The 56,494-nt window shown below is 43.2% G+C and overlaps 2 protein-coding genes across 2 annotated transcripts; both read right to left on the bottom strand.

The window, feature by feature from the left end:
- Nucleotides 1–10,794: 10,794 nt before the first annotated feature.
- On the bottom strand, nucleotides 10,795–21,474 carry LOC128350485 (OX-2 membrane glycoprotein-like). The gene is made up of 5 exons (XM_053308909.1): nucleotides 21,426–21,474; nucleotides 19,974–20,309; nucleotides 13,398–13,709; nucleotides 11,746–11,888; nucleotides 10,795–10,899 (listed from the first exon to the last, which is right to left on the bottom strand). The coding sequence occupies exons 1-5, from the start codon at nucleotides 21,472–21,474 to the stop codon at nucleotides 10,795–10,797; spliced, it is 945 nt and encodes a 314-aa protein (XP_053164884.1).
- Nucleotides 21,475–34,216: 12,742 nt separating this feature from the next.
- Nucleotides 34,217–48,005, bottom strand: C3H3orf52 (chromosome 3 C3orf52 homolog). The gene is made up of 5 exons (XM_053311070.1): nucleotides 47,924–48,005; nucleotides 44,428–44,591; nucleotides 41,264–41,334; nucleotides 38,230–38,429; nucleotides 34,217–36,608 (listed from the first exon to the last, which is right to left on the bottom strand). Exons 1-5 carry the CDS (start codon nucleotides 47,988–47,990, stop codon nucleotides 36,601–36,603), a joined length of 510 nt encoding a protein of 169 aa, XP_053167045.1. The 5' UTR covers nucleotides 47,991–48,005; the 3' UTR covers nucleotides 34,217–36,600.
- Between the last annotated feature and the right edge of the window lie 8,489 nt (nucleotides 48,006–56,494).

Here is a 56,494-nt window from a genome sequence, read left to right as displayed (position 1 = left end):
TGTAACTATTTGTGGTACTGGAAAGAGTGGTTGACATTCTCACCAAGAAAGCAAAAAATCAGCCTCAGGGACAATGTTTTGGGTGGTGCAGGGAGCTGCAGAAGGAGGGGGAGATCATTGTTTCTTAGTCTTTAGTGCAACCCTGTTGCACTGTCACCAGTAGTCAGGATATCTGCCAGAGATTTCATGATCCTCTCATTAGCATCCTTTTGAGCACACTTCTTTGTTTGTTTGTTTCATTTCTATACCACCTTTCTGCTTTGACAAAGGCACCGAAAGCAGTTTACATTATTAAAGAACAAAGAAATTACATAAGATTAAAAGCATTGTTGTCTCAAGCTGTTGGTCTTTTCAGGAGTGGAGGACAAGAGCTTGCTGGTCTGGGCACCTCCTTTCTTGCCTTCCTCACTTTCATACTTGCATTGTATGTCTGACTGCACATTCGGAAATCTGCCCCAGGCTCTCTTTGTCTCTGCTAGGAAAAGACAGAACCATTCCGGAAAGGTAAAATATCATAAAATCAGATCATAGAAAAACAGGGGCAGCACCAGAACTAAAAATGAGGGGGTGACACAGAAGCGGCAAAGAGCACTTATGGGTAGGTCAGCTGTGTCCCACATATTAGATTTCTGAAACAGAAATGGGGGACAGGTGGGGGGCAACGTCTGCAATACTCCTGTAAGAAGATTGGGATGCATAATCTATCGGAGCTATCTACTTACCTCTGGCCTGAAATACTTAAATGATTTTACTTGTTTGATCTTATTCCCTTCAACAGACCAAATTCTCAGCATTGGGTTTTTTGAGAAAGTCATCGCCTTTGCTTTTTGGTAGATTATTTTCAAGCAATTTTCTTCACAGGAGTTGGCAAGGGCCCCCAGGGCTCTCCTAAGTCCAACTGGGGGTCTGTATGACAAGAGAACTAATATAGATGTTAAAAGGAAGAGGAGCCAAGATGCAGCCCTGCTTAACCCCTTTCTGAGTTGGTATTTAACTAGTCAGAAGGCCATCTGGGTTACACCTAATCCTAAGGCTAGTATTGTAATACAATTTATAAATAAGAAGCAAAAGGTGATGATCAAGTGAAGGAGCTGCAAGTTTGACCCAGGTTTCTCTCTAGATACAAGCCGCATTCGCATATAATGCAAAACTGGAGTTGAAGGGGCCAGAGTTGTCCAAGCATTATGTGCAAATGCGTGCAACTCCGATTCCGCATGGTGACAGACCTGAGGTTCTATTTTTCAACCTCTAATCTGAACCCTCGAGTTGTAGTGAGTCTTGTCACCACAACTAGGGATGTGCACAAACCACAGTTCGAAGAGCAATTCGAGCACCTTTGGGGAAGGAGAGCTTTAAGAAACAGGACAGCAGGACTACTCTCTTACCTGCTCTCTGATGCCCCATGCAGCTTCCTGCTGGGGCAGCGCTCAGCCCATATACCTCCACACAGCAGCAGCATGCACATGGTGTCTTTGCATGCTTGGGGGCCCTTTGCAAGTTCAGCAAAACCATGCTGACCATGCAAATGGTGCCTGTGCATGTGCAGCTACTACGTGCATGCTAGTGCAATGCGGGGTACATGGGCCGAGCACCACTCCAGCAGAAAGCTGCATAGAGGAGGGGGACACAGAGCAGGTAAAGTACTACTTTCCTCTTTCTTAAAGCTCTCCTGTGCCACTCTCAAAATGGCTCAAACGGCTCTTCAAACTGCGGTTCAGTTCTTCAAACTGCGGCTCTTCAAACTGTCTGCATTGTGTGCGAATTTGGAACTGTAGGCTGTGTCCCCTTCAACTGGAGTTGCTCCTCCCTCGACACCAATTGAAGGGGACGCAGCCTGCAGTTCTGAATTTTGAAGCTCCTCCCTCAACACTGGCAATGATTGGCTGTGCAGGCTGTCCTTCACGCAAGAAGGAAGCCCTCACAGCCAGTTCCCCCTCCTCTCTGCCGAATCGCTGACTGCAGAGAGAGCGTTCTCCATTACATCTGAATTTGGACAGGAGATCAGGTGTGGGTTGGGGAATGGAACCATGGGTCCATTGTACCCACAGTTCCATGTTACATGTGAATGTGGTCACAGAGTTAAATGCAACTTTAAAATCTGCAAATGCAGCATATAAAGATATATGACTTGCTGGTGTTTTCCCACTAGATGTAGCAAAATCAGTGCCTGAACCATGATGGATCTTCCTACTCTAAAGCCAGCCTGCTTTTCAGCCAGTAAATTTTCTTGATCTACCCAATGCAAACACCTCCTGTACAGGTACAGGGGCATAACTATAATAGGGCAAGGGGAGACAGTTTTCTGGGGGCCCACTGCCTCAGCCCCCCTGAAGCAAGTCACATGACTGACTCCCCCAGCCACGCACCCACCTGGGCTTCCTTCAGTTGTTTTTATCCTCCAAAACTGATGTGAGTGTTAAGACCTGGAGCTACCAGAACATCATGTCTTTCTCTAGTACCATTAAATGACTTGCATGCATTGTCTACAATTTACAAAACCTTTAAAAAAATAATTTAGGATGGTATTCTATTGTGCACCTAGGTTCTATCTATCTATCTATCTATCTATCTATCTATCTATCTATCTATCTATCTATCTATCTATCTATCTATCTATCTAATTTTTACAATGCTTTTTGTTACCACTATTTAGCCTCATTTAAGATTTCTTTACTTCATGAGCTGCGCTTCAGTGAGGGGGGACTATTTTAAAATCTTGTCTCTGGGCCCACTCCAACCTTGCTACACCCCTGTACAGGTACCTAGCACAAAGTTTACCAATCAGGCTTAGAAGGCTAATGGGTCAGTAGTTGGCCAGGTCATCTTTATTCCCTTTTTAAAGCATCAGAATTATGATTGCTAAGCCCCATTCACTAGGTAGAATAGCAGATTTATCTATGCAGGTGAAAAGGCTAGCAAGAATAAGAGACCCTCAATTGCTGTTTCTCTTAATTAATTCCTGAGAAATAAAGTAATAGCCTGGTGGTTTACCAGGTTTTGGTTGGTCAATCAAGTTTCTGACTTCTCTAATAGAGATGGGAGAACAACCAGGCGATGTTTCTAGGGTCTGATCAAACTGTGTAAAAGATAGCTGATCTGATGCATACAAGGCCTGAAAATGGTCTTCCTACTTAAGGGCAGAAATATGAGAGTCCAGTCAAACAGTTCCAAGGACTGGACAGTCAGCAGTGAGTCTCCAAAATGTTCCAGAATCTTTGGCTCTTACTGCATGAATAAGTTGCTGCCATGATCCTCTCTGGGAACGCCTCTTTTTAGGCTTAACAAGAAGTTTATAGCACATTTTGAAATTCATCAAATCACCAGGGGGCATTAAAGAGGGCTTTTTCAGATATAATCTGAAAGCAGCAATAAGATCTTTCTTTGCTTCTGTGAATTCATGGTTAAACCAACTTTTTAGATCTAGAGAGAGTTTCTTCCCCCTTTGTTGTAGGTTAATGGTAGGGATGTACATGAATCAATTTTTTTTATTTGATTTGTACCCGAATTGAATCACCCCCAATTTGTATTGGGTCTGAATCTGCCCCCTCCCCCTGAATCACCCCAGGTTCGATTTATATCCAAATTTTCCAAATCCAAATCGATTCGGGGGGAAGGGGTTCCAGGGGCAAAAAAGTGGGGTGGGTAGTAGTGGCCAAGGGATTGAAGCTACCACCCACATTTCAAAGAAATTGGTCAAAGGAGTGATTTTTAAAAGATTTTTGAATTTCGGGTGGAAAAACCAAACATGCCTGTTCCTGTTTGAGTCCGGTCTGGACTCGAACCAAAATGGGCTACCTGGTTTTGTGCATACCCCTACTTCTGAGGCATAGGAAGAACTCCAAAAGTATTTGCGCTTTTGTGCAAGAGCATCCTGTTTTATAGCTGCTTCGCTCATAGACACAAAGAAATCTTATGTAGCTCTAACTGAGTTTATTCAGAAACAACTCCATTTTCTTCTTCTCTCCCCCCCCCTTTCCTTTCTGACTGCACTCTGCACATTCTCTACAGGATCTCAACTGGGGAAAACTCTACAAGAAAGCATAAAATATTACTAGATAGCATACCACACACCCACACTTCAGAAGCATGGTGACTAGCACAGGGGCTAATACTGCATGTGTGCTGATTATAGTAGCACACACAGTGTACATTAGGATGTCCCGCCTCCCCATGCTTTTATAGAAAGACTAAGACTTTGAGCAGGCAGAGAGACAGAATTGGATAGTAGCTCAAGTGATAAGTCATCAAAGTCCAATTCCCCTGGTTCGATAGTCTCCTCTTACAAAGCTTCAAAGGAATAACTGCAATTTTCTTAGGCAACTGTCTGTCTGTCTTTTCTGCCAGCATTATGCATCCAGAACTACTTAATTTGCTGACTGACCAGTACGAAATTTTGAGAAACTTAATAGCATTGTATTACATGACATTTTCTTCAAATGTTGAGGATATAATTGTGCTAATATTAAGATAATGGGTTTTTTAATGACAGATCCAGCATATTAAATCAAACAATATTCTAAGCATTTGTGTTAAATTTATTCGTAGCAAACTATTGGCATGGATTCATGAAACTGATATGATGGCAACACAAGCAGGGTCCTGAAAAAGAGACTCTTCTGTAAGTCATTGTTTTGTGCTTAACTGCTTAATAGTGAAGAGGTAACAAATGTCTTTAAAGAAAGGGAAAAACACACACACACAAAAACACTTAAAGAAACACCCACTCAAGGGATCAGATAAGATTATGGGAGGAACTGGCAGAAACAACAGTAGACAGAACACTATTGCACAAATTAGTCCTTATTATACAGAAAGCTTTGCCCTAGTGCGTTTTGAACAGGGGGTACATTGTCTGAAGACTTCTGGCACTGAGTTTTTTTAATCTCTTTTTAAACTTTATAAGCTATTATGTGGGTGATTTAAAAAGCCAGATAGCACCAACAGTCTCTGGTCTATCTGTTCAATGAAGGGTCGTTATTTTCCATAGACCTTTCCAGAAGGCAAGCAACTGTGGAATGTTCAAAGCTTTCATGCTAATTCCATGCATGATCTTACTTCCAATATGGAATCAAGTATGTGAACTATGGCACATTTATAAATCATTGTTACATATAGTAATTACCAGCACCACTTTTGATCTTTATAGCACTGACACTGAAGGCATTCAAAGGAAACAATCTGGACCCATCCGTTAAGTCAATATTATGATAGGGTAAGGGTTATCATAATATTTCTGATATTATTAAAAGGAGAAAGAAATTCATGCCCTAATTCATTAGAAGATTCAAAGGAAAATTCCTTATGTATTCCTTAATAATAATTATTAAAGCTATAGATAATATAAAACCCGAAGGACTGTTGCTTCCACAAGAGCCTTGAGAGGGCCTTTCTGTTACCATCAAGTTTAAGGACCAGGGGAAAAGAGAGACAAAGATTTAATCCCAAACCCACTGGTGCCCATTTGGCTTCTGCAAAGGTAAATCTTGCCTCACCAACGTGAGAGTCAGTGAGCATGTGGATAAAGGTGATCCAGTTTACATAGTATAACTGGACTTTCAAAAAGCTTTCAACAGAGTTTCTCAAAGACTCTTGAGAAAACATAGCATATGGGATAATGGGACAGGTTCATGTGTGGATTGGTAACTGATTGAAGGACAGGAAACAGAGGATATATACATATATGCTGATGGGAGTGAGCTGTTGGTGACTGACCAGGAGAGAGAACTTGGGGTCATGTTGGACAGCTCGTTGAAAGTGTTGACTCAATGTGCAGCAGCTGTGAAAAAGGCCAGTTCCATGCCCGGGGCCACACAGGCCAATTGCACAGGCACACGGCCTCCAAAATGGCCACTGCGCAGAGGGGGGAAAGCCGAAAACTGGCAGAAGATGCCATAAAGAGACCCGGGGGGGGAGGGGGGACCTCCAGGGACACACACACACAGCCGCCTCCAGGAACTCCCCTACAGAGGATAAGGTAAAACAATTTTTTTTTGGTATTTTTTAAACAAAACTTCGCAACCCACCCCCCCGGACCAAACCAAGCCGGCAGGGTTCGAGGGGGTGCCAGAACGAACTGATGCGGTCAGGTTCGAGTCTGGTCTCGGACCAAACCAGGCCAGCTGGTTCCATGCACATCCCTAATGCATTGTGGACTAACTGTAGTTTCCGGACAACATACAAAGGCAGCCCCACATAGAACGCATTGCAGTAGTCAAGTCTGGAGGTGACCAGCAAATGTACTACTGTTCTGGGGTCATTTATCTCAAGAAATGGACGCAGTTGGCATATCTGCTGAAGCTGATAAAAGGCACCTCTGGCCACTGCCTCAACCTGGGACACCAGGGAGAGTTTCTGTCCAGAAGCACCGCCAGACTGCATACCTGTTCCTTCTGGGGAAGTGTGACCCCATCCAGAACTGGCAGATCAAAATCATCTCCCAAGTTCTGACCCCACACAATAAGTACCTCCATCTTATCTAGATTCAGCCTCAGCCTGTTACCTCTCATCCAACCCATCACTGCCTCCAAGCAGGCATTTAAGAAGGTTATGCCATCTCCCGATGATGTTGACATGGAGAAAAAGATTTGGGTGTCATCAGCATACTGATAACACCCTGCACCAAATCTCCTGATGATCTCTCCCAGTGATTTCATGTAGAATTTAAACAACATCTGAGACAATACAGAGCCCTGAGGGACACCATACCAAAGTTCAGATTTTGAAGAACAACAGTTTGCAAGAAATACCATCTGGAATCTGCCCGAGAGGTAAGAGTGGAACCACTGCAAAGCAGTGCCTCCCACCCCCAACCCACTCAGATGTTCCAGAAGGATACTATGGTCGATAGTATCGAAAGCCGCCGAGAGATCCAAAAGAAGCAACAGAATCACACTTCCTCTGTCAATTCCCAATTAGAGATCATCCATCAGGCTGACCAAGGCAGTCTCCACCCCATATCCTACCCAAAAGCAAGTCTGAAATGGGTCTAGAATATCAGTTTCATCCAAGACTGCCTGGAGTTGGGAGGCCATCACCCTCTCAATTAACTTGCCCAGCCATGGAAGGTTGGAGACAGGCCTATAGTTGCTCAACTCTGAGGAATCCAAGCCAGGCTTCTTAAGACCTGATCTAATAATTGCCTCCTTAAGACAAGGAGGCATCCTGCCCTCCCTCAGAGAAGCATTTATGATCTCTACTAGGCCTTCTACAACAGCCTCCCTGCCTGATAGTATAAGCCATGTCAGGCAAGAGTCAAGAGAACAAGTGGTAGACCAATCGCTCCAAGCAGTTTGTCCACATTCTCACGAGTCACAAACTGAAACTGATCCAGCCTAACCACATAAGAGGAGTTGCTGGACACCTCCAATGCAGACACTGCAGTAAGTGTGGGGTCTAAGTCCAAGTCCAAGTCAGCCCTAATACAAAAGATTTTATCCACACAAAAAATCATTAAATATGTCTATTACCTGTCACAGCAGGTAATAGATAATTCCAAATTCTGATTCAAGGGAGGAGGGGCACTCACTAGCCCTCTCACAACCCTGAACAACTCCACCAGTTATGAACTTGTGGACGCAATACGGGCTGAAAAGAATAGCTTCTTTGCCGCCCATATTGCCAGAGCATAGATCTTCAAATGTGCTCTATGTTGTAATCTGTCTGATTTGAGTCGAGTCTTCCTCCACTTGTGCTCCAACCTTCTCAGGCCAACCATTCTAATGGGCCCCTTGCCCCTGCGAAGGTGGGGTGTGACTGTGAATCCAACCTTAAACAGATGGTGGTCAATCCATGACAATGGGGAAATCACAGGAGTCCCCACCCACGGAACACCAGCATCAGAGTGAAAGACCAGATCAAGCGTGTGACCTGTAATGTGCGTTGGTCCCCAAAACCTTTGGGATAGGCCCATAGTTGTCATGGCCGCTATGAACTCCTGAACCACCCTGGACAAAGTGGCCCCAAAGTGGACATTGAAGTCCCCCAGCACCACAAGCCTGGAGACTCCAACGCCAAAATCGAGACCAAGTCCGTCAGCTCAGTTAGGGACTCCGTCGGCCAGCAAGGCGATTGGTACACCAACAGAAGTCTAAATGTATCTCTGGTCCCCAAACTAAGGACCAGACAGGGCCACTAGCCTCTCCAACCAAGTCTCTGTAATACATACCAGGTCTGCCCCTTCATCCAGAATCAGATCATGGATGGTTTCTGACTTATTCTGGACAGATCTGGCATTACAGAGGAGCAAGGTGAGAGTCTGTGGGAGGTTGGCACTGCTCCCCAGGTCAAAGAGCAGCAACAGACAGCAACCACACAGGCTCTCACCACTGGGCAGCCACTGTCTCTGGGAAGCAGATGTTAAAGTCTCCTCCTCCCTACAAGGCTTCTGGCAACTGAGGCACAGCACACAGGGCAGCAGCCCTTTTATAAGCCCAGAAAGATGGCTAATCTAGGCAGCTGACCCTCAGGAACTGCTGACTCACTCCCTCTGGCCCTGATCCTGCTACAGCAGACAGCAACCACACAGGCTCTCACCACTGGGCAGCCACTGTCTCTAGGAAGCAGATGTTAAAGCCTCCTCCACCCTGCAAGGCTTCTGGCAACTGAGGCCAGAAGCTATGTCTCCTAACTTAATCATTTCAGTCCTCCTGTTTGCTGCATTTTTTCCCTAAGCATTGGGCCCGTCCAAACTCTTTACAGGATAAAAGCTCAACCACTGAGCTTCCCTATTATCAAGTTTCTTCACCAAATCCCAGTACTCTGAGGGCTTTTCTTTTCTTTTTAAACTTTATAACCACTTCATTCCATAGGGGTAATTATTTTGGTCTGCTGCATCAAAAAAATAACCATGAGTCTTGTGGAGCATGAAAAACTAATTTATTATGACATACATTCATGAGGTGGAGTGCATTTCATTAGATATATGAAATGTCATTCTCAATTGACTATATAAATATATATATATATGAATACAGACAAAAATTGTAAACAGTAGATGCCAAGGGCCATGCAAGGCAAGAGGTATATTCTGTAACATTCCTATGCAAATGTACGCAGAACAAGCAAAAGTTACTTCAACTTGTGTGACAACAGAGCAAATGGATGCATGTTTCCTCAGAAGTTACACTGAGGATTACTCCCTTGTGTGTTTATGATGGCAGCCACAATCAATCACAAAAACCAACACCAGATGGCAGCAAGGATCTTACCATCAACAAGAAGTTCCTTAGTTTAGAAACAGATCACCGAAACAGACATTTCACTGTAGTTCATGGCATCTAATAATTAATATGGCTAATATGTGACTGACGTCTGCATTGGGTCTGGCAAAAAAATAGAAATGACAGGTCTCTGGGGATTATCTTTTTGTGTTCCCCCACCCCCCTCTTCAGGGGCATCATTAGGAAGTGGTGTTCAGAGCCCTGAATCTCATCAGCCACTTCTCTCCTCCATGACCTTTCCAAGAAAGGAAGTACAGCAATGGAGGCTCCTGCACAGAGCATGGCAGAGGGCTCCTAGCCTTAGCTCTCTGCTGCTTTCATCTTCACCAAATCCTGCTCTGAGTTGTGCCCTGGATCTTTATCGTTACCTAACAATGCCCCTAGTTTAGACTAATCTTAATGAAAAGTGTATGTCATGTGATGACCCCACTTTTACCAGCCAACCTACTCAAAACCCAAAGACATTAAACTCCATTAAACAGCCTAAGAATCCAGTAAAGCTTGCTACAAATGTTTCATATTTTCTTAGATTCAAACATTCACAGTGGGCATTTTTACTATTTATTTTGCTCAGCTCTGTACTTTCTTATTAAGGCCATCCCAGGTAAACCTGAGTCCTCTTGAAACCATTAGCACTTTTTCAGTGTAAATATGCTTACCTAATATTTTCTTGATATCCATCTCCTAATATGTTCCTGTTCCACATGTCTCCAAAAAGCAGAAATAGGGACAAAAGAGAAGCTGTGATTTACTAGAAAATAGGAATGATACATCTGGTTTGCATGCAGACATCCGCTTAGCATGCAGAAGGTTCCAGGTTCAGTCCCTGGCATCTCCAGGTGGGCTGGGAAAGACTCCTGCCTGAAAACTTGGAGAGCCGTAGCCAGTCAGCATAGACAATCAGAGCTTGATGGACCAATGCTCTGACTCAGTATGAGGCAGCTTCCTATGAAATACTCCCAAGACCTTTGTCTTATCTCATGAGCAGATTCAGAACTCTGTCCTGAACCCAGTTATATTGCTGCGTGCCTTACTTTTACCACTATTCATAAAGCAGTCATACTTTCAACTGATCTAGTAAAGTCATCTTTAGGATTTATGATGTTGCTGTTCTAATGGCCACAATTCCCATAATAAAGTAAAGTGTGCCAGGAGTGTCGACTCCCGGTGACCACACAGCCCTGTGGTTGTCTTTGGTAGAATACAGGAGAGGTTTACCATTGTCTCCTCCCACGTAGTATGAGATTATGCTTTTCAGCATCTTCCTACAGTATATCGCTGTTGTCCAATATAGCAGCTGGGATTCGAAGAAAACAAATGGAAAACATACCTGCTGGGATTCGAAGTGGCAACCTCTGGCTTGCTAGTCAAAGGTTCTATTTCTATTTTTATAATACCTACAGGCATATTTCTAAATAAATAAAAATTACAGAATTATATGTATGGTTTAGCTTAATGACTGACACTGACAACATAAATTTTGAATATGGCTCCATTGGTATATAAATATTTAAGTGGCTATCACAAAACTCAGGCTCAAAATTCTCTGTGGAGTTTAATTTGTACAAAAGATCTCTCATCTGTTCAGAAGATTTCCTTCATGAAGTGGTTGCACTGCAACTTGGTTTCCAGTGTAGGAATATTTTCTGCACGTTTCAATTCCAGGACATGACGGAAGGACCTAGGAGAAAGTAATGCATTCCTTTTAAGATTACCAGTAACGAAAATCTGATTTTTGCTTGAAAATCTGTTCCCTACAGAAGCATAAGCTGAGAAATGTTTTCTTATTCTGACCATATATTGATTTCAAACTCCTACCAAAAATGATTCATTTCCTGTTTATCTCACCCTTTTGCTAAGGAGCTCAGTGATATAGTTCCTCTCAGCGATATAGTTCCTCTCCCACCCCTTTCTCCTCACAACAAACTCTGTGAGGTATGTAAGGCTAACATTATGTGACTGGCTCAAGACTGCTCCAAGTACTTGGCGCACATGTTTCGGGTCCATTTGGATGAATAGCCCCCACATGCAATCAAAGGAAACACCGGGAGTGTCAGGACTCCCAGCAAGTGTGTTCATGGCATGCCCCCTTCCTGTTCATGTGTGCTGAAAGGTCATATTGATTGAACCAGCCCACTATGTATTTGCTAAGCATATGTTGTGTGTGTTGCCTATGTATGCTATGCATCCTGTGCAGTATTGTTTAACGTTAGGAACTTCAGGTGAAGCTGGTGAGAAGATTGTTTGCGAAAAACCAGAGTTTGAGGACATTAGACATCACCAGAACACAAGAGAGAAGTATGCTTGGGAACTCTTGTGCGACAAGCTGCATTTACATATTAGGCCATAATCCTAAGCTCATGATAAGATGGTAAACTGGTAGTAAGTGCCACTAAAACTACCAGGTAAATGTGGCACTCAGAATGTGACTAGTATTAGGCTGTTAGACCCAGTGAGCAGCAACTCTCATAGATACAGCTAATTTAATAATCCCACCGAATTTAAAAAAAATTTTTATAAGACTTACCCAACGCGGGAGAACATGTTTTTTATCTACTGGAAGTGATCTCCTCCAACAGAAGATGGTAACGATCACTAGTCCCAAGACCAAGATCACAACTGATATGCAGCTCGTTATAACAACAGCAATCCCTGGATCTTCATTTTGTTCTGCAGAGAAAAATGAATAAATAATTTAATTAATAAAATAAATAAATAAACAAATAAATGTTTTGACTATGTTTTAATCATTTTAATGTTTTAAATTTTAATTGTTGAAATGTGTTAATCTTTTTATTGTCTTGTAAGCCACCAGAGAACTTGCATTTGGGGCGGTATAAAAATGTGTTAAATTAAAAAAAAAAATGAATGGTTTAGAAGAAGTGATGAAAATTACACAGGCATGCAGAAGGACACATGCCAAATACATTTGGTTTACCCTGGATCTTAGGGGATATCTGACTCTGCACAAGCACAAATTCATGCTTTCTTTGTGTGCCAGATGTGTATTGATGTGTGACTGATCCATGAGATCTGCACTGAATGGCAGAAGAATTCTGCATCAGTAGCACAATCAATCAACATGATCTGCATTACAGACGAATGTAAATGTTGATGCACTACTGGAGCTGATATATACAGCAGCTGACACACTGCACAAGGGAACGTGGGCAGTTACCTGCGTGCATGTAACTACTACCAATGGGGTCTCACTTCAAAGCACAGTGCCCTGTTATTAAGCGCTCCGTGAATACAGTTGTGCTACATGATACCATTGGAAATAATGGGCATCACTTGTGCAACTGCTTTCACTGAGTGCTTACAATGGAGAGCAGCTGCCCTGCAGCACAGCCTCATTGGTGGCACTTATATGCACACAGGGGCAGAGACTGTGTTCAAGTCACCCTTGCAAGTGTTCCCTTTCATGGAATGTCAGCCAGTGTCAGAAGTGACATCACTCCCATATTGTTCGTTGCTATGTTCTTCTTTATGAGACCTGCAATTTTTTGTGGAATGATTTATCATCAATAATAAAGCTACAAGTTCAGGCAATGTCATAACGATCATTTTATGGTCTTCTGCCTTGGAGAAGTTGCCTTTATTCCACTCACACAGGAACCACTTCCTCTTCTTCAAGCACCACAAAAGTGCATTGTGGTTTACAACATCATTTCCAAGTGTCACAACAGTGACACATCCACTCCCACTCCCCTCGCTCTCCCAACAAATTCAGACCTCACAGAGAGCTCCCTCCCTGGGAGACTACAGAGAGAGGGGGAACTGGCTGCCTGGGTAGTGACTGAAGTACAGCCCTGGCAGCCAATAGCAGCTGGACCAAAAGAAGAGCTTCCTCCCTCAACTCAGGTTGCAGAACAGGCAGACTGTGGTGCCGCATTCGGACGCAATGCTGGCACCACTAAACTGGAGGTCCAGGTGGTGAACATTACTACAAACCAAACGCACAAATCAGAGTCTGGGGAAGGTCAGACACAAAGTCATAACTACAGTTGCCTGCATTTGGACATACACTAATTGAAACTGGAGGTCACTTCAACTCTGGTTTTGTGTTACACGCAAATGTAGCCAACGTCCTGTATGACGACCCACAAAAATACACATTTCTATAAAACTGCATTCTATAAAAACAAGAAAAACTCCATCAACCAAGTTCAAATTTACCTTGTTCTGTTACAATCTCAGGTAAAGTCAACTCCTGTGTAGTATTCAAAGATGGATGCTGAACGACACAGATTATTGAGTTCTTCCAAATGTTCTTAGGCGAGAGATGAGTGAAATTACTCACAACAGTCACTGTGTGGTTTGGGTACTTGATGACATACTGGCTTGGCTCTATCTGAAGATGTTTGCTGATTTTCCAGGTGATCACTGGAGCTGGTCTCCCTGTTACTGAGCAGCTGATTTCTAGTGCTTCTCCTTCTGCGTTGTCTGGACTAGTAACACGCTTCACATCCACTTTAGGTTCTGACAGAGCTGTAAAATAAAAGTAGTCCATGAGTACTATCTACCTCATTGAATAGCTAGACTTTATATAATATTTAGCTTTATCAGCCAGAGTCTTTAGACAGGCGCAGCATACAGTATCAATAAGCACAGCCCAAATGCTGGTTGCAGAGAGGATGGATGGATGGATGTAACTTTGAAAAAGTTGTTGGAACTGAATATCTGTTGGTCTGTTCTAGTTTTGTGACTTTAAGAGCTGAATCTAAAACACTTAATCTTAGCATGAACCAAAATTGTTCATATATCAGGAAAATACAGAGAACAATACCATCACTCAGTCATTTATTAATTTCCAACTCTTCCTATAAGGAGCTTGTGGCAGTGTATATGGGGGATGGGGTTATAGCTCAGTGGTAGGGCATCTGCTTTGAATTCAGAAGATTCGAGGTTCAATCCCTGGTACTTTAGAATGAGAGACAGTGAGGTGCTTCACATGATCGGTCACCTGCAGATGAGCAGCCGCTTTTAGCAGGGTGGCTGAATCGGCCGCCTACTCGACTGCTGCCTCTATCACAGAGCTGACAGGGGCAGAAGGGATAGGGAGCCATGCGGCCCCTGCAAGTGCTCAGGCCATCTTGGGGAGACCTCCAAGCCTGGGAGGTCGCTTGTAGCCTCCTAGCGGGGTCTCCTCATGTGTCGCTGTGGGGGTCTCCTCATGTGTCGGAGCCATGACATGGCAGCACACAATCCAAAAACCCAGGTTAGTGGAGTGCTTACTCTGCTAACTTGTGCTAAGGGGAAGGCTACTTTGGCGGGCTAGCCATCAGAGAACCACCGGGCTTGCCCGTGAGCCCGCTGGTTCTCACGATGGGGAAAAGCTGGGCTGGGCTTCTTTAGCCTGGTTTTTCCCCATCATGAGAATAGCCTCAGTGGGTTTTGCCTGGGGAATATGAGGATTTGGAGATATGAATGCGGGTGTCCTTGGGTCAAGTTTCACACTCTTGTCCACTACAACATAACAACATAAAAACACAAGAAGAGCCTTGCTGTATCAGGTCCAAGGCTATTTAGTTCAGCATTGTTTCCCATAGTGGCCCATCAGATGCCTTTGGGAAACATACAAGCATGAGGTCACATCCGTTTCTCCTACCACTGCTTCCCTGCAAATGGAATTCTCCCCTGCAAATGGAATCTAAGAGAGCACCTTCTTTTACATGATCCCCACCGCACGTTAATGTCATCTGAGGAGGTCCGTCTCCAGTTGCCAACAGTTCGTCTGGTGGCGACGCAGAGGCGGGCCTTCTCTGTAGCTGCTCCTGGGCTATGGAATACACTCCTGGCAGAAATTCGTAATTTGAGGTCATTGCTGTCCTTCAAGAGAGCCCTTAAAATGTACTTATTTGGTCTAGCCTTCCAGAGTTTTAAATGATTAATTGCTTTAAACTGTTTTAAATTGTTGCCCTGATTTCCAGGGCTTTTAGCTGTTTTATTGGTTTTATTGTGTTTTAATAGTTTGGTTTTAATTGTTAATTTGTTTTAATTGTTAATTTGTTTTTAATTGTTTTTAATTGTTTTTATCTTCATGTTGTGAACCGTCCTGAGCCATTTCGGAAGGGCGGTATATAAATCTAATAAATAAATAAATAATGAATAATGAAATAAATTCAGAAGCTTATTGCTCTGAACCTGCAGGCAGCATATAACTGTCAAAGCTCATCGCTATTGATGGGCTTGTTTTGATAAACATAGAGTCTATTCACATGTGCATACAAAACCAGGCTAAGGGAGCCCAGCCTGGTTTTGCACAGGATCAGGCCGATCCCGGCGGCAAAACAGCAGCAAATCCGCCTAAATAGCTACCCTTGAAAATGAGTTTAAGGGAGCGAGCGCTCCCTTTTTTTAATTGTCTGGCAGCTGTGGCTGCCAGACTGTGGGGAGCCTGGGGCGGGGGATCCCCATGATGCACTGTGCACTCGCGCAGTCCATCATGGTATTTCCGGGGGCCAGGATGACACATCCCAGATCCCAAGCCTCCCTGCTGCCTCAGTGCATGGGGAATCATCTGGGCGCATGGGGAGCGCACCCAGCAACAGTGCCTGTAATCTGCCTTCCCCACGGCCCGCTCTGGAGCCCTTCTCACAAACCACGAGAAGAAGCTCCTTGTTTCTTGCTCTTAGAATAATGGCACCATCATCCTGCCATTTGGACCAATTTTGCTTCAGTCTTCAAAACGAGGAGGCAGCACAAGTATCCTAGTTCAGCTTTGCTGTGTCCGGAGCTGAGCATGCCCAAAATGTAACTTCCCTACTGAATTAGGTTTAGTCCTCCTTATGTTGCATCATATGAATGTCTGTCTTCAAGCATACCATACGTCCCTTGTCTTGACCATATCCTTGTTCCTTCAGTTAGCTGTCCTGCAGCCACTTCTAATTCCCATTTTGGGTTTTATACAGGAGCCAGCATCCTCTGGGTCTGAGGTCATGGGAAGAGAGCCATTGCTTCTTCCGTGGAGCAAGGAACTGCTGAAACTTCAGTTTGATTCCTAACAGTGAATCAAACTGATTGCCCTTCTGCAGGGGTTAAGCAGTCATTTGTTCATTAATGTCAGTGATTCCAGTTGTGCCATACTGATGCACTAGTTTTATTATTTTAGATATTTGCACTCTTCTTGCTTCCCTTTTCTACTCTCCCTCCCTGCGCTGGGTGTTTTTTGTACAGTTAAAGGAGACTGGCAGATACACTGCCTTGCATCACATGATATCACCGGGGCTTGTGTGGGGATTTCAGATGGACTTTCCCATAGACTCCTGACCTGTAATCATAGAAACTGCAGAGGGAGAGGAGAGGGACTTATCCCTCAAACAGCAAAGAGAAACACAGAAAAACCTTTTAAATGCTTATTGTGGAGTTTGATTTAAACAACATTTCCTAAAAAGACATCAGGAAATGGAATATCTTCCCTAAATGCCTTCTTAGAGGCAGTAATGGGATGGATAACGGATAACAGGCTAAAGTTGAATCCAAATAAGATGGAGGTACTGACTGTGGGGCGGGGGGGGGGGAGGACCTGAGAGATGGTTTAGATCTGCCTGTTCTGGATGGAGTTACACTCCCCCTGAAAGAACAGGTATGTAGCTTGGGAGTGCTCCTGGACCCAAAGCTTTCCCTGGTTTCTTAGGCTGAGGGGGTGTCCAGGAGGGCTTTTTATCAGCTTCAGCTGATATGTCAGCTACATCAATTTCTGGAGGTAAATGACCTTATAACAGTGGTATAAATGTTGGTAACCTCCAGACATGACTACTGTAATGTGCTCTACGTGGGGCTGCTTTTGTACGTAGTTCAGAAACTACAATTGATACAGAATGCGGCTGCCAGATTGGTCTCTGGGACAATACCAAGGGACTGGTTTAAAAAAAAAAAACTACACTGGCTGCCAATATGTTTATGGGTGAAATACAAAGTGTTGGTTTTCACCTATGAAGCCCTTAAGTGCTTGGACCCAGGTTTTTAAGAGAGCACCTTCTTTGTCATGAACCCTGCCACCAGTTACGATCCTCTGGAGAGGTCAGGTTACAGTTGCTGCCAGCTCATCTGCTGGCAACCTGGGACTGGGTTTTCTCTGTGGCTGCCCCAGGGCTTTGGAATATGCCCCTTGATGAAATAAGAGCATCTCCTTCTCTGTTTGTTTTCAGGAAGATGCTCGAGACTCACCTGTTATCGCAGGCTATTAATTAGAATTAATTGTAATAATTTTAATAGTTTGTTTTAATAACTGTTTTATGCTATTTTTATGGTGTCTTGTGTATTTTAATCAGTGTTGATTTTTAAATATAGTTTCAAATGTTGTATACCACCTAGAGATGTACATAGCAGGCAATATAAAAATATGATAGATAAATCTATTATATTAATCATCCTGGGTGTGCCTTGGAATGTGCGTCCCAGAGCCCAGCTGATTGGCTGGGCGGCGGACGTGCCTGATTGGCGGAGGCACACCCAGGAGGATTGGTTGCTGCGGCAGCAGCCTGGCCATGGAGGCCAGAGGTAGTGGGCCTGGCCTGGCCATGGAGGCAAGGCCCAGGAGGGGGAAAGAAAGTGGGGAGGGGGCAGAAGTGGCAGTGGGGAGGAGAGGTGGCTGGGCCCAGAAGCAGAGACTGGGGAAGAAGGGGTGGGGATAGGTAACCGCCGGCCCCAAAGAGTGCACAGATGCTCTGTGCAGGGTCGGCTAGTAAATAAATAAATACTGAGCTGTGCTGAGCTCCATATACTGTCGACAGCCATCTAAGAGTTCTGCAAATAAACACAACTTTATACATTAAATAGACATTGGCTGGGCTCCAAAAGTGATCTTCTGCACAGAAAGAGATGTTTCCAACTTAGCAGAAGAATGTTGCAGAAGAAAAGTGAGCCCATTTCTGAGGAATTCTTCCATTTGTGCAAGCTATTGAAGCACACGTTGCATAAGCTCTTTTCAAAACCTTTGCAATGTTCATCACACTAGAATTTATAGGCTACTACCTGTGCTTTCCTTATCATGTTTCTCCTTCTGTAATGCAACTCCCAATACAGGTGGCCCTCATTATCAGTGGGGGTTCAATTCTTGGCTACAACCGTGGATAACGAAACTGTGGATAACGAGACCTTTAGTCAATGGCAATTGGGGGTTAGGTTTCTGGAGGGCAAAAGAGCAGCAATAAAGCAAAAATAAGCAAAATAAAGTGCCATGTTATGCTCTGCATGTGTCCAGCTGTCCAGCACAAACTCCAAATTCTGCCAATTTTCCACAAAAAGTTGTGAGGATTTTTTTTTAAACTAATTGCTACAAAATGGCTTATTTGAGCAAAATGATAGCCGGAAATGACCTTGGGGGTCATTTCCAGCCACCTAGGAATCAGAGATAGACAAATTTTAACCCTTCAAAATACTGTGTATAATGAAGTCGGGTCTCCATTGCTTGACCATGGATATGCGAAACCACAGGTGCCAGGACCACGGATAATGAGGGCCATCTGTAGGCTATGGTACTGCACTGGTGAGAAGTCCTCAACTACTACAACAAATATTTATATACTCCTTTTCAAGAGTTCTCAGAGTTCTCACTACTGGTTATGTGAGAGTTCATGGGACACCAGTAAGTCATTTTTTCCTCTTCTACAGTGCTTTATGTTCAAAATGCTTCACATATATCAGTGAAAATATAAAGGATCAAGATGAGTAAAAATAACATGTCAAATCCTAAAAAAAAAAAAAGTAAGAATTGGTATATATGGATGAAAAATAGTTTATGAAATAGTCCAAAGTGCCAAAGCAATTCAGTGTTGGAGAACTCCCCATATACACAATGGAGAATCCACAGTATGTGTCCATGTCAGCCCCCAACTCATGGAAGACACATGCCTGCCTTAACATCACCCTGATCAGTAGCAACAGAAAAGTAATCTGAACGGAAAGACTTTGTACTATTTATATACCATTGCAAAGCTTTTAGATCTCTTTTACTGTTCTGGCATAACACCACATTTAGCACAGGTCTCTTTTTAAAGTTGCAAATATAATTTAAAAATACTTGGACTAAGAATGCCTGTGAATTGGTCAGCTCTTCATTCTACATCCCGTCATCTGACATTTAAACACTATAATGTTCATATTCCAGTAGGATTTCATCTAAGAATTTATTGTAATCCTGAAGTCAAAATAAGAGATCTGTATGTTCTCTAAATTATTTATCAAAGCACACGGGTCTGAAACAATTTTCCACAACCATATATGTTCCTTCTTTTGCGAAACATTATTTTGCCCTAAATAGCAGAATTATGTTTCACTATGAAACCAGAGTAATGCATCTAAATGTGAGAGCATGATGTCTTAATTTATGTACTCATTTCATCTAAGCTTTAAACTTGAACCATTCCACAGAGAACCAGTAGTTGCACTATAGATGGTACGATGAATAAGTGTTCTTACTCTTAAAATCCTTCAAACACTCTTGAAATTCTTGCTTTTAAAATCTGCAAAATAAAATTGAAGATTCTTTTACAAGTTTTAATATAAATGTCTTCACACAGAACTAGTAGCATGGAGGGTGTCTTTTCTTTTTCTTTTTTGCTTTAAATTTTTTATTAGCATGGAGGGTGTCAAGTTACATGGACACCCTCCACATCCACAACATAGAACCTGTTGAACAGAATATGTGTTTGTTGCCCTACCACACTCCTTAATTGTTTTGCTAATATATTGTTGTGTTGAGTTGCATAAAGGGACTTTGAACTGGTAGAGGGAAGAATACAGACTTACTGTAAACTTTGAGGCATGTCCTGCCTGGGATGGATCCTAAGGGAAATGTATTGAAGATGCAGTTGTAACAGCCTTCATCCTTTAGTGTGACAGCATAAAAGGTGATCGCAGAAGCACTCAGTCCACTTTGGGATATCTGCACATGATTCTTATAATGGCCCAGCACTTTAGAGCCGCGAGTCTTGCTGTAAGTTGCTATGTTCGTCTTGTCTTTTCCATGCTCCTTCTGCCAGGTGACCTGAACAACATCATAGTGTTCAGCCAACTGACAATGCAAGGTCACATTTTCTCCAACGGTGCTAGTCTGAATTGAGTTGTGAACTACTTGTGTTGCACCTGCAAACAAAAACAAACCAGGTTCTTATTTCTTTCAATCATTGTATCAGTGAATTTTTCATGCTTAAAACACACACACACACACAGAGTTTCACCAGGTATAGCAGCAACCTGCCCATCTTCTGTAGCTAGAACAAGAAATGCTGGAGTTCAAGTCTGCCAAGAAGTACCATTCTCTGACATTACTCAGAAGTCAGGGAAATGTATTTCACACCTGCTCAGGGATACTTGAATATATATATTTATTTCATATGTTCCAGGTTTGAGCCTTGGCATGGAAAATAGATGCCAAGGACAAGCCATAGTACAAATTAAGTCTTACTCTCTACAGTTACATTGCAGGCTAGCACGGGTACATTGGTTTATCGGCTGGTAAATCCAGTCAAGCCACCCAATGACACAGCAGGGAAATGACTTGATTAGCAAGCCAGAGGTTGCTGGTTCAAATCCCTGCTGGCAGTAACAATGTTGGAAAATGCTAAGAGGCATCTTAGCATCTGCACATCCTGTGCATCTACTGCACAGAGATGGCAATGGTAAACCCCTCCTGTATTCTACCAAAGAAAGCCACAGAGCTCTGTGGTTGCCAGGAGTTGACACCGACTCGACAGTATACTTTACTAAATCCAGTCAACAAGATCATAGCTGAATCTGATGCTATCTTTCCCTGGCTGCTTGCCCTTTGATTTGCTGCTGCTAGAACACCATGAGGTCATTCAAACAATCAAAAACTATGTTCTACCCAGGTTTGGGAGCTATGTGTGCTCCCAGTTTTCGATTGTGTGGAAGCAAGGTAGGAGGAAAACCTGGGTAGCTTATTCTCCTACCTTGCTCTCACACAATCACTTTTACCCAGGTTTTCCTCTTATCTTGCTTCCACACAAACAAAAATTGAGGGCACACACTGCTCCTAAATCTCGGTAGGACACAGTTTTTGATTGTGTGAATGACCTTCTTTCTCCCACTAAGCAACAAAAACTTAATACATTTTTTGTTGGGATGAGATTGCAGTATGGAATTCGCTGAATAGACCTAATCAGGTCTTTGCATGCATGTTCACGGTGCCTTTGTCAATAAAATCAACTTCCAAATTTAGCCAAAAAGTGCAGTATTTACCTGTTACAATGGTCCAGAGTACCCAAATGTAAAGAGATGCAGAGATCATCTTGCCTCCGTGGTATGTTACCAACTGATCAATGCACGTTTAGACTTTGAACTTATTGCTGTTCCATAACATGTTACTGTAATGTTATTCAGAGTCATTTCAAAGAACTAACTTCCCCTTTGGAAAGTTTGTTTTTGGTTCACAAGTTTTGGTTTTCTGAACCAATGAGCAAGAATGCTTTCTCTTTTTAAAAAGCAAAACATTTTTTTAATTATTGCTATCTGGGTTTAAAAAAATAATTCACTTATTACATTTTAATTCAGCCCAGCATCCAAAGAACTGAGAATGAAACACATGGTCTGCACATTTTATCATTTCAGGATTTTATCCTCCCTTGGGCTGAGAGATAAGCTCTCTTCATGCCTTATTGTACCCAGATATGAGAGCATGTTGAGGTGGGGGTGCTGTTGCGCAATGCAGTCCTTGTCCCCCTTTACTTGGGTGCAGTCATGCATGAATAGGGCCACTGTGACTAGCCAAAGCATTCCAGGGAGCCTTGACTGAGAATCTGAACTTTGGTCTCTGTGGTCCTCCTCCAATGCTCCAACCATTACACAAGACTAATAAAAACATTTAAATATCCAAAGACACACTTTTTAATTACAACCCAAAGATGTTGGGTTGTAATTAAAAATGGAGTCATATACAAAGGAGTCATATACAACATTACTTCAGGTGCATATTATTAATAAGCATAAAATACATGATGCCTTTGAGGAGTTTTGATATGTGGGACATAATTCACCCCCAAGCACAGTACTTCCAGTGACTGTTGCTGGTGTCCAGCTCATGTTTCCTTTTAGAATGTGAGCCCTTTGGGGACAGGGTTCCATCTTATTTGTTTGTTATTTGTCTATGTAAACCGCCCTGAGCCATTTTTGGAAGGGCGGTATAGAAATCAAATTAATAATAATAATAATAATAATAATAACTGCAACAACAACAACAACGATTATCCAATATTTTGCAATTAAGTAAACTGAAATAGTACACAGAATAAACTTAGGACTCTAAATTCAATAAGTATAAGAACTACTTAGTAGGATTGGCTTTTTATTGGATAGTTCAGCATGATGTATTACTTTCTCCATTGCAATAAGACCATGAGTCTTTGTGGGCAAAAAGAATCATTTCCATATGAAAACTAAATTAATCTTTGCGTTTATGGTTGATATCCCTCCTTCATTTAAATGCAAGGAAACAGCTGTTGTAAGAAGTTGAGCAGGATAATGGTGACAGATGAGACCTTCATTCTTTCATTTCTCTTCTCATCACTCCAGTTTGGTCTAGCTTTGTTTTCAGTCCAAGACTCTCCTTCCCCTTCAGTCTGAGCCACTTGCTACACTCAGTCATGTGTAGTTTGCACAACATTTTTTTGTTTGACAAAACACAGCTGTGAAGTCTGCAAACTACAGTGGAAAATTGATCCAGGATGAGGGAGGCTCAGAAAACCCTTCCCCCAGTGCTGTTTTTAGGGGTGTGCACAATGGAAAATATCTGATTCGATTCCGATCCAATCTCATCTGATAGATGTCAGAATCGAGTCACTGGGCCCTTCAGAATATCAATATCAGAATCAGATTTGTGACATTTCGGGTTAAAAAAATCCCCATAGATATGTATTGGGAAGCACAAACAAATTGGCTTGCCAGAGAGCTCTGAAATTTGGCACAGACATAGTGGAGGATGGAAGTATTTGTGTATTTAATTTTGAGTAGATCAGGTCTCAGAGGCAAGATGCCTCTAAATACCAGTTGCATGTGAGCAACAGCAAGCAAGAGAGAACGCATGCCCTCACCTGTTGCCTGTCGGCTTCTCAGAGGCATCTGGTGGGCCACTGTATGAAAAAGGAAGATAGACTAGATAGGCCTTGGGACTGATCCAGCAGGGCTGTTCTTATGTTCATCTGTTGATTTTTAATTATTTAACAAATAATAATCCAGAAATTGTACTCACTTCTGAGAATCACAGCAAACAGTGATGTCTCATCTGGGAGTCACAAGGACTCTGTGCCTTTAATTTTGACTGCATCGGGTTATGCATTGATATCTAATTATTTTTTTAAAAAAACAAACAAACCCAGGAACTGTTAATGAAAGAGATTGATCAGTGACTGCAAGAATCCTGCTTGCCCATCTTCATCCTGCTATGAAGCCAAGCAGCTCCACCTTTCTATGTCTAAGTCAGAGCATGACAATATGAATAGAAGAAATGAAGGTGTGTAATGAATCCTCATAAGGATTCATTGAGTGAAAGTTATTATACACCAAAGAATCCGAACACTTAAAAAATAGTGACCACACATTTTGCTCCATAACTCCACTTCTATAAGGGCTAGAGCTTAGCTTTTTTTAATAAATGAAAGCTGGGAATCTGGGGAAATTAATAGGACAGATCCAAGACCTGAATCGATTCGATTCGGATAAGCCGTGATTCAGATTCAGATCGAATTTGGGGTGATTCAGATGGGTCAGATTCAGATCCAAATCAAATCAGGGTTGTTTCGATTCGGTTACAAATCGAAACACAGAAAATCCAAATTGCACACCCCTACTCTGAGAGGTTAAGCAGCTGTAGGATGCATGTCAGCTTGTGAGGACCAAACATGACATGGGAGACCTGTCAATGGACCTCCCAGTTGGCACATGGCAGTTGACAATTGGCACAGTCTAAAAGACAGTAGTGGTGTGCATGGTCCGGATACCCCGCGGTTCGGCACGGGGGGCAGTTTCTCTTTAAGGGGTGGTGGTGGTAGTACTTCCCCCCCCCCACCGCTCTTCCTCCTCCGGCGCTGGCGGTTTCCAAAACGTTCTTGGGGAGACAGAGTTCCTCCCTGCCGCCCCTGCCCTCATCATTGTCCTTGCTAGCGTTAAAGTAAACAGAGCTGGTGGTGCGCATGCGCACTCCTAAAAGACAGTCAAGATGAATAGAAGAAATGAAGGTGTGTAAGGAATCCTCATAAGGATTCATTGAGTGAAAGTTATTATACACCAAAGAATCCGAACACTTGAAAAATAGTGACTACACATTTTGCTCCATAACTCCACTTCTATAAGGGCTAGAGCTTAGCTTATTATTTTAAATGAAAGCTGGGAATCTGGGAAAATCAATAGGGCAGGTCCAAAACCCAAATCAATTTGAATCGAATCAGCCGCGATTCGATTTGTACCCGAATCTAGCCAATGGACCACAGGAGTGATTCGTTTTGTCTCCGAATCACCCGAATCAGCTAGATTCGGGTACAAATCGATTTGTATCCGAATCGATTCGCACATCCCTATCTCAGAGGGCCAAACAGCGAGAAACCAATGAAGCTGAGCCTAGTCACCTAAAGGAACACGAGCACTTAGAGTTATGAACCTTGACTGAAGCCCTTCCTGGAGATTTTTGCCTAATCTTTTTTTTCACAGCATCAAGCCATTAAAATTTCCAGGATTGCTTTCTATAGTGACTTAGAGATTGTTGCCAATTCCTGGAGATTCCAGGCCAATCCTGGGGAATTGGCAACCCAACCAGGACTGGTACTACTACGGGCATTTCTCTTTATGTTTTTGAGACTGAGCTGCTGTGGAGCTCAAGTCCCATCAGTTGTACAAATCCCCTGCTAACTGAGTAAAGTGGTGATTTTCTTTATTTGGCAGGGGGAGAGCAACTGGTCCTATCCACCCCCAGCACAGCATCCCTGCAGTGGCTGTTGCTGGTGTCTGTCTGTCCTATGCTTTTATTTTTTTTCCCCAGATTGTGAGCCCTTTGGGGTCAGGGCGCCATTTTATTTATTTATCTCTATGTAAACTGCTTTGGGAACTTTTTTTGAAAAGCGGTATACTGTATAAATATTCATCATATTTATATTCTATAGTCTATAGTTATATAGCCACCTATCCCACTTTGTTGGTGTAAAGCAACATTGTGTACATGACACAGGCAGTACAAAGAATAGTGTGAACCCCAGCTTAAAAAAACAACCTTACTTTGAAACCACATGTTTTCAACCTATGATATGTGCTATAAAAAGAAAAACCACATTTTGACCAAAAAAACACACGGGTTAGCACGTGCTAGATACAAGTTTCAGTTTGCATTTAGAGGAACAGAACTAATATGCCAATGCTATATATTACACACTTAATACTTTCAAAGCTTCCTGGAAGCTTTAGTGTAATTTCTGGAAGGGACTTGTTCATGTTTCTTTTCTTCTAAGTGACTGTCATGTTGCTTCCCAAACGAAAAAGAAACAGTGTTCTATGTTGGAGCTATATTTTTAAATAAGCTTCTCTGATGCTATTTCTCTCATTAAGGCAGAATGTTTAGTCAGAGATTGCATTATTCAACTTAGCAAACAAAAGTCCAGGATTGATCTTCTGATCCCATGACACATTAAAAAGTCCAAACCACACCAGCTGGGCTTTCTCCACCTTTACTAGAAAGCCCAGTGTCTCTTAGCCCATGGTGTAATAGCCTTCTCAGGAAGTGATGTCACTTACTGTATCTCTTTTTATCTGTACCCACAGCTCTCATGTAAAAAGAGAAACTGCTCTACTACATTGCAAAATGATTGCACCTACTGAAGGGATTTGTCTTTTGGGATGTTCCTGGTAGACTGAGGAATTACTCTAACAACACACAATAAGGAAGGAAGGAAGGAGAAGTAAAAAAGCAAAAAATAAAAATAAAAAACCCCCACAACCCTAGTCTAACTGGCAGAGAATAAGAGAAGAGATGGGATGGGAAACATAGCACCAAAGGAAAGGTATGTTCAGCATCACTTCAGGGGAAAATACAAAACACTAACTATAGTACTGTCTTTTTAAAAGTTAAGGTTCCCCACCATCTTAGGTCAGTAAACAACATTCCAAAATTCCACTAAGTTAAACAGAGAGAGGGTTCTTCTGGCAAAAGACATTTTGTAAAAATTGTTGCTTGTAAAAATCATTGAAAGAGATGTTTGATTTGTGTGTGTTATGTCGATCAGATTATCTTCTTTATGATTTCTAAGTGGTATCAATTAATAATCAAGGTCAATTGCCTAAGGCTGAGCTGAGCTTGATAGATAATATTCAGTATTCAGAAAACCTTCAGTTTAAGATGAGAGGTAAGATGCTCTAACTTTTCACCCATGCTCTAAAAAGCATTTTTGCAAGTTGAGGTGCCCATCTTAGGTTCTGCATCACATGCTTTATGAAGGCTGTAAAGACGTCATAAAATCTCATATATTATGCATTGCTGGCTTTAGAAATTAGGCTCCATATACCCACATATTGTCTTGGGACTTTCAGCTCAATATTAGGCTTTGGAGGGATGCATTCAGGCAGAAATTTGCCAGATGGCGCTTCCCCAATCACTTAATGGAAATACCCCTGTGAATTTCTGCCTGATGCCAAAGACAAAAACATTAACTTACTCATGATTTAATATAAATGTGGACATAAAAGCACATTTCAAAAGTCTAAAGTACGTGTTTGCTATTCTGTAGTTAAGTGAAATAGATTCATGCCTAGTCATATAAGAATCAGTGCTCACTGTAGGATCAATCTTTTCTTTCTTCTCAAAGCCTGAGAATATTTTCTACTGGGGAAGATAATGGTCATTTGCTATTCATGTTAGAAAAATCAAGCACACAGAACCAAATCACACAGTAGGCATATCCTGCTCGGAGGAGGGGTTTGGAAGAGGAGACCTTCAAGGTCCGTTCCAATTCTAAAATTCTATGAGCAGGATTCAGAGTAATGTTGTATAGTACAGCTTTGTTAGTATACGGATGTTGTTTAGGGATTCTGTGTGACAAAGGTTACCTCTGATGAGTTCTTGTGCAAGTGGAAGATGTTGCACTAACTGCAGTGCAACACGCAGCACAGCTGATTGTTGCACAACATGTTGTACAACACATTTCACAATCTTGTATATGTCCCAGAAAAGGGTTTTCACCAGCGGTTGTGCAGCATTGTAGAGTAATCCAAGCCACTTAGAGGCATTATGCAAATACAATACTAGTCTGGATCCTGCCCGTTGATCCTATGTTTCTATGAACTAGTTTGGCCTTGAAGACTAATCTAGAGACTCATGAAGAAAAAGAAATGGATAAATGGTAGAGATTTCCCCATATCATTCTGAGAGAATGCACTTTCAACATGGTATGTCTTCAGAGAATAAAAAACTTTTAATACTCTTTCAGAACTCCAGAATTATACAGGTTCTTTGGCTTTTTGTAGCAAAATTTGTTGGTCCTGTTTTCGGAGAAAGAAATGCTTTCACCTTGGCGGTAAGTGTTTATTTATACATGTCTCTTGGCGATCTTGGCTAGGGAAAGAGCATTTCAATCGCTCTTGAGAACAGTGGAGCTAGAGAGCTGGCTAAGAAAACAGCCTGAAAATGCCTGGTATTTCTTGATCCATTAAGCTAACCTGGTCTGGGCTTTATCAGTGGTCAACAGCAGGGGTTCTCAGTGTTGGGTTCCCAGATGTTATTGGACTTCAACACCCATAATCTCCAACCAAAGGCTACTGGGACTGGGGATTATGGGATTTGAAGTGCAATAGCATCTGGGGACCCTATGCTGAGAATCCCTGGTCAACAGGACAGATAGCATTGAATTGAGATAAGGAGCCCATTGAGGCTGCTACACAACTTCAAAGGCAGCTGTGTAGTGCATAGTGTATGACAGTATAAGGATGAGGCTGCTGCAGAAAGACTTAAAAAGTGCTTTGCAATGTTGGCCAAAAGTGCTTTTTAAGTCTTTCCATGGCAGCTACACAGTCAGGGCTACCTTTAAGTTGTACAGGAGCCCCAAAAGATCCCTTAACTCAATGGAATACTGGCCGTTGGCCACTGTCTGTCTATTTTATTTATTTATTTATTTATTTATTTATTTATTTATTTATTTATTTATTTATTTATTTGCATACTTACTTACTTACATTTTTCTGCCACCCTGTGACCTCAGGGCAGTGTACAAAAAACCCCACAATGTCACTAAAACAAAGTAAAACAATACAAAATCAAGCAGCCATAAAAACCATCTAATAGGCAGTGAACAGTCAGTCCAAAGACCTGAACAGAAAGGACAATCTTCAGATATCTACATAAAGCTGACAGAGAGGGGATGGAATAGATCTTAACCAAGAACAAGTTCCACAAACTAGAGGCAATCACTGAGAAGGCCCTGTCCTGCATGCAGACAGGATGCATGCAGGACAGAGATCTTGGGGTCATGGTGGACAGCTCATTGAAAATGTCAACTGAATGTGCGGCAGCTGTGAAAAAGGCCAATTCCATGCTAGGGATCGTTAGGAAGGGGATTGAAAATAAAACTGCTAATATTATAATGCCCTTATATAAATCTATGGTGCGGCCACATTTGGAGTACCACATATACTTTTGGTCACTGTATCTTAAGAACAACATTGTAGAACTGGAAAAGATACAGAAGAGGGCCTGGAACACCTTCCTTATGAGGCAAGGCAAAAGCATCTGAGGCTTTTTAGAGGCGACTACAGTGGGACATGATCGAGCTGTATCAAAGAATGCATGGAGTAGAGTGAGTGGACAGAGAGAAATTTTTCTCCCTCTCTCACAACACTGGAAATAGGTATCATCTTAATGAAAGTGAAGGCTGGGAAATTTAGGACCAACAAAAGGAACTACTTTTTCACACAGTGCATAATTAATCTATGGAATTCTCTGCCACGGAATGTGGTGATGGCCACTAGCTTGGATGGCTTTAAAATTGGCTTAGACAAATTCATGGAGGACAGGTCTCTCAATGGCTGCTTGTCTGGTTGCTATAGGTAACCTCCAGCCTCAGAGGAATGCTGCCTCTAAATACCAGTTGCAGGGGAGCAACAGCAACAGCAAGAGAGAGGGCATGCCCTCACCTCTTGCCTGTGGGCTTCTTGGGCATATGGTGAGCCATTGTGTGAAACAGGATGCTGGACTAGATAGGACTTGGGCATGATCAAGCAGGGCTATTCTTAAGCACACCAAATGAGTTTCAACAGATGTCGGCACATGGAGCAGAATACTCTCAGCAGGTGAGCAGAATCAACTGGGTGGTCCATAAGGTACCTGGATTCCAAAACGTTTAGGGCTTTAAAAGTAATACGTAGCACCTTAAGGAACACCAGTGCTATTCCTTCAGGGTTGGTGTAATATATATACTGCAAGTGACCTCTGATAGTAGTTTGTCCACCTCACTATACCATCTGTGGTTTCTAAATACTTTGCATAGACAGCCCCACATAGAGTAGTCCATCAGAATAATCCAACTGCAGTGTGACCAGGCATGGGCATGGGTGACATAAGGCAGAGTCTTATGCTGCTGCCTTAAGGAAGAGTTGGAGCTGGCACACTAGCCAAAGCTATGCAAAAGCATTCTTTGCTCCTGCTGACCACCTGACTATCCAGCAGCAGTGCTGGATTTAGATCTCCTGAGGTACTCCTCAGAGGGAGTACCACCCCATTCAAAACAGACTGAACCCTCCCTCCCTGAATGGTTATCATATTGACTGCTAACACCTTTATCTTGTCTAGATTAAGCATCAGCTTGTTAGTATCCTCATCACTTCCTCCAGCCCCTAGTTCAGAATTTTCATTCCTCCATGGGATTGGAGACATAGTGAGACAGGGGACCAGGTCTCATGCTCAGTGAGACCCGGTTCAGCAGGGTGCACGGGGAGAGCAGGCTAAGCCCGCTCTCCCTACACACGAGCAGGGAGGGAGCCCTGGACAGCCGGATCAGTCGCCCACACGATTTCTGGCTCTGTGACGGAGCCGGCGGGGGCTGGGGATCTTGGGGGCCGCACGCCCCCCAGAAGCCCCAGTATGCCCTACACGAGTGCACAGGGCATACTGGGGAAACCCCTGGAGCCGGGAGGGAGCTTTTCGCCTCCCCTCAGGGGTCTACTCGTGAGTAGCTCACGATCAGATAGCCCAGGTTTGTGGAGCCTTGCTCCGCAAACCCTGGCTAAGGGGAGGGGTACTTGAGCAGGTTACCCACTCTAGAACCACTGGGCTTGCAGCCAAGCCTGGTGGTTCTCACGTGCTTATCGTGAGAATAGCCCCAGAGTTAGGTGTGACCTGCCAACCGATGACACCACAGCTCAGATCTCCCGATGACCTTCTGAGTGGTTTTTACACAGCTATTAAACAGCATGGGGAAAGGACTGAATGCTTTGGGACCCTAAAGGCCAAAGGCCCCTAGGTCAAGAAGCAGTCCCCCAGTGACACCTCCTGAACCTAATGGTTCTGGTAGAATGGAACCAGTAAAAAACGGACCCTCCCAGCCCCGAGTGGGAGAGATGTTCCAGAAGGATACGGTGGATGATGATATTAAAAAACCACTGAGAAGTTCAGCAGAACCGACAGGGACACATTCCATCTGCCCAGTTCTCAGCAGAGATCATCCACCAGGGTGACTCATGTAGCCTCAGGTCCCAAACCAGGATAAAAACTGAATGTGTGTTGTCCAAGACTCTAAGCAGCTGAGTCATCACCACAAATAATACCAGTATTACCAATTTATACGTTCAGGATACTTGAAGTTTTTCATATTTCATCTGTTTCAGTTTTATTATATGGACACTGAAATCTGTTTTTTCCTTCTCTTTCCAGTAAAGGCTGAAAAAATTTCCTCAGATCCTGACCAGGTCCTGAAAGATATTTCCTATAATCCTTACAATGAGAATATGATTATTTCAAGATGGAAAATGTTGGGTTCATCTTTTTATTGTAATACTGGCTCTCCAGTCCCATCACTATGGTACTCAGTTCTTCAAAAGATGGGTGTTAAGCCTCCAGGCTATAGAAATCTATGTAATAGAGATAAGAACATAAGAACAGCCCTGCTGGCTCTGGCCCAAGGCCTATCTAGTCCAGCACCCTGTTTTATGCAGTGACTCACCAGATGCCCCCTCTCCTGCTGTTGCTCCCCTGCAATTGGCATTTAGAGGTATCTTGCCTCTGAGGCTGGAGGTGGCCTATAGCCACCAGAGTAGTAGCCACTGATAGACTTGTTCTCCATGAATTTGTCTAAGCCCCTTTAAAAGCCATCCAAGTTAGTGGCCCTCACAGCATCCCATGGGAGAGGTGTAGGAGAAGAAATTACAGAAGAGAAATTGGATTAGTTATAGAATTATAGTTTAAAGAATAGAATTAGTGTCTCAATAGTCATTACATTGGCTAACATCCTGACTAAATTTACTCAAGGAAGTCCTATTGAAATTAAAAGGACAAGTTTGGCATGCCTAACTTTAGCAACATTCCTATGGGGAAATTGTTGGTAGTGCGCTGAAATAATTCTTAGATATCACGGAGCCTCTTCATGTTCAGCAAAAATAGATAAATATAAGTTGGTTCCCTGTCCCCAAAGTGCTCAGAATTTCAACAGAAACATAATGTAGACAGCAGCAGCAACCCCTGGAGGGATGCTACGCTGAGGTTGGTTAGGCCCTAACCAACCCCAGAATCACAAAATAGTCTGACAACTGAAGAATGGATTGGAAAAAGTTTGGGATGTAGCTTTATTGTCTAAATCAACTTATTACGGAAGAGAGACAGAAGGATTTGGTATCGATAGATTTGTAAAAAGATGGAGCCTACTGGAATAACAATTTCCAGGAACAGTAATATTCCCTTTATATTTGTCCCCCTCCCACCACCTATTTAATTACAGGATGAGTGGAGCTGAGGTTCTAAACTGTTTAGACCTTTCCCCTTTTTCTTTTATGTATAATGTTGTTGTTTAACAGAAACTGTAATCATGTTTGCAGTATTGATAAATACAAATTATATGAAGAGAAAACTGGACAATCACTTTGCTTCAGTCAGCCTGATGAACCAGAATGAGGAATTAGTTCGTCATAATTTTATAGCATTAACAAATGGTGGGGTTTTCTTGTTTTGTTTTGATTTGGGGGGTTTTGCATTCTGAACTCTCTTACCCCATGTTTCTCCAGTTTCACATATGGGGAAAAGTCACACGTAAGGAAAGTCACACGTAAGGAAATCTGAAAAGAAGTTTAGGGATGATTCATACATTCTTATGAACCATCAACTAAATTCCCATGAACCTTCAACATAGGTTCTGAATTTTCATGAATATACAGCTGATAAACTTCCCAATGAGAGGTAGAAACAACATTTAGAGAATTGTTTATTGTATATCCTACTTCATTGAAAGGACATGGTAGATGAAAAGGATAGGGCATGATCCCAAAATACCCAAATGAACACATTCAGCACAGCACAGCAAATGCTGAGCTCCACTGAACCCAACAGACCCTGAATTGAATGCTTAGGACTTGCAGTACTATGGCCACATCCGCATGTAACACAAAACCCTAGTTAAATGGGGCAGAGGTTGGAATTTGTGTATGTCTGAATGCATGAAACCATGGTTTAACAGCAAAGGCAACCTGCGGTTTCCTTCGCCATACTCCGCATTGAACCTTCTGTCTGTAGTGAGTTTCACCACCCCAACCTGAGGTTTTGGAGTGGCAGCATTATGTCTGAACGTGGATGGTGCCATAACCACGGTTTTGTGCTGTTTCTGGAACTGTAATAACAGAGAGAACGGCCCAGATCTACCTGGGAAAGTGACCACTCCATGCCTGCGGCGATTCTTGCTGGAGAATCTCCAAGTGCCTCTCCAAGCACTTGCCCTGCCCTCTGGCTCCAAACTAATAAAGCAGTTGCCCGACAGCAGGGACACTGCCACATCCCATCTTAAGCTTGTAAGCCTGTCAAATGGGAAATTCACATGGGGGCATGCCCTCTTCCCACTCTTTGTTTCCCCCTCCTGGCAATTAGGAGAGAAAGGGGATGGGAGGACAAGACAGGCACTATGTGCTTTGCACAGTGAAAATGAAGTGATAAAGTATGTTCGTTCACAAGCACATGCAGTCGTGGTAGCCCCACAAACTGGGCCACCCAATTAGATATTTGGGAAGGTAACATATGGCATGGCATCAATACCCATAAGAGGGTTTAAAAGGCAGCCCTATCCAGGAATTCTTGAATGAGTCAGAACTATTTTTTTATTTTATTTTTTTGTACAGCGATGCTGGGGAAGGGGGCCCTATCCCCTTCCACCTGGGTTAAAGTGTGCAGTCCCTAGCCTATTCATGAGAAGAACTGTCCAGTAGGAGCAGCATTGCTCCAGTGAAAGGAGCGATTCTACATGTGTGATAACGACAAATGCTGCTCCTGAACATACCACTCTCTCATGAGAGTGGAAGGCCATGAGCATACACATTCACAAATGATGAAAAATCAGGCGGCCCTTTCCCATGATTCCCTGTGGTGGCAGATCTGCATACTCCACAACACCGATCTGAACTAGGGAAATTTGAATGAAAATTTAGATCTGTCCCTAGTCCCAGTATTTGCCTCTGAGCCATTTCATGCCAATTTCTTGTTCTTTCTCTTTTCTTTCTTTCACTGTGGAATGAGAACAAAGAATCTCTTCATACATCAGCCCAAGAGAGGGCCCATTTCAGGCTAACTGCATGTTTGTCTTGCACATTAACTAAACACGCAAATTCTCATAGTATTTGTCAAACGTGAAGTGCCTAGGGACTTTTTTGTATGGGGTGGTATAAATGTACTAAATAAACAAACAAACAGATAGATATGTCAGAATAGGACTGGAATATACATGCCACATTTGTGAAACAAAACTATTATTGAAAGAGAAAAGCAAAGCAGTAGATAGTGGACATCCGAAGAGAAAGTGGATTCATTCAAGGCCTTTCTGCATGATCAATTTTATTGTAGAACAAATGCACATTTGTTTCTTGTTAAGTTCACACAACTTAGCAGCATGGTGAGCAACTTAGGAACAGCCTCCTAACTGATGCACCACAAGTGTCTATGCATGAAATACCTATGTATTTTAATTAATTATATACTGCCTGATATATACATCTCTAGGCGGTGTATACAATCCGTATTACAATATAAAAACAAAAATAAACAAAACACTTTCACAGAATAAGAACAATTAAATACAATTCACAGCAATTCAAATAAGTACACAGGATAAAACAAACAGTTTAAATTAATTTTAATTAAAAGCCTGAGAAAACAGGTGTATCTTAAGGGACTTTTTAAAAAGCAGTCAGAGATTGAGAAGCTCTTATTTTGACAAGGAGTGCATTCCAAAACTCTGGGGCAGCCACAGAGAAGGCCAGGCCCCAAGTTGTCCCCAGACGAACCGGTGGCAACATAAATGGACCTCCCCAGATGATCTTAATAGGAGTCAGGGTTCATGGCAAAGAAGATGGTTTCTTAAATACCCTGGACCTATGCCGTTCAGGGCTTTATAGGTAATGACTAGCACTTTGTATTTTGCTTGGAAATATATTGGCAGCTAGTGCAATTCTTTCAGAATCAGTGTTATATGGGCCTTTCATGTTGTCTCAGAAACCAACCTCATTGCTGCATTCTGTACCAGTTGTAATTTCCAAACTATATACAAAGGCAGTCCCACATAGAGTGCATTACAGTAGTCAAGCCTGGATGTCACCAGCATATGTGACCATTTTAAGGTAATTTACCTCCAGAGATGGGTGTTGCTGATGTATCAGCTGAAGCTGATAAAAAGTGCTCCTGGCCACTACCAATTTGAGTTTGGATCCAAGAGCACTCCCAAGCTATGCACCTGATCTTTCAGGAGGAATGTAAAGCCCCTACACTCCCTACCCATGTCTTATTTGAATTCAACTTCAGTTTGTTATCCCTCATCCAGCCCATTGCCACCTCCAGGCAGGCATTTAGAGAAATTACGCCATTTTCTGATGAAGTTCATAGGGAGAAATAGATTTGGGTGCCATCAGTATATTGATAACACCCTGCACCAAATTTCCTGATGATCTCTCCGAGCAGTTTCATGTAGAGATGTTAAAGAGCATTGGAGACTGTATGGAGCCTTCTAGAACTCCATAGTGTAACTCTTGCTTGGCAGAGCAACAATCTCCAAGTAACACCATCTGGAATGTTCCTCCCTCTCTTCCACAGAGATGTAGAAATGGAACCACTGTAGAACAGTGTCACCTAATCCCACCTCCCTCAGGCGATCCAGAAGGATACCATGGTCAATGGTATTGAAAGTGCTGAGAGAGCCAAAAGGATCAGCAGAGTCATACTCCCTCTGCCAATACCTAATTGAAGATAATCCATCAAGCCGACCAAGGCAGTCCCAACCCTATAGCCCATGTTAAAGCCAGTTTGAAATGGGTCTAGATAATCAGTTTCTTCCAGGACTGTCTGGAGCTGAGAGGCCACCACCCTCTCAATCACCTTGCCCAACCATGGGAGATTAGGGACAGGCCTATAGTTGCCTAACTCTGAACGGTCCAATGTAGGTTTTTTCAAGTTTGGTCTAATGATAACCTCCTTAAGATAAGGAGGCACCCTACCTTCCCTCAGATAAGCATATGCATGAAATGATGTTCTATGTCTCATAGGTACATAAGAAGGTGCCTTCTACTGAGTCAGACCATCTAACTCAGTATTGTCTATTCCACCTGGAAGCAGCTCTCCAGGATTGCATGCAGGGAGTCTTTCCCAGTCCTACCCAGAGATACCATACGTTCTGCATGCTAAGCAAATACTCTACCACTGAGCTATGACCTTATTCCTCTAGAGGCAGTGCTCCTCATATATTTCCTGCAGGGCTTGTCCACCAAATTGACTCGTTGCACTAAGAAACAGCTTGAGGCTGAGCATGTGTATGCATATGAGGACTGAATGTGTATGAACATTCAGTCCTCGTCTCATGAAGGCGTTTAACATCTTTTAACATCTTCTAAAATGTTTTGTATAGACTTGAATAATTATTTGAAATGCTCTGAATAATTCTTTGTAACCTGATAGCCATCTGCTGAGTCTCTGTGCTGTTCAAAAACCTGGATTTGGTTCTTCATATGCAGCCATCATCTTGTCCACTTGGTGCATACAGTGATATTTTCTTGGCATTACTGATCTGAATAAGAGGTCACAAAGTATATCGGAAACCATCTGCAGCATCCTTTGAAGAAAATATCACAGACTTCATTACTGAACATTCCTCCTCGGTCATTCTCAGGCTCCGGCAGCCTGCTTACATTTTTTTCTTTCTTTTGTACCAACAACCTAAATTTCTGTAGTATAAATTCATTCCAAAAAAAGGAGAAAAAAGAGGAAGGGAAATATAATTGATACAATAAAAATAAATTCATCTTTAACAAGTGACCCACCTCAAAATACACATACGTACAATAACGTATACACATATGTATAATAAACACACACACACACACACACACACACTACACATATGTATAATAAAAAGTGTGTTGCACTTTTGAGTGTTCAGAGCACTGCATGTAATTCTGCAGGATTCCCCAGCAGATGCAGCCCGTTGCACCATCTCCCATATCATCCCAAAGGGTTCCTCAACCCTCAGGAGCAACCTTTAAGTGTAATGTGGGAAAGGAGGCAGGAAAGCCCCATGCTATGAGCAGATCTCCACTTGTGGTTGTTACAATACAAGCCATAGTACTGATGTTGTGCTGTCAGAACTGTTGGTAGTGGTATAGCAAATCTAGGACTTCAGTAGACAATTCTTCTCTCAGGGGCAGTTCAGATGATGCTGTTCCTGACCTCCTGCTTAGGAAGGAGATGCACCGAAAGCATGCTGTAAGAACATCCTCCATGGACATCCTGGTGTTGTCCCAGCACGTTCCTTTATCAAGTGCAGGAGCTGTTCATTCACACAGCCTGTCTACATGCACTCCAAATACATATTTGGGCAAATATTTGGAGCACATATAGAGGGACCCTTCAGAAGAACAGCCCCCCATGAAATAAATGGACATGTTGAGTCTGGCATCGGGATATCTATGGAGGATGTCCTGATGGTTCACTCTCTGTGTGTCTGATTCCTAATCACATGGACAAATATAGTATCATGCATGCCACCCCAATATCAGTTAAAGATTAACTTACCCAAAACTTTTCCAATGTAGCATTTAGAATGCATTCATTTAAGGGCAAAAATGTGAACAAGTTATATCTGAAATGGTTTTCTATATTACTTTTCTGAAGATCATCCAGAATCTCTGAATCCCCATAGAACCTGTCTGTGGATTCATACCTGGAAGAATTCTGGATCCACTGCCCAGGTTATCTTCCTACATGTTTGCACTCATGAGATCACTTTAAAATAAACTCCAGAAGAACTGAAAGATGACATTAGAATCACCTCACAGTCATCCACATAAATATTATCTCACAGTAATCCAGACAAAGGGAAGCATTTTAAAGCATCACTGATAACAACTGGGATATTTCTGTCTGGGATTTTACTCTCCCCTTGAATTTAATAGTATTTAAGAGCTTGAATTTAGCTTGATTATTCATAATGGGCATAATTTAGCTAGAGTTAAGCATTTCTAAATCCTATTAATTTCCATGGGAGAGTTAAGCATGTGCTTAAATCTCTGCCAGTAGAAAGAATATTACCTATGTCTGGATCAGGCCCTTGGTTATTCTTTATTCTGTTCTGTTTATAGATTGCAATATTTGAGCAAGTTAAACAAGTGATTATTAATTCAATTAAATGAATGAGAATATTGTTCTAAATTCTGGGCACGAAACCATTTCTAGAAATTGTGTGTATAGTAATGAAAGTTATTGACAGAGAGAAGCTTGTTATACTTCACTAAATACACTCTAGCTTTCTGAAAAATTGTACTTCAGTTCTTTCCTTGTGACACTTACGTGTTAGTGAAAGAGAAGTTGGGTCAAGTGTCATGATGCTACATCCAGGTACATCCAGGTTATACATTCCTTCTTGGTCATAAATATTTTGCCTTAAAATGTTCAACACAAACTTTTTGTTCATTCTGTATTCCATGAACTCTTCAGTCTCAGGTGGCACTCGGAAACACAAATTGTAAGATGCAGTATTGTTTCTATAACTGAAAGAAGGATCAGGCATAGTGGGAATAAGCAGCCAATGTATTCGTTATACAGCCGTTTCTTTCCCCTTCTTTCAATCCTAAGAACCCTCAAAACCTAAAGAGCCCTCAAAACCTATCTGTTTGGCCTGGCCTTCCAGGGTTTTTAAATTGTTGTAATATGGGTTTGAATGTTGTGACCTGGTTTTTCAGGGTTTTAAATCAGTTTTGAATGTTTTAACTGTTATTGTTTTATGGTGTTTTACAACCTGTTTTCAACTGCTAATTAATTAATTTTAATTGTTTTGTTTTAATGTAAATCACCCTGAGCCATTTTGGAAGGGTGGTATAGAAATCAAATAAGTAAGTAAGTAAGTAAGAACCTCTTCAGGCAACACTTTTTGTGTGTGCCTACCTCTAGGTTTTTTTTAAGTGTACACCTAAACATGTAATCTACCACTTTAAGTGGAGCCGGTTCAAATCCCCGCTGGTACTATATCAGACAGTAGTGATATAGGAAGACGCTGAAAGGCATCATCTCATACTGCGCAGGAGGCGGCAATGGTAAACCCCTCCTGTATTCTACCAAAGACAACCACAAGGCTCCGTGGGCACCAGGAGTCGAAATCGACTTGACGGCACACTTTACCTTTACTTTAAACATGTAAACTGAAAATGTCGCAAACAGCTGTTTTTCTCCATACCAACATGTAAAATGAGGGAGTGCAAAAGTTGACTTCAGGTTCACAAGGGAATAAAGGTCACATCCAGCAGTTCTGTAATAGACATTGTTCTCAGGCTCTGTGAGAACCACCAGGATCCATGTAGATCCCAGTGGAGCTGCTGCACCAAGCCCAGTGCCGAAGCCCAGCTCTTAGCCCAGGTTAAGCTGCCAGGCTTATATGTCAGTGCAGGCTGCTTGCAGCTCACACTGACACAGATGTGGGCCTAGAGCACCCATCCCACCAAATGCAGTGCACTGTGGGATATCTGGAAGCCAGGACAATGAGTCCTGGCCTCAGAACGATCCGCCCTGCTCGTGTGGGAGCGTACTTCGTGCTCCCACCAAGTACAGCATGATTGTCTGGAGCGGGGGGAGGCAAAGTTTGAGAACCTTTCCCTCCGCCTGCCCACCCGTTAGGCCATATGAATGACCCCAATATGTACAACCTCTTAGTTACCCTGTATGAGTCTCCCTGTAGAAGTCTATGTGCCCAAGCGGGACGCTGTTTATGTCTAATATTCTGCCTGCCCAGATGTAAAATTGGCTAGCCTTGTTATTCACTACCCCTCATTTTAAAAATGCTGGAACACTCCATGCCTTTGGAGCTATGCTTTGGGGGAGCAACTCTCATCACCATGAGTAACCCAGGTTAGAAAGGCAGTCAGGAAAAAAATCTCATAAGGAATGTGCTCCCACTAAATCAATGTTAAATAAAGAGTTTAAGAAAAGGACAGGGACGTGTCTGAACAAACTCACTGAATGTGACTGAGCAGCGAGAAACAAACAATGTCAAAACAGAGTTTGTCACTGTAGGATCAGGGGCCAGTGACAGCCCCTATCAACTCTAAGTGTGGCTCCCTGACTAATTATTGGGCCTGAGTGAAATTTCAGCCAACACTGAACACTCCGCACAGTCCCCCTGGATCATGCAGAGGCAGCCATTCTGACCATGCGGTGCTTCACTTAGCCCAGTGCTGGAAGGAGGGGGGGTGGTCCCTTAAGAGAAACTGAAAAGAAACTCTTGAGCCCCAACACCATCCTGGAAGGTGTGCACAGAGTGCTGGAAAGTGCAGCTCTTCCCAGGCCTCTCCTCCAAGAGCACTTAAGAAGGGGTTCATCTCTCTTAAATGGTCACCCCAGCACTGAGAAAAGCACAGAACTGTGCAGAGATCAGCACAGTGGGAAATGGCTTTCAGATTCAAGGGGAATTTTTTTACCAGAGTTGTCTCCCACTTTAAAAATAGTGAGGATCACTGATCTAATAGGTGTCAGTGATTATTACACACAACAACACTATTACACATTACAGCACTGAAGAAAGCATTCCATTTTCCTACAACGTCAAGCATCCTGAATATTCTGAACCTGTGATATGCCCACAACAAAAATGTTAATAACTATGCTCAACAAATGAACTTTTTTGGTGCAAGAACCTTGTCATGGGGGAAAGCCCTTGGGTCGGTCTTTCTTCCTTTCTCCACCTCTCTTCTCTACACTTCTTCAGACAAGTCTCATTCCCATTTCCCCCCTCCACGCCTACCAAGATGCATTTGTTTTTGCTTGGAAAAGAGGTGACTACAGGGTAGAGATTTATAAAATTATGCATGGAATATAGAGGCTGGTTAGAGAGACATTTTCTTCCTCTCTCACAGCACTAGAACCATGAAACTGATTGCCATGGAAATTAGGACCAACAAAAGGAAGTACTTTTTCACACAGCACATACTGTAATTAATCTATTGAATTCTCTGCCATGAGATGTGGTGATGGCCACAAGCTTGGATGGCTTGAATAGAGGCTTAGACAAATTCATGGAGGACAGATCTATCAATGGCTGCTAGACTAATGACTATAAGCCACCTCCAGCCTCAGAGGCAAGATGCCTCTGAATACTATTTGCAGGAGAGCAACAGCAGGAGTGAGGGCACGCCTTCATCTCCTGCTATGGGTTTCCCACTGGCACCTGGTGGGCCACTGTGGGATACAGGATGCTGGACTCGATGGGCCTTGGGCATGATCTAGCAGGACTGTTCTTATATTTGTATGTTTTTATTCTATTATTTTTTCTGATTCAGATTAAGGTGTTCTAAATTACATAAATAAACCAATGGAGTTAATTCTTTCTTCCTACCTGAAGGAAATAACTTCAGCAGTGATAAAATATCGTCCAAGAGCAGGCGAGTGACTGTAGACATCTATAAGCTTAAGAAAAGTAACATGTATTATTGCCACATATAAAACAATATGAAGCAGTCACCCTGTACATACGGTGGAGGTTCTGACCTATTGATAAGTACACTACAGCCTGATATACTGTAAGATTTGCCCATATCTCTGGCATTGTTTACTGTTCTTGGCTGGGATTGTTACCTCCCACAGTCACTATTAGTAAACAAAAGTTAAGTGTGTCAGGGCCAGTGACACATCTAATGTAATGTGTAGTTTGGCCCTCAGATAAACAGACTGGCTGACATTATGAGGAAGATTACACGAAGGAGTCCTTTGAAATTAACTGGACAAAGCAATACCTAACTTATTATTTTAATTGTAGTGACTTACATGATACACTGCCCTCCCCTCTCTCCAAAAGCTCTTTACGCCAACATAATATTTTCGGGTCATGTAATCCTCAGGAACATATTACAGAAAAAATTACTCTCCATCCTCCTCCATGACTGGTGCATTGCACAAAGAATCCTCCTTTACGGAGACACTCAAGGCTCCTTGCGGACCTGCAGCCCTCTTTTGGTTGGTGGAGGGCTGCACATGTAAACCCCTGCTAACTTGGCAAAGAGGCACCTTTTAATGTGGTGATTCTCTTTATTTAGCAGGGGGAGAGTAACTGGCCCTATTCACTCACAGTTCAATACCTCCAGTGACTGTTGGTGGTGTCCATCTTATGTTTATTTTTAGATTGTGATCCCTTTGGGGACAGGGATCCATCTTATTTATGTATTATCTCTCTGTGTAAACCACCCTGAGCCATTTTTGGAGGGGCAGTATAGAAATCGAATTATTATTATTATTATTATTATCAACAACCACCACCACCTATGGGACTACTTTGGGTAACTGTCAAGTCAAGTCAAGTCAAATCATTATTCTAGTCATTGACCAGTATACATACAGTTTTTTAAAAACCTGCAATAAATAAAGCAGCCCAAGGAATTTAACATCTTTCCAAAATATTTCCCCTTTATTTTTTTTATTTTTTTTTTTATTCTATATTATTTTATTTATATACCACCCTTCCAAAATGGCTCAAGGAGGTTTACAACAGAATAAAAACAATTTAAACCAGTTAACAATTAAAAGCAAAACTATAAAAACAGGATAAAATCAATTAAACATTCAAACTGCTAGAAACCCTGGAAAACCAGGGCAAACATTTAAAACAATTTAAAACAGTTTAAAAACCCTAGAAGGCCAGGCCACAGATAGGTTTTAAGGGCTCTCCTGAAAGATAGTAATGAACTCAGATTACGGATTTCTGCCAGGAATACATTCCATAGCCCAGGAGCAGCTACAAAGAAGGCCCGCCTCTGAGTTGCCACCAGACGAACTGGTGGTAACTGGAGAAGGACATCCTCAGATGACCTTAACGTGCGGTGGGGATCGTGCAGAAGAAGGCACTCTCTAAGATAACTCAGACCTAAGCCGTTCAGGACCTAAGCCGTTTAGAGAGTACCTTAGATAATAATTACTTAAGAAGTATTTAGAGAGCTGCAACTGCCTGGCATGATCTAGAGGCTATAATTAAAAAATTGGCTACATTATAATAAATATTATTATATTTATCTGATAAAAGAAATTAAATTTAAAATTCATCATGTTGACCTGGAAGATCATTTATCTTAGGTGTAATCAGTTTATGGCGCAAGTCATATAAAAAAGCACACTACAATAGAACATGACCAGCTGATCCAATCTGTCCTGATCCACATGGGCAGAAATGTTGCTGAACAGGAATATTTTGGTATCTGCCATCTAGTTGGGCTCATGGGAGAGTGTTGAAACGGGCCCTAGAGAAGGCCCACTAATATCTGGGCACAGTCCATGTACCCAAATATGGTGTTGGTTGAAAGTGGTAATCTACCTTAGGGCCCTGTAGGCTCTAGGCACCTTTCTTAAATCACTTTGGAGTTACATGTCCAAAATTTGTTGTTTGAAGGTTTCTTTGGCCTTCTCAAAGCCCAGGGATATCAAAAGATCTGATGATAAGCCAGTCTTCGCCCATTGTGAGTGGAAATCATCAGTAAGTAATAAATGAACTAGTTCTAAAGTTCAGTTTTAGCCAATAAATGAGCATGGCCATCCAGATTTTGGCTTCAACCCTAATCATTCCAGCTTCCAATCTCAGTGCCACATTAGAGGCACATCTTGGAGTAAGGAAAAGTGCTCTTTAAAAGCCAGATGTGACTCGCTTGGGGGTCTTCTGGGGGCCGCATGACCCCCAAACTCCACAGCCCCCGCCGGCTCCATGACGGAGCCAGCAGTTGTGTGGGTGGCCGCTGCGGCCGCCCAGAGCAGACTGTCTGCTCGTCTGCGGGGAGAGCGGGCTTAGCCCGCTCTCCTTGCAAACCCCCTCATGGCTCTTCTCACGGATCGTGAGAAGATCACAGATCATGAGAAGAGCCTCCATGTCTCTCGCTTTTTGGTAATTAATTACCAGATGTTCTTCATTGCATGTCAAACCAAGGTCTTGAGAGATTGATCTGTGTTTGCAGTAAAATTGTGGCATCACCCGCATCCAGTAGAATAGGCAAGTGCTTATTTGCCAGCTTGGGGGCATGTGAAGACCTAAATGCTGCAGCCATTTAATTAGGGAGTTAATATAGATGTTAAACAAATGGGGGGTGAGCTAGTATATACTTCTGTTTAAACAACCTTATAAGTGGGGATGGGATTGGAGATTTGGCCCATACAATTGCACCTAACTCTTAAATTGGTGCTTTCATAGAGTTTGTATATATGTAATAGTAGGTGCTTGTGGATTGAAGAATGTTTAAGCTTATCCCATAAAGTGGCTCTGGAAATTGAATCAAATGCTACCCTAAAGTCAACAAAGGCCACAAAAAGTGATCCATTAGACCTTCTGGCATATTTATCTGCCAAATATTGCAGCACAAGACAATGGTCCATAGTTGATCTACCTGTGTACCACTCCAAAGTTAAGATGTCTTATACTTGCCTGCATGACTTGAGGAATGTTTAAAATATATATTTAAAATATTTTAAATATTTACAATATATGTATGTTGTAGCCAAGCCTTGGTAGGCCACTAGTGAACTTACCTTCTTACTAAGATGTTCAGAAAGCTGATATGAGTCATATGCTGATTCTGCAAGCAACAGGTCAGGCTTATCACAATTAATTTTTATTATTCCTGAAAAATTGTGATGATTACCACTTGCTATCAATTCAGGATGCCAGTATTCATCTTCATCTATGTAAATCACTAAAATAAAAAAAGTAAGTAATTATGATTGTAATATTAATTATAGGTTTACTGTATTTTTCAGCACCAAGTAATTCTAAATACAATTAAAGCACACCAATACTCATGTGCTGCTGGTCCCCATTTTAGCAGGGTGAGATGACACGAGGGTTGCCAGATTCATTGGAGAGAATTCCTGGACACCACTGTCAAGAGGGGCAGGTGTGTAAATGTTAAAACTCTGTTTCTTTGACCCAGATTGGGGGAACTGCTTGACAGTGGAGCTTGGCAGCTGTTTCACAAATTCTTTGCTGTAGTGTTCTTTGTACAGGAGAGGGCTAGGAGCTCATACAGTTTGCATGCAGCAGCTGAGGGTAGAAAGTCTGCAGAGCTTCATCTTTCGAGTAGTAGCAATAGAAGACAGTTGTGTGGGAAGGCCTGTTGCTCCTTGCATTTCTTCCTGCTATTCCACCCAGGAGATACTTCCTGTTGGCTAAGAGGGGCCCTCACAAGACGGCAAGTGCTGCATCAGGCAACTAATGTTCTACGGAGAAGGGAGACCCCAACAATACCACTAGAGAAAAGGGGGTTCTCTCTGTACTTCACAGCTAAATTCAGAGGTCAAATGACACACTCCGAACTCTAGAAATTACCCAGAAAGGCGAGGAAGGGTTTGAATGAGCCATAGAGAGTAAACCAATCTTGGTGATGACACATGCTTTGGTAATCTCACAAGTTGATTACTGTAATGTGCTTTATGTGAGATAAAGGGAATGGTTGGGAAACTACAGCTAATGTAAAATGCAGCTACCAGACTCAGCTGGACATGTTAATAATATCCATATATTTAATTCTCGTAGCTATGCTGGCCTTGGTCCGAAATAAACCAATACATACATACATACAATTCTCGTAGACGTGCCTGTGGGGATGCGTCCTGGCAACCCAGCTGATTGGCTGGGCGGCAGACATACCTGATTGGCTGAGGCGCAGGCCAATGGTGGCAGTGGGCTGGCCTGCTGGGACTGGCTGGCACTGGGAGCCAAGCGGTGTCCACAGAGGCAAGCAGTGGGCTGCAGAGCCAGTACTCAGCCCGGCAGTGGGCCTGCGGGCCTGCCTGTGGAGGCCAGGTAGCGGCGGGCCCGCCCCGCCCGCAGAGGCACCCGTGGAGGCACCCGTAGAGGTAAGGCACCTGTGGGAGGCCAGGGCGGGAGGGAACTGGGCAGTGAAACTTCCCTGTTCACCTCCCGGGCGGAGGAACGGCGGCAGTGGGGCCTTTTTTGGCCGGCCGCCACCCAGTAAGGAGGGCCTGGCCTGTGGCAGCAGAGGTAAGAGAGAACTGGGTGGGAGGGAGGGAGGGAGGGAGGGGGTGGCAAGAGAGAATTGTGGGGAGGGGAGGGCAAGAGAGTGAGGCAGAAGCGAGGGAGAGGGAAGGAGAGGGGGCAGGAGGGAGGGGGGAACAGCCGGCCCCAAAGAGCACACAGATGCTTTGTGCAGGTCGGCTAGTGTTACCTAATCCAGCTCTGAGATGGGAATAGACAGAGATCAAAGGTCAGAGATCAGCACCCATAGAATTCAGAGCACCCCTGCTGACAGCTAGTGCTCCCTGACATGTTGCTAGTGTCCTCCTCTGACATTACACACCAGTTGCTCAATCACATCAACAGTTAAGTGTAGTGATGTAGGGAAGACATAGGCAGCCCATGTCAGGCCATCCTCCCCCTAACCCAGGATCGGTGTCTCCCCATGGCACCTCTTCCCTCCCTGCTGCAAATGTGGGGCACCCATTTTGTCCCTGCTGTGTGTGTGGTGGCAGTGGCCCTGACAGAGCAGCCTGGAGTAGTAGGCGGCCCTTCCCTCATCACTCAGCTGGCCACTGTACATGCACGCTAGCCAGCTGAGTAGCAGGGGTTGGGCAGCCTCCTCCAACAACAACAACAACACCACTACTACTACTACTACTACTAATGCAGAAACATACCATGTGGCCCTGGATAGAGCAGGACTTTTTCATGTGTCAATTTTGAAACTGGCTCCCCAGATCAGAGATTCTCAACGTTGGGTCCCCATATGTTATTGGACTTCAACTCCCATAATCCCCAGCCAAAGGCCACTACAGCTGGGAATTATGGGAGTTGAAGTCCAATAACATCTGGGGACCCAGTGTTGAGAATCCCTGCCCTAGATAATTGGATCTAGTTGAGATGACAGCTCTTCCACATATTTATTGTGCTTGATACTGCTTCTAGGTTTACATATTTTTCTGTAAACTGCTTTGAATTTCTATTTGGGCAAAAAGGCAGTCTATATGTTATAAATATAAATAATGATCCACCAAGCCTAGTGTTGCCTGCTTTCTTCTAAGAAAGAGGGGTGCCCGCCATCTTGTAGTGTGAGGTGGTTCTGTAATCAGAAATGCCAGGAACAGAATCTGGAATCGTGTATGGACAAAGCATGTGCTAACACTACTGACCTATTATCCAGTGACTGTTGCTGGTGTCTGTCTTATGTTTCTTTTAGATTGTGAGCCCTTTCAGGACAGGGATCCATCTTATTTATGTATTTCTCTGTGTAAGCCACCCTGAGCCATTTTTGGAAGGGCGGTATAGAAATTGAATAAATAAATAAGTAAGTAAGTAAATAATCCCGTACGAGGAGAACACTTATTGTGAAATCAATATGCTAGAAAAGGAGTGATCCAGGAGTCTAAGAACTATTTTTAGCCTTGAACCGCTCTTAATTTTGAAGGTGCTGGAAACTGTTTCACGCTGTCCTCACAAGACCTTTGTGATGTAGGTTACACTTAATTTTGTTATTACAGGTGAAGACCGGCTAATAGATAGTGGGTGACATGATGTGCAGTCTAATGGGGCTGAAAGTAACTGCACAAGCAGAGTTATTGTGTTTATCCCCATTTGTGGCAAGGGGGACAAATGTGGTAATGCAGTTTGCATGGCCACCAGTTTTAAGAGCATCAGGACTGTCTTTCAGCTTCACTGCAGGCCTGACACAGAGTCTTCTGGCTCCATTAGACTGCACATCATGTCAGCCAGACATGCCTAAGACCACATCAGGAGTCCATGGAAGAGGTGAGACCTGGTTCCATGCCTTCCACACATATCTAACTTCCTATCCACCAGCTTTTATTCCTTTACATTCCAAAGGCATAGGAATGCTCCTCACAAACTTAAGATCCTGATCTTGCTAAAGCTAGTCATGACTGACACCCATTGATTTCAACAGAACAACTTAGTCACAACTGAACTGAATCAGGGCCATTGCAGGGAGAAGTTGCCCCCATATATCTGATGTAATTTGAGAAGTAAAATTCACATCTGAAGTAGAATACATACCTGAATAAAGCGTTAAACTCAGAACAATCACGAGAACAAATGTTAGGAAAATAGAAGTTATAATCATCCACAATTTGCATTTCCAGCAAACAATCTTAGAACAAGAGCTCAAGTCGGCTGTCTTCTAGACATACAAAGAATAAAAGGAAAAAGCTGTTAATATCATGAAAAAAAAACCCTGATGAATATATTTAGATTAGTCAAAGGTGCATCAAAAAGACTAGCAGAAGAGTTGTTACTGTTAATTGTCGCCTTTCTCCCGCTCCAAATATGTTAGTCTCCCTCCCTACCAGAGGCACTCTAACCCCCAGGCCCTGGGGACCCAGTCCAGTCCTCCAAGGTCGGGGGGGGGCCTTCCAAATTACTGGGGCCAGGGGCCTCCAGCAGCAATCCCACGCCCACACGACCAAACCTCCATGCATACACACACACACACACACACACACACACACACACACACACACACACCATGGCTGAGGGGTGGCTGCAGGGGAGAGTGGAGCAGTCCTTCTCCCCTCCCCCAGAGGGGCTGGGGGTCAGAGAGATGCTAGCCCTGTCCATTTGGGCCAGCGTCTTTTTCCAGCTGCAAGGTGCGTCTGCGCAGATGAGATCATCGGAAGCCCATGACATCATGACCCCAAAGGAGGTTTCAGGGGGCCTTGCATAGGGAGGGCCTCACGACTGGGCAGTCCGGGCACCCAAATTGCCTAGTTGCATCCCTGCTCCCTCCCTCTCTCCCTCCCTCTCTTCTTTCTCTTTCTTTGTGCCTGAAGAAGTCTTCTCTTCCTCTATACTTGCTTTTCTAGCCCTTCAAATCTCCCTTCGTCTTCCTCTCCACCCATCCCCTCTTTAGGGATGTGCGAACAGTTCGGAACCGAACCTGTTCAGCATTGAACCAACCACCTGCTTGGGGGGTTTGAAGGCTTTAAAAAATTTAACCAACTTACCCACTCCAGAAGGCTTCTGGGTCATGACCTGGTCATGCAGAGGCCCATTGGGCATTTCGGCGGCCACCAAAGTGGCTGCCACAATGAAGGGAAGGCCTGGAACGGGCCAAAGACTGTCTGAACTGGGTGATTTTGGCAGTAATGGAGGCTGGTGGGGAAAACTCTGGAGCCCTCCCCCCCACAGCCTCAGAGAAGCCCCCCAGAGGAAGTTGATCTGAAATCAATTTTAAAAAAATTGTGGACCCCCCTGAACCAGGGGGGTTTGAGGGGGTGCAAAACCAAACTGGCCTGATCTGGTTTGAGTCCAGTTCAGAATCAAACTGAACCGGGCCAGCCAGTTTTGTGCACACCCCTGCACTTCTTCATTCCAAACATTCACTTTGGCTATTGGTGACAGTTGGTCATTATTCTTTTTTCTGTTGTGGGCAGTTGCATTTTAAACTGTGGTTTGGATAGTTAGTGAAACAGTTTCTTAGACAACCAACAAATGTTGCTGTGAAAAGGAAAGCAAAGGAAATTGTGGAAAGGAAAGCAAGAGGCAATGTGAAACACAGAACAACAGAACGTTGCTGCCTGCTTCCTTTTCTAGAGGTGCAGCCCTCTGCTGAAAATAACATACTTATTTTAAGTGCAATTAATTCTAATTAAGCTTCTGAAATGAATTAAGCAAACTGAGATGGCAGTTTGGAGTGTACATCAGGTCTGAGTTTTCTAAAATGTACTGAAAAATGAGGGGAATCATGGGAGGAGCATGAGCAACCAACCTACAACACACACTTGAAAAGTATATATGTTAGATTTAGAGAGAAAGAGAGAGACAGATGACAAAACAAACACATTCCTCGAACAAATCACAACTTATCGGATCAGGAATGAGCAATGAGATTGAGTGTTCTGTCTCCCAAGCTCCTCATGTATGCTCAGCTTCTTAGGTAACTTCCTAGTTTGTTATATCACAGTGTATATCACTGTGCCTTCCCCCTGCCAGTGACTTCCAGATAAACAAATGATGGCTTGAGCAATATCTTCAAGTAAGGTTGCAAACGAAACTGAAGCCACAGTTTTTAATTCTGGGCTGGCATTCTGAGCAGTCTTAGAACTATGTAACAGGAGCTGCATCCATGGAAGACACAGCAACAGAGCTCAGCCGAGAGCACTGTCGAAGAGACAATTCTGTCTGGAGGGAGGGGTAGCTGTGCAGCCCTCAGGGACATGATTCTAAAGTTTAAAATACTTTTGGAGAGGGGAGAGAGCAGCAGAAATCACTACCTCTTCTCCCCTCCATGTCCATTTATCTGCTCAGCAACACACTGGGCTGAGCTCCATTGCAGTCTCTTCCACAGATGCAACTCCTGCTACATACTTCTACATTGCTCGGAATGTCAGCCCTGGTTTGAAGGGGCAGGGGCATAGTGGTAGATTAAAGTGGACCTTGGGACAAGAAGTGAAGATAGTTCCCCTGGGCCCCCAGCCTTCTTTTCTCCCTCACCATGTCTTTGCTACAGAAGAACTATATGAATATAGTGGGGGTGGGCATTCTCAGCATGCACTTTCTCTCACTCCTATGCAAATAATATTGCACACTCATCATACTCCAGTCAGGAGCCAGCAGCTAGTCACTGAATCAGGGAGATGTGATGGGAAAGCAAAGAGCAGGCTGTTTCCCAGCAAGTAAAACCACAGCTTACATGTTTAGACACCACAGTGAACTGTAGTTTAACAAACCAGGACGTCTCCTATAAAATTGTTGCATTCACATGACATATGGAAGGGCAGGTCCAATGGATCCATGGTTCCACTCCCCACCCCCGCCTGTCCACATTTGGACGACAGAAAGAGCATCCTCTGTGCATTCAGTGAGACTGCAGAGAGGAGGAGAAACTGGCTGTGTGGGCTTCCTCCTTACATAGGAACATAGGAAACTGCCATATACTGAGTCAGACCATTGGTCTATCTAGCTCAGTATTGTCTTCACAGACTGGCAGTGGCTTCTCCAAGGTTGCAGGCAGGAATCTTGCTCAGCCCTATCTTGGAGATGCCAGGGAGGGAACTTGAAATCTTCTGCTCTTCCCAAAGTGGTTCCATCCCCAAAGGGGAATATCTTACAGTAATGTGCTCACACATCAAGTCTCCCATTCATATGCAACGAGGGCAGACCCTGCTTAGTTATGGGGACAATTCATGCTTGCTACCACAAGACCAGCTCAGTCCGCACAGCCAATCATGGAGGAAGAGAGAGAGAGAGATGCTTTCTCCCTCAGCTCCAGTCCAGCCAAATGCAGCCTCCAAAGAACTGCAAAACTCACTACAAACCGAGGGTTGAAATTGTAGTCTCCAGAGCAAAACCACGTGTCAAGCAACAGTCAGGACTGGAGCAGCATGTGTTCAGACATAATGGTTAGGAAACCACAGGTCCCTGCAACTCTGGTTCCCCGTTACATGCCAATGCGGCCAATAAGGGCATGAGGAGAAGAGGAAGGATTAGGGGAGAGGAGTGAATATTTGAACTCATAGTTCATTCCTGATCAAAAACACATGATCAGAAATGTGATGTTTCTCAACCAAGCCATAATCTAACAGCAAGAAGACTGCATAGTGAAACTTTTAATTATGGATACTGAAAAATATTCATGAAATACTAATGATTAAGCACCTAGATAAAATAAGCAAGTATGCTTTTTCAAGCAACACACACTATTTAATCTGGAAGATAATATAATTCAGAGATTTTGCTTGACTTAATTATCTGCATAGTAATTATCACCATTTGGATTTGTAGCAGCAGCAGACAGCTACAGCAGCAATGCTAGGCTGTGGCTCCTAACACCATGACCTGTTTGCTAAACCCTTGGTAAATATCTGTGTTTGCTAAAACTACGGCAGTAAGAAAACATTCACCATTTCTAAAACCAACACCCTCTTTTCTTGATAAGGAATAGCAATAGTTTACAGAGTTTCAGGTGATACTACCTGCTGCAACCTCTGACGTCCAGATTCTTACAAGAGCAGCAGGAAGTAAGCATATGAGGAAATTATAAGAAGAAAAAATGAGATCAGGACTGCAAGTATATACATGCTTCCCAGGGAATAAACAGCATAGAGCATTAAACACCAGTCTGAATTCAAACTGCTCTGAAAAGAAGAATGACATTTTAACTATGTGTACAGACAAGATATTAAAAACTGCTGGAAACTCTTGATCTTAAATACAGGAACTGAAACTAACTAAATAAATCAATAGTTTCAGTGGTATTTAAGCTCAAACGTTTCCAGCTGTTTGAGATAGAGAATTGAGAATGATGCTTTAACACTGAAACGCATTTGCTCAAGTTTGGTAAGATCTTCATCTTTAAGTTATTTTACTTACACATTAAAGTGGTTTTATAATCTTGTATGGGGTAAGGGAGAATGTGTATATCATTGACACTATATTGTCTTATGTGTACAGATTTTTCCTCAGATCAATATGAATACTTACTAGGGAAACTGGAAACAAATCTCATAGATATCAATGGCCTACATCCAAGTAAACATTAGGGATGTGCACCGAAATCCTTCGGTACCATCCCAAGGGTGGAGAGGGGTTCCCTTAAGGGGAGGTGGGCAGGTCCTACCTGCCCATCCTCCAAGCCCCTGCCACGATGCTGTTCAACCAGAAATGCCTCCATGCAAGCGGTAGCTTGTGCTGCTTTCCCCTTTAAAACACCATGCTGCAGCAACGGGATGCTTCCCTGGCATCACTCGCACAGCATCGGCATGTATATGGTGTTGGCGCATGCATCAATGGCATTTGCGGGGCCAGCAACAGCATGGAAGGCACCTGCTTCTAAACGTCCAGTCCGCCAGCCTGTTGAGCCCCCAGCTTCCTTCTCTTCTGAGGATGAAAGACAAATAGTTATGGCTATTTATTCTGTCTCATTTACATATTACATATTCTGTCTCATTTACATGCCTTGGAGGCTAGTAAGAAGGTTTCTGGTGGGGAAACTTCAGGTGCATGGGCTAAAAGGGATTCTAAATCTGCTGGTCAGGCTGATAAGCAGCTGTGACATTTGCAAACCATTGAGGACAGGCTTGATGACTTGGAGAAACATTCCAGTAAGGAAGTTACAGCTGTTGAAACCACCTCTCCGGAGGGGTCTTCTTGCTGTAACACTCTTGATGCCGATGTTGGTCCCTTCAGCGAGTACAATATAAGTGGGGCTTATCCTCACTGGGCTGGTCATTTATCACAGGTTGGGGGGGGTATGCCGGTTTGGCCTTCTGGCCCTGATTTCTCCCCAGCTGTTTGGATGGGCCGTATACCTGTGTCTGTTAGGAGTAGTACAGACACAGTTTTAAAAGTTACATCTAAGGCCAACTAACACTGTGGGAATGCAAGTGTGGATGGGTATTGATAAGCCATCGGAACTTAGATCGGAGTTGTGGGGTTCCAAAATTGGAAAGGGTGCTACTGATGAAAGAATTGAGTTTTATCCCCACTGTGATGTATCTCTAACTTTAGGGGATCATCTGTTACTTTCCACTAAAGAAAAAAAAAGAAAAAGAAAAATGAATATGTGGACATTTTTTCCTTGTTGTATTGGAAAACTGAGCCCTGCGAGGGTGATAGGAATGACCCTAGGATAAGGAAAAATTTAAAGTTAAATCTGTGGACCATAATTGGTTCAAATCAGTTAGTAGGGTATATGATATATAAGGGGGGAGTTTTACAAAAGCAACCAGCTTGGGCTGCTTCCATGGTGAAATATTTGGACATAATCTATCAGGCGTTAGCAGTGAATCTTTTCCATGTCATTCGGCCTTGGACTCTTCCTTTCCCTGGGATTGCCCCCAACCAACACTTTTGTTGCAGATCATGAATCTTAACCGCCCAATTTCCGGGGAGTATTCAGACACTTGATGGTAAAATCTACTGTCATTTCTCCTAGGGGTCCTGCTCAGACCCCGGGTGGTTCTTTTCAGCAGTTGTGCTGGGAATTCGGGGTTAATGGAGTATATCCCATCCCCACTGTACTCCCGTTCCCACGCACGTTCTGTTTGTGGAGTTTCTCATTCTGTTAGTGTTTGCCCAAAGAGTAAGCATTGCAAGGCTGGTTGTAGGGATTAACCAGGAGCTAGACATCCTCCCCACTCCCCCCACCATCTTAGAAAGGGACTTATTCTGGTGAAGTTTGGCCCACTTCCAAATCTTAATGTTGGGCCTGTTCCAAATCTTAATGTCCCTTTATGGTGAACAGGTTTTCATCCCTGCTGAATCTGACACTCGCTTAATTCCAGTCAATGTTGCATCTCTGCAATGCTGTATCTTCTGATCTGGGCGCTCGGGCCTTGGCACTCAGCAGCAGGCCTTCAGTATATTTGCCCACCACGGCATTATTTGGTGGGATGGTTGTTTAATGGGTATACTAACTTGTTTTTTGTTTTGCAGGATTTCAGCCTTAGTCCTCCTCTTTCGTGCTCATTTAGGACTACCTTTCTGGGTTAGTCATCAAGAGCGCCAGTTCGGCATGTGCGTTCAGCTGGGTCCTGCTGATGGTGCTGCAGTGGATTGTTGGGGGCATCGTGGGACAACGTGCCCCTTAGGAACATAGAACATAGAAAGCTGCCATATACTGAATCAGACCATGGGTCTATCAAGCTCAGTATTGTCTTCACAGACTGGCAGCGGCCTCTCCAAGGTTGCTGGCAGGAATCTCCCTCGGCCCTATCTTGGAGGTCCCAGGGAGGGAACTTGGAACCTTCTGATGCTCTTCCCAGAGCAGCTACATCCCCTGAGGGGAATATCTTACACTGCTCACACTTCTAGTCTCTCATTTATATACATCCAGGGCTGACCCTGCTTAGCTAAGGGGACAAATCATGCTTGCTACTACAAGACTAGCTCTCCTCTCCTACCCTTCTCATCCCCTGAGGGGAATATCTTACACTGCTCACACTTCTAGTCTCTCATTTATATACATCCAGGGCTGACCCTGCTTAGCTAAGGGGACAAATCATGCTTGCTACTACAAGACTAGCTCTCCTCTCCTACCCTTCTCATCCCCTGAGGGGAATATCTTACACTGCTCACACTTCTAGTCTCCCATTTATATACATCCAGGGCTGACCCTGCTTAGCTAAGGGGTCAAATCATGCTTGCTACTACAAGACTAGCTCTCCTCTCCTACCCTTCTCATCCCCTGAGGGGAATATCTTACACTGCTCACACTTCTAGTCTCCCATTTATATACATCCAGGGCTGACCCTGCTTAGCTAAGGGGACAAATCATGCTTGCTACTACAAGACTAGCTCTCCTCTCCTACCCTTCTCGATGGGTATATTGTCAAGCTCATATCTCCATATGTTTGGGGGCTGGGATCTTGGCGGGGCAAAAGGGGACTTGAATGTTTTCAACAGGCCCAGTGTAAGGTTGACTGAGAGATTGGTCAGGCTGTGTGGCTGTGTGATTTTGTTACTGACATTTCGACCCACAAGAGTGTTTTCTTGTCGGGCCTTGGTGTCTGTTTGTCTGCCCAGGAGAATGAAGGGTTCTTCTGGGACCTGCAACAAGGCATTCATGGAGTTTGGGTTGGGTGGAGTAAACAGGGCTAAACTGAGGTTTACCCCACTTTTGTGGCAGGAATGTGTGGGTTGGGGTAGGTTGTCTCATATTGGTATTTGACTAGAGGACTGATTAAGGCAAGTGGGAAGCCAACGAATAGCCTTTTCAGGTTTTGCAACCCTTGGGCTGGGATTTTCCCCTACTCGGAGGCTGGCTGGGCCCACCACTTAGCGTTTTGTGGCCTGGGTTGGGTGGAGCAGTCTGGCCTCCCCTCAGCAGGGATAAACCTCGTGGTTGTAGTGATGTCTGGAATACCAGTAAGTAAAGCCCCATTCAAAAGCTGGCCTGGATCAAGGAATGGGTCAACCCAAAACGCCACACTGCCCTCTCTATGATTGTGGCAGCAGCCACAGCACAAAACCCAGGTTATGATGGTGGAAGAATTCAGATGACATGATGCTGCCTTCAAACCTCAAGCTGGAGCAGTGAAACTCACTACAAACCAGATGATGAAATCAGGTGATGATTTCAGCTCAAAAACCTTGGGTTGCTTTTGTGACAAAAACATTCACACATTCAGACAACCACAAAATGGAAACTCTGGCTTGTTTGCTTCCGGTTTGGCGTTATGTGCTAAAGTGGCCCTGGTCAGTCTGTCTGAAGTCCTGGCTATATATGTTGTATTAAAACACAATATAAGGTTTTTGATAATGAATTGAGGTATTCAAAAAATCTGATAATAATTTTATGTTTGTCATGCAAACACATTATTTGAATATGAATAGATCTCTAAAGGATTCAGTCCCACAACCATGGGAAGCCCAGAGTGCAATCTCAGAAATTTGTTTACATGCTAAAATGCTGGTCACCTATGTGGCAGGAAATAAAATGTGACTAAATCCAGCCCTGTTCTTCCAGTCTTAAACAATTAATCACTAGGATTATATATCAGCTTTTTAAAAGGCGGTTCTTTGAGTGCAGCCCTCAAAGAAGGGAACAACATGCATTGTGAAGGGAACAACACGCATAGGACACATCAGATGTTTCTGTTCCAGCTAGAAATACATTGAGAAGTCATT

The sequence above is a fragment of the Hemicordylus capensis genome, chromosome 3 (genome assembly GCF_027244095.1).
Source record: "Hemicordylus capensis ecotype Gifberg chromosome 3, rHemCap1.1.pri, whole genome shotgun sequence".
Classification (NCBI taxonomy): Eukaryota; Metazoa; Chordata; class Lepidosauria; order Squamata; family Cordylidae; genus Hemicordylus; species Hemicordylus capensis.
Note: the sequence above shows the minus strand (reverse complement) of the source record. Positions and strands in the feature narration are given on the sequence as shown.

Bases quoted from the DNA above. Each gene is read 5' to 3' on its own strand.
- C3H3orf52 (XM_053311070.1), bottom strand. From the start codon at position 47,990: ATGATTATAACTTCTATTTTCCTAACATTTGTTCTCGTGATTGTTCTG. The intron at 44,592-47,923 runs GTATGTATTCTA...TTTTTATTTTAG, and splicing joins GAGTTTAACGCTTTATTCAG to TGATTTACATAGATGAAGAT. The intron at 38,430-41,263 runs GTAGGAAGAAAG...TCCTTCTTTCAG, and splicing joins GCTGAAGTTATTTCCTTCAG to TTATAGAAACAATACTGCAT.
- LOC128350485 (XM_053308909.1), bottom strand. From the start codon at position 21,474: ATGATCTCTGCATCTCTTTACATTTGGGTACTCTGGACCATTGTAACA. The intron at 13,710-19,973 runs GTAAGTCTGTAT...TTTATTTTACAG, and splicing joins GACATGCCTCAAAGTTTACA to CTCTGTCAGAACCTAAAGTG. The intron at 11,889-13,397 runs GTAAATTTGAAC...TTTTCTCTGCAG, and splicing joins TGAGATTGTAACAGAACAAG to AACAAAATGAAGATCCAGGG.